Source organism: Cervus canadensis, chromosome 4 (genome assembly GCF_019320065.1).
Source record: "Cervus canadensis isolate Bull #8, Minnesota chromosome 4, ASM1932006v1, whole genome shotgun sequence".
NCBI classification, from domain to species: domain Eukaryota; kingdom Metazoa; phylum Chordata; class Mammalia; order Artiodactyla; family Cervidae; genus Cervus; species Cervus canadensis.
Window position 1 is genome coordinate 88,835,407 of NC_057389.1, and position 54,809 is coordinate 88,890,215.

Genomic DNA, 54,809 nt, shown 5'->3' on the forward strand with positions numbered 1-54,809 from the left:
GAGAATGCATGGAGCAGGGCACGTGATGAAAAGCAGTGAGTCAGGCTAACACCTGCCCAGCCTTTAGAACTCAGCTCCAGGGACCTCTCCCGACCTCCCTGCCTAGGCCAGTCCCACTAGCAAACCCTTGCCACTGACATACGTTGGGTCTCCCTGTCTGACTCCAGGTTTCCCATGGTCTCCCTGAACAGACCTCATCTGGTTCTGCACATCTTCACGTCCTCAGCATCTAGCACGATGCCTGACGTTAGTGCTGTGGCTCCATATGAATCTCACCAAAAGTTAAGGAGTGCAATGCATGAAGGGATGGATGGGTGGAAAGAGAATGGCTGCCCTCCTGCTCTGGAAGCAGGAGTGGAGGTGGGGTGGGATGGGAAGGCAGGGGCAGCCAGTGATGTCACAAGAGGTGACTGGGAGGAAGGTTCTGGAAGGCTGAATGGGATAGAAGGGCTGTTGGGAAGGAGAACCGCCCGCCTTCCTGCCTCTCATCACCACCACCACCGACGGCGACGAGGGCTGGGAAGGGGCAGCCCATGTTCAGGTTTCCAGGAGGAGCAACTTGTTTGTCATTTCTGTGCAAGAAGAAAACACTCCGAGTGCCCAGATGTCTCTGCAACCCATGCTTTGCTGTGATGGCCAGAACCATACCTGGTGAAAAGTGGAAGGTGCCAGTGCTGTGGGAGGTGGGGGTGCATCCGGGTCCTCTGGGATTTGCTGTCTGACAGTCATACTTGACTTTCAATATATCTGTGTGTGTGCTCAATCTCTCAGTCATGTCCTACTCTGCGGCCCCACGGACTGTAGCACTCCAGGCTCCTCTGCCCAGGCAGGAATACTGGACTGGGGTGCCGTTTCCTACTCCAGGGAACCTTCCTGACCCAGGGACTGAACTTGTATCTCCTACAACTCTTGCATGGGCAGGCGGATTCTCTACCACTAGCACCACCTGGGAAGCCCTCGATAAGCAGTATGTCAGTGTAACATTCAAGCATATTTCACTAGGAGTTGGATTTACCTCAAACATACATTTTGGCCTTGAGCTAGACTCTCAATGTCTTTTTCTACTGCATCTTCTAAGTGGTTGCTGCTGGTGTACAAGAATGCTATTGGTTTTTAAATATTGATTTTCTATAATCACCTTAAAGAACTGTTTTTTTTTTCCTTTTTCTTAGATGTTTTATTTATTTATTTATTATTTTTTAAAAACTGGCTGTGCCAAGCAGCATACAGGATCTTAATTCCCCAACCAGGGATTGAACCTGCACCCCCTGCATTGGAAGTGCAACAGAGTCTTAATTGCCAGGGGAGTCCCAGAACTTTTTATTTCTAATAGCTTTTCAGTTGATTGAATATCTATAGGGACAGTCAATCACATGCGATAGCAATGTTGCCTGTTTTCAATCTTAATTCCTCTCCCTTCCTTTTCTTGTCTTATTGCATTGACTAAGGACCTCCACATCAATGCTGACTTGTAGAAGTGACAGCTAATGTGTTCATCTTCTTTCTGACTTCATGGAAATTCTTCTGATGGTTCTGTTGTCATTGTTAAATATAATATTCATAGTTCTAGTAGACAGCCTTTATCAAGTTATGTGGACACTTCCATTTCTTATGGGCTAAGAGATTTTCATTTAAAAAGTGGATATTTCATCAAATTGTATCTTGAGATGATATAGTTTTCACTCTTGTCCCTTAAATTCAATAAGAATTCTTAATCCATTGCTATAATGAACCCTACATGGCTTTTTAAAATTGTGAAACACATTTTGCATATAAAATGATGCACAAAACATTTTAAGTACAGTTTAATAAATAGCTATACATGTCTGTGTACCTACTTCACTTTATGAAATAGAGAATTACTAGTAACTTAGAAGTCTTCTGTGTCCTACCTTTTTCTCCTGTTCCTCCCTCACCTGGATGAGGTAACACTGTTCTGAATTGCCCGCAGAGCTTCTCCTTCTCGTTTTACCAGCTAAACAAGGACTAACTAATGTTGCCTGCTTGTGAACTTTATACAAATAAAATCATACTGCCATCTGCTTCTTTACCAGCATCAAGGCTGGGAGATGCACCCGGGGTTTTGTGTCTGTTCCTACATTTTCATCACTGCATAGTATTTCATGATGGTTGCATCCATTCTGTCGCTAATGAATTTTTGGGCTGTTTCCACTTTGCAGTTCTTAGGAACACAGCCGCTATGATCATTCTTGCCCGTGTCTCCTGAGGCAGATATGCAAGAGTTTCACTTAGCTATATGTGTGTGTGCGCTCAGCTGCTTCAGTCATGTCCGACTCTGTGTGGCCCTGTAAACTGTAGCCCGCCAGGCTCCTTTGTCCATGGGATTCTCCAGGCAAGAATACTGGAGTGGGCTGCCATGCCCTCTTCCCTGACCTGGGGATCAAACCCTTGACTCCTGTGTCTCCTGCATTGCAGGCAGATTCTTTACTCACTAAGCCATCTGGGAAGCCCTTGGGTATATATATCTGGGAGTAAAAATGCCAGATCAGGGCTATGCATGTGTTCACTTTGAACCGTTAATGCCACAATGCTTTCCCAGCAGGCCATGCCATCTTTAGCTCCCCCAGCAAGGGAGGAGAGCTCCCATTCTTCTTCCTCTCCAGCATCTGATGCATTTTTGCACATCTACTGGAGGTAAAGTGATATCTCAGTGGGGTCTTAATGTGCATTTCCCTTATTACCAAGGAACCTGAGCATCCTGTCCTGGGTTTATAATCCATTCAGTTCTGTGAACTCTCTGTTCAAGGCTTGAACCCATTTCTGATGGGGTTGTTTTTTTTTTAGTATTTATTTACTTATTTAGCTGTGCCAGGTATTAGTTGCAACATGCAAGATCTTTAATGGCAACATGTAGGATCTTTTAGTTTCAGTATATGGAATCTTTAATTTGTGGCATGCAAAATCTAATTGTGGCATGCAAAATTTTCAGTTGCAGTGTTTGAACTCTTAGTTGCAGCATGTGGGATTTAGTTCCTTGAGCAGGGATAGAATCCAGGACCCCTGCATTGGGAACCTGGAGCTTTAACCACTGGACCACCAGGTAAGTCCCCCAAATTCTCCATTTTAAAGTGAATACTTCAGTGGCATGAAGTACATCCACAGTAATGTAATTCCAAAATATTTTTCAACACCCCAAAAGGAAACCATATGTATGTTAAGCAGCCATTCCCCGCCCCCCTCCCTCAGCCTCAGGCAGCCACAAACCCACTCTGTCTGTGCAGATTTGCCTGTCTGGATGTTTCCTACAAATGGACTCACACACTCTGTGCCTTTTGATACCTGGCTTCTTTCTCTCAGCCTGATGCTTTTGAGGCGCATCCTGTTACTGTCTTCATTGATCTTTGTTCCCTAGCTGTCTCCACCAACTAGAATGTTGGTTTCAGGAGGGATTTCTGTCCATCTGGTTGCCCACTAGCTAGAGCCCTGCCTGGCTCACAGTAGTAGATGATCAGGAAACACCCGGGTAGGAGACAGGCTGACCCCCAGGGTGGAGACCCTCCCGCCCCCTTGCTGAGCACGCAGGATGGGTTCCTGGTGTTGGTGAAGCTAGACGAGACCAGTGCAGGCCCGCTGACGGCCACAGGCGCCTGGGGACTGTGTGACCCGAGACCTCTCTCTCATCTTCCTGTTTTTAGGGCATTGGTGGTCAACTCTGGGTTAGACTGCTGGCATTTTGCATCGTGTCTGCCCAGGAGGTAATGACCTCTTAGACTAGAGACGCAGAACTTTTTTTTCTTGAGTCACATACATGGATCCATCTGCCTGCCCAGTCACCTTCTGTATTTGTTGTCCAGAATCTTGCTTTTTTAATTTAATTTTATGTCTTGGAGAACGTTCCATTTCGGGAAGCGTGAATCAACATTTCTGGTGTTTTTTAATTGAGGTGAGAGTCGCATAACGTGAAATTAACCATTTTAAGATAAGCGGCTGGGTGGCATCTAGTACATTCACAACCTTGAGCAACCTTTGTTTCTGTTTAGTTCCAAAACATTTCCATCGCCCCACAAGGAAACTCTGTGCCCATAAAAAGTCACTCCTCATTCCCTCCCCAGCCCCTTGGCAACCACAAACCCACTCTGTCTCTATGAACGTTTATATAAATGGACTCACACATTGCGTGTCCTTCTGTGTGTGGCTTCTCTCACTGAGCATCATGTCCTCCAGGTCCATCCACATTGTAGCGAGTGTCAGTGCTTCTATCCTTTTCTTGGCCAAATAACACTCCACTCTAGGAAGAAAATGGAATTCATGAGCTCATTTAAGAAACAGTTTTCAAGATATTTATGTAACTGTCTGCAGTTAACAAAAACACTGTAGAATTGGGTGGCTTAATAGGAACTTCTTTTCCTTGTTGTGGCTGGGCTGGAAGTTCAAGATTGAGGTCTCAGCAGTGCTGGTGTCTGTTAAGGCCTCTCTTGCATATGGCCTCCTCCTCACTGTGTCCTCACATGGTGGAGGAAGAGAGCTGTTTTTCTCTTCTTAGGAGGACAGCAATCCTATTGGACTAGGGCCCTACTCTTGTGACCTCATTTAACCTTGGTTATGTTTCTCAAGGGGCTTCCCTGGTGGCTCAGTGGTAAAGAATCTGCCTGCCAAAGCAGGAGATGTGGGATTGATCCCTGGGTTAGGGAGATCCTTTGGAGGAGGGCGTGGCAACCCACTCCAGTATTCTTGCCTGGAGAATACCCATGGACAGAGGGGCCTGGTGGGCTACTGTCCATGGGGTCACAAGAGTCAGACATGACTCTGTGATGAGAAGGCACTCAACTTTCCTCATGGCTCCATCTCTAAATGCAATCACTTGGGGGTTAGGGCCTCAACATACAAATTTCAGGGAAGACAATTTAGTCCATGAGAATAATTGATTTTTACAAATATTTATCATTTATTTGGCTGCACTAGGTCTTAGTTGCCACATGCAGGATTTTTAGTTGTGGCATGTGAACTCTTTAATTGTGGTGTGTGGAATCTAGTTCCCTGACTGGGGATGAAACTCAGGCCCCCTGCACTGGGAGTGCAGAGTCTTAGCCACTGGGCCACCAGGGATGTCTGGAGAATAACTATTAATTCTTGTTATGTAGATGTTTAGAAGCATGTTATTTGATTTAAGGATTAACATATTGAAAGTCAAGGATGGTTAAGGAGTGGTGCTCGCCCCACATCACACACAAAAGGATTCAAACAGTGGTGTCCAGTTCCTGAGCATGCAAGGACCCTGGAATCTGTACTGGCCTCTACCAATGGATTTATGATTGTGTGAACTTCAGTCGGATTACCGACAAAACATCCTCTAAAGGGGTTGCATCGATTTTTACCCCAGTATAAGAGAGCCTTTGTTATCCCAAAGTCCCCCTCACTAACATGAGTTCTTTTTCAGTCTTTTGGGTCTTACTTTATCTAGGTGAAAACTGCATCGTGTTTTCTACTGTATTTCTCTTTGGACTGAGATGGAGCATGTTTTTCTGTTTGTTTGTTTTTTTTTTAAATTTATTTTTTTATTAGTTGGAGGCTAATTACTTCACAACATTTCAGTGGGTTTTGTCAAACATTGATATGAATCAGCCATGGATTTACACGTATTCCCCATCCCGATCCCCCCTCCCACCTCCCTCTCCACCCTTTTCCTCTGGGTCTTCTCAGTGCACCAGGCCCGAGCACTTGTCTCATGCATCCCACCTGGGCTGGTGATCTGTTTCACCATAGATAGTATACATGCTGTTCTTTTGAAACATCCCACCCTCACCTTCTCCCACAGAGTTCAAAAGTCTGTTCTGTATTTCTGTGTCTCTTTTTCTGTTTTGCATATAGGGTTATCGTTACCATCTTTCTAAATTCCATATATATGTGTTAGTATGCTGTAATGTTCTTTATCTTTCTGGCTTACTTCACTCTGTATAAGGGGCTCCAGTTTCATCCATCTCATTAGGACTGATTCAAATGAATTCTTTATAATGGCTGAGTAATATTCCATGGTGTATATGTACCACAGCTTCCTTATCCATTCATCTGCTGATGGGCATCTAGGTTGCTTCCATGTCCTGGCTATTATAAACAGTGCTGCGATGAACATTGGGGTGCATGTGTTGTTGTTTTTTTTTAAGTTAATTTGGTTGTATCAGATCTTAGTTGCAGCATGCAGACTCTTAGTTGCAATATGTGCAGTCTAGTTCCCTGACCAGAGATCAAACCCAGGCCCCCTGCACTGGGGGTGTAGAGTCTTAGCCACAAGACCACCAGAGAATTCCCTGTTTTTCCTGTTTTTAAAAGTCAGTTAAAACTGTTTTCAGAGAACTGTCTATTCAAGATTTTGTCCCATTTTCTCATTGGGCTATTGGTCTTTTTCTTATTGATTCATTGGTATTCTTTACATATTAAGGAAATCAGGCTTTGGTTGATTACATGTGTTGCCCATTTTTTTTTTTTTCAGTTTGTTGTTGATCTTTTGATTCTGTTCATGGTATTCTTTGCTGTTTGAAAAACTTAAAACTTTTTATGTGCCAAAATTTACTCTGTTTTATCCTTTAAGGCCTTTGAGTTTTTGTGTTGTACTATCTTTAAGGAAACGAACCAGAACAGAACTCTCTTGGGAGAGTTGCTTCTCTTCAGGAAACTCCAAAATGTTCTCTCACCCATAGGATCACATATAGATCTAGCTTCTACATTCTCATTGTTCAAGAGACTCTTCTGGAAACTCGAAGACTGCACATGCTCTGGATTTACAATTGCTGGATGATCTGGCATGCAGGCCTGGCTCCTCTCCTCCTAGGCCCAGGACAGGCATGACTAATCAATCCCAGGGTTCTAGGCGACATGACTAAGTCAACACTGGAGCTGGCTTCAGACCTGCAGCTCCTTTACCAGGCCTGCTAAGTTCCCGGGGCTTCCAGGGTGGCGCTAGTGGTAAAGAACCCTCCTGTCAATACAGCAGATGTAAGAGACACAGGTGTGATCGCTAGGTAGGGAAGATCCCCTGGAGGAGGGCATGGCAGCCCACTCCAGTATTCTTGCCTGGAGAATCCCATGGACAGAGCAGCCTGGCAGGCTACAGTCTATATGGTCCACAGAGTTGGACACGACAGGAGCAACTTAGTAGCACGTGCTAAGTTTCTTGCTCTGTGCCTTGCAGCATGGTGAAGAATGGTCTCTGTAAGGCCTGAAACCCAGATGAGTCAAGAAGAGAAGGCTGAGGACCTCAAAGTAGACATGAGCCAAGAACAAGGTACGTTGTGCAAGAGAGAGAAAGGTGGGCTGAATCACCACTGTTTATAAAGGAGGCCGGGCTGGAGAGTTGGGCACAACTCTGTGCCCCAGCTGCTGGCCTTGGCTGAGGTGCCTGAACCTGGGGGGCCAAGTCTCTACATGTGATGGGTAGCAGAGGGGGCCGACATAAAGGAGTGACAGCTGGGGCCTGTCATTCAGAGCAGAGCTCTGTGAGCCGAGTGACGGAGCAGAGCTCTGTGAGCGAGTCACCTGCTCTTTTGAAGTCTCTGTTGTAACCCTTGTACCAGGGAGAGGGGGGCATTAATAATAGAAGCTCCCTATGTCTTCTCTGGTGGCAGGAGACGCAAGAGACTCAGGTTCGATCCTTGAGTCAGGAGGATCCCCTGGAGGAGGGTGTGGCAACCCACTCTGGTATTCATGCCTGGAGAATTCGACGGACAGAGGAGCCTGACGGGCCATGGTCCATGGGATCACAAAGAGCTGGACATGACTAAGTGACTAAGCATGTTAGGATGGTGTGCCTGTGTGGGTAAAGCATATATACACACATATATAATATATTTAATATTATACACATTATACATTACATATTACATATAGTGCAGATGTGTGTGTGTGTGTGTGTGTGTGTGGCAGATGTAATAATATATATATAATAATATATATTGTTGTCAATAAGTTGTGTCTGAACCTTTTGTGCCCCCCTGCAAGGCTCCTCCACCCATGGGATTTCCCAGGCAAGAATACTGGAGTGGGTTGCCATTTCCTTCTCCAGGGGATCCTTGTAACCCATGGTTCAAACCTGAGTCTTCTGCATTGGCAGGCAGGTTCTTTACCCCTGAGCCGCCAGGAAGTCCAATAATACATATAATAAGAATATAATTATATATATATATAGTACATATATATACTTACTATATAAGAATATAATTATATATATAGTACAGACGTAGTTATATATATGTATATATAGTATAAATGTAATTACACTTATGATACAGATGTAATAATATATGTAATGCAGATAGGTGTGTATACATATATTTCTAGTTAATGATTCAAATGCTAAAGGCTGATTCACATCAAACAATTCAAATGTTTCTAAAAGGAATAAAATAATGCCGTTTACCAGCTATGAATGGCCATAGATATTATCATACTAACTCAGAAAGAGAATGACAAATACCATATGATATCACTTATATGTGGAATCTCAAATAAGACACAAATGAACTTATCTATGAAGCAAACAGACTCACAGACATAGAGAATAGACTTGTGGTTGCCAAGGGGGTGGGGAGGGATGAACTGGGAGTTGGGGATTAGCAGAGGCAAACTATTATACAGAGGATGGATAAACAAGGTCCTACTGTGTAGCACAGGGAACTCTATCCAATATTCCTCGACAAGCCCTAGTGGAAAAGAACATCTGTGTGCATAACTGAGTCACTTTTGCCACACAGCATAAATTATCACAACATTGTAAGTCAACTATACTTCAATAAAATTTTTAAAAAATGATTCAAATGTTGAAGAGTGAAATGGACACAGCTTTCTTTGAAACGTGTCAAAAAGGAAGATGGTGTGATGGATGGATAAATAGAGGGATGGCTGGATGTGCTAACAGCTGTAGGATTTGGTGGTGAGTAAGAGGGCACTTGCTATACAAATCCAACTTTTTGTATGCTTGAAAATTTTCATGATAGACTGTTGGGGGAGGGTAAGGAAGAAATAAATAGGAACAGGGAAGCTAGAGTAGGCCACCACTGACCATGTGACTTCACTCGAAGCGGGGGATTCATTCAGTATCAAAAAAAGAGCCCCCTCCCGCCTCCTGAGTATGAAGTGAATATAAAACGTGTGCCATCCAAGTCTGGTGGTTATCTGCAGTTACTCCTAGGCTGTGGACCATTCACCGAGATGGAGAAGTCCTTATGAGGCTATCAAGACATGGGCCAGGCCATGAGAGCCCTATGACCATCCCTGAGTTTTTTCGGGAGTCAGTCAACCGATTTGGGACTTATCCTGCCCTAGCATCAAAGAAGGATGGAAAGTGGGACGTTCTGAACTACAACCAGTACTATGAGGCTTGTCGGAAGACTGCGAGAGCCATGCTCAAGGTAAATGCGTGGTTCACTCACTCCTTTATTTGTTCATCATGTATTAAATCATTCCTTCTGTGTGTAAATACATATGGGACAAAATGCACAAGGCACCCCAAGAAAGAAGGTTAACTGGTGAAAATTTTCTTTCATATCTTTGTCCCCTCTCTACGGAGTGATTTAGTTGGATGTATCTGGTTCAAGATCTCGCATGAGATTGTAGTCAAGCTATCAGCCCGGGCTACATCATTGGAAGGCTTGACTGAGGCAGGAGGGTCCACTTCTAAGCATGGCTAGCTCTTGGCAGGAAGCCTCAGTTCCTTCCTCTATGGAAGGTCCCTGGAGGAGTCAGATCCACAAAGACAGGAAGGATAATAGATGGTGGGGGGCCAGGGGCTGGGGAGTCAGTGTTTCATGGGGATAGAGTTTCAGTTTGGGAAGATGAGAAAGTTCTAGAGATGGATGGTGGGGACAGTTGCCTAACAGTGTGAATGTCCTTTTTTTGGTCACACTGTGAGGCTTGCGAGATCTTAGTTCCCACAGCAGGGATGAACTTGGGCCCTCAGCACTGAAAGCATGAAGTCCTAACCACTGGACCACTAGGGAATTCCCCTGGATTTTGGTGGGGGGGGGGGGGTTAGGGTAAAGGAGCTTAATACCACTGAGCTGTGCACTTAAAGTTGGTTAGAATGATTAAAAACTAAAATCCATAAAAATTAGAATACAAAAGGGGGTATTAAGTAGAGCAAGGCAAACCAGCCTCCCAAGGGTCACCAAAAAAATCACACTCTGGATTTCCATCTCAACATGGGCTTTTCCCCAACGTGACTTCCATGGACTCTGGAGTCCACCTTCTCCCAGTGAGCAGGTCCCCTCTGGAAGCAAACCTCCTCTGTGTGTCTGTTTTCTGCTTGTTCGTCTGTTTTTGCCTTCCCAGCTGGGTTTGGAGCCTTTCCACTCAGTTGGCATCCTTGGATTTAACTCCATCGAGTGGATTCTTGCAGCTCTTGGTGCCACCTTCGCAGGGTAAGATCCTGGGCCCTGGACACTGTGAATGTTGGGGTGGGGTGGGGGGCTGCTGCTCCGGGGGCCTGGTGCCCGCACAGGTTTCCACTGAGATATGAGCAGAGAGCCCTAGGCAAGCCAGTGAGATAGACACACACTCCCCAGTCATCTGAAATACACCAAAGGACTTGTACAGCTCAGAAATAAAAACACAGAAAGATTTTAAAGGAGCAGGAAACTTGAAGGGAAACACCACTAAGGGAAGCAGCCAATAAGTGCTTGGAAAGCTCCTTGAGGTCATCTGGCAGCAGGGAGATACAAACCCACCACATAATGGTTGAAAGCAAGAAGAAAAGGTTGTGAGTGAAGGGAACAGGTGGCTGGGGGAGGGGTGGGGGTTCCAAACCCCACCTCTTATTTACTATGAGACCCTGAACAAGCGACTTCCCGCCCTTGAGCCTCAGCTTCCTCATCTGTAAAATGGGTACTGTGAGGGCTCCATGTCATAGCAACATCTCGAGTCCATCATCGCTGTCATTCCTGTCCTTTTCGTCATTGTCCAGTTGTGGAGGGAGGGAAGTTGGTGGCAGGACTTCAGACTCAGAACCTGCCAGCGGACCCTACCCCCAGACCCTTTCCTCCCCTTCCAGGAAGTTCTTGACTCAGGTATGTGGGCACACACATGCGTGTGTTTTCTTTTCCCAGGGGCTTCTGTGTTGGTATTTATGCCACCAACTCCGCGGATGCCTGTGAATACGTCATTACTCACGCCAAAGTGAACATCCTGCTGGTGGAAAATGGCGCACAGTTGCAGAAAATCCTTTCGGTAACAACTGCCGCCCCACCCCATCCCCCGCCCACCACCACTGTTGCCCGCCCATCACCAAGGAAGAATGGATGTGTGCAAAGTGGAGGAGTTTAACTTCCAAAGCATATTCTTTTCCTACTTGGCCTCCATTTCTTTGATGTGGACCATTTTTAAAGTCTTTATTGAATTTGTTACAATACTGCTTCTGTTTTATGTTTTCGTTCTTTTTGGCTGAGGGAGGTATGTGGAATCTTAGCTCCCCGACCAGGGATCAAACCTGCACCCCCTGCATTGGAAGGTGAAGTCTTAACCCCTGGATCATCAGGGAAGTCCCCTGGGCCTCCATTTTTAAAAATGCATTTGTGTGTTATTTCATATACAGCCCACTGTTTATCAGTTTTCTCTTAGAAACGTTATCTTGAGCCTTGTCATGCTTTCAATTGTCATCTCTTACACTCACCCTCTTTTCTGAAATGCTTTTGTGCTTCTCTGCTGTCTCCTCCCCACGTCTGGCTGCGTCACTGCTTCATGACTTTCTGGTGGATGTCTGGCTCTCCCCCCAGAGTGTCTATGTTTGCTTTGGGTCCTTCCTTTCAAGCTGTGTTGAGCTTGTTACATCTTACATTTTATATTAGAAGTTTGGGGGGCAATCTTCCTCTGCTTTGCTGTGACTTTTAAAAATTTTTCTTTTGGGTTGTGCTGGGTCTTCGTTGCTGCTCGTGGGCCTTCTCTAGTCGTGGTGAATGAGGGCTACTCCTTGTTGCGGTGAGAGGGCTTCTGATTGTGGTGGCTTCTCCTGTTGTGGAGCACGGGCTTTAGGGCGTGCAGGCTTCAGTGGTTGTGAAGGCTTAGTTGCTCTGCGGCGTGTGGAATCGTCCTCGATCAGGGATTGAGCCCATGTCCCCTGCAGTGGCAGGCAGATTCTTATCCACTGGAGACCAGGGAAATCCTACCATGACTTTTTGTACTCAGTGAAATCTGACTCCTCTCTTACTCCTCTTGCTTCTCCTTGCATTATCTTTGTATGGATGCTGGAGAAATGTTTCCCATGATTTGTGTTTGAATGATTGCAGTTGTCTGAACTAGCTTTTCAGAGAAGTATTCTGAAAGGAGGGAAGTCCTTGGGAAGAGTGAACCTCCACGGCCAGAGTCATTGCTCAGCCCAAGAGCTACTGTGACTATTTCTTTCTTCCCTCCTTTCCTTCCGTACTTTTTTTTTGCCGTACCACGCAGCATGTGGGATCTTAGTATGCATTGGAAGTATGGAGTCTTAACAACTGGACCACCAAGGAAGTCCTCTGACTGTTTCTTTAATACCCTATTCCATTTCTCCTGTGTTATACATTTCATATTTCTGAAGTTGAGATTCAAGTCTTGCCATCAGTGCCAAAGACAGTATCCTCTGAACATCAAGGGTGTTTGTCCACATATTAACTTCACTGAAATTAGGGTAGATTCACCAGACTCAATGAAATCCAGCCTGACTTAATGAAAGTGGACACTTTGTGCCACAAGGGCTCCTTCAACGCAATACCTAACCTGAGCTGGTTCAGGGAGCACAGACTTCTCCTTTCCGGTTGTCTTTCTGTTGTTGTTGTTTTGTTTTGTTTTTTGGCTGCACCGCGTGGCATGTGGGATCTTAGTTCCCTGACCAGGCATTGAACCTGTGGCCCCTGCAGTGGAAGCATGGAGTCTTAACCACTGGACTGCCAGGAAACTCCCCAGACTTCTACTTTCTGAAATTGCTTTCTGAAGCCACGCTTCTTTGGTCCCTGGTACTCAATTCATGTCTTGTCCGTCCTGTTCATTGCGAGGTGACTGGTGATGAGTGAGGGTAGGGCCCTTTCCCTCCTTACTGTGAATATAGGCTTCCGATTTGGGTTTTCCCGCTGTTAGAAAATGCTTTGTGTTCCATCCTTCCCCTGCAGCCACCCTGCTGCTATGACTTCCAGTCCTTGGTCTGGTATCTTCAACCTCACAGGCATAAAGCAATATCTGAATTATTTCCATCTCCTAGTTTCATTTCCCAGGTGGCTCAGTGGTAAAGAATCTGTCTGCCAATGTCCCAAATGCAGAAGACATGAGTTCAGTCCCCGGGTCAGGAAGATCCCCTGGAGAAGGAAATGGCAACCCACTCCAAGATTCTTGCCTAGAGAATCCCATGGACAGAGGAGCCTGGCGGGCTACAGTCCGTTGGGTGGCGAAGATTCGGATATGACTGAGCATGCACACAGAGACTTAGTCTGACCAAAGATGCAGTTTGCGGAAGATTTGTTGTTCTGGTTGCTCTGAGTGAAAGACTCAGAGTCAGGCTCCTCCCAAACTGCATGTTCAGGTCCACTTGGAAATCTTTCTTTCCTGGTGATGTTCGCAGCCTGTAACCCTCCAGGGCTTCCTTCTTCCTTCAGAATAAACAGCAGACTCCTCACCATCACTTCCCCAGGGCAAGGCCTCCTGGCCCTCACACCCTTTGCTGCCTCCTCCCCTGGACTCCTCTCTTCCACCCTCACTCCAGCCATCCTGGACTTTTTACATCCCTCAAACATGCCAGCCACTGCCTGCTTCAGGTTTTTTGGATGTCTGTTCCTTCTCTTTCTGGAAAACTCTTGTCCAGAAGTTAAAAGCACTGTTGTCATCTTCTCTCTCCAGGCCATGGCAGAGACTTGCCTATAATCAGCATTCTTGATGCTGGAAGTGACATCTTCATTGCACTGGCTAGGAATGTGCCACAGATCCAAACGTCCTCCCCTTGCATGAATGACAAGATTCTTGCAGGGGACAAGAATCCCCTGAACCTTACAGTTCTAGGTTTAGGTAGAGCCTTCTGAACCTGCCCAGGTTCTGGCCACCTTCATGGAGAATTTCTGTGGCCTGATGCCAACTAGAAGTTTGGCTGGATCTTGGCTGCGTAGCTCAAGGTGCCAAGAGAGGAGGAGCCAAGAGCGTTGTCCTTTGACTCATCAACTAAGAGCCACAACTCGGTACAGCAGAACTCAGGAGGCTGTTGCCCTCAGCCCTCTTCAATGGTTGGAATCTACTGATAGCCAAATTATACTGTGTGGGCAGGGGAGGGAAAGAGGTAGGGGTCCCTGTGGGAGAGAGCTTAGGACATGCTTCTGGGCCAGGTTATCCTGAGGTCCATGCATAAATTTGACTGTGTGGATCACAACAAACTGTGGAAAATTCTTAAAGAGATGGGAATACCAGACCACTTTACCTGCCTCCTGAGAAACCTGTACGCAGGTCAAGAAGCAACAGTTGGAACTGGACATGGAACAATGGACTGGTTCAAAATTGGGAATGGAGTACATCAAGGCTATATATTATCACTTTGCTTATTTAACTTATATGCCAAGTACATCATGTGAAATGCCAGTCTGGATGAACCTCAAGCTAGAATCAAGATTGCTGGGGAAAAATATCAATAGCCTCAGATAATGCAAATGACACCACCCTAATGACAGAAAATGAATATGAACTAACAAGCCTCTTAATGAAAGTGAAAGAGGAGAGTGAAAAAGCTGGCTTAAAACTCAACATTCAAAAAACAAAGATCATGACATCTGGTCCCATCATTTCATGGCAAATAGATGTGGAAAGAATGGAAAGAGTGACAGACTTTATTTTCTTGGCCTCCAAAATCACTGGGGATGGTGATGGCAGCTATGAAATTAAAAGATGCTTGCTCCTTGGAAGAAAAGCTATGACAAACCTAGACAGCTTATTTAAAAAGCAGAGACATCACTGCTGGCAAAGGTCTGTATAGTCAAAGATATGATTTTTCCAGTAGTCATGTATGGATGTTGGGAGTTGGATCATAAAGAAGGCTGAGTGCCAAAGAATTGATGCTTTCGAATTTGTGGTGCCTGAGAAGACTCTTGGGAGTCCCTTGGACTGCAAGGAGATCAAACCAGTTAATCCTAAAGGAAATCAACCCTGAATATTCATTGAAAGGACTGATGCTGAAGCTGAAGCTCCAATCCTTTGGCCACCTGATGCAAAGAGCAGATTCACTGGAAAGGCCCTGATGCTGGGAAAGATTGAGGGCAAGAGGAGAAGGGGGCGACAGAGGATGAGACAGTTGGATGGCATCATCGACTCAATGGACATGAGTTTGAACAAACTTAGGGAGATAGTGAAGGACTGGGAAGCCTGGCAAGCTACAGTCCATGAGGTCGCAAAGAGTCGGACACGACTGAGCGACTGAACAACTTTCTTTCAGATTCCGAGCAACAAGATGGAGACCCTAAAAGCGATTGTTCAGTACAAGCCACCCGTGGACGACAGCAAATGTAAAAACCTGTATTCTGTAAGTGTCAACAAAGGAGAGGACAGGGCCTTAGAGCGAAGGAGGGCACTGGCAAAGGACGGGGGGAGGGGGGACCATACAGGGAAGTGGGCGGGGACTTGCAATGGAACTGTGTGGTTCCAGAGAGGGAGGGCGGAGCCATACAAAGGAAATGAGCGAGGACTCAAGGGAACTGGGTCGTGAGCAACAGAAGTGGGTAGTAGTAGTGGTAGTTTAGTCGCTAAGTCGTGTCCGACTCTTTACACCCCATGGACTGTAGCCTGCCAGGCTCCTCTGTCCATGGGATTTTCCAGGCAAGAATACTGGAAGGGGTTGCCATTTCCTTCTCCAGGGAATCTTCCCAACCCAGGAATCGAACCTGTGTCTCCTGCATTGCAGGCAGATTCTTTACCAACCGAGTTAGGAGGGAAGCCCACAGAAGTGGTTGGGGACTCACCCACCCACTGGGTGGTGGGCAAGGGAGATGCGAGACCTCACAAGGGAAGAGGGTGAGGCTTTTGAGAGAATTTTTTTGTGCCATGAAGGGTCTGATTTCCCGGAAGGTGCCTGTTCTGGTAATTTATTTCTGTGTAACAAATCACCCCCAGAATTGGTGGCATAAGACAGTACCAATCATTTTATTATTAGGTGTTTTTTTTTTTTTTAGAGCATTAGCGTAACTGAGGATTTCCTTGGTGGCACAGTGGTAAAGAATCTGCCTGCTAATGCAGGAAATGTGGGTTTGATCCCTGGGCGGGGAAGATCCCCTAGTGTAGGAAACGGCAACCCACTGCAGCGTTCTTGCCTGGAAAAATCCCATGGACAGAGGATACTGGTGAGCTAAAGTCCATTGGGTCGCAGAGTGGGACAGACTGAGCGCATGCAGCGCACACAGCGTAACTGAAAAAATACTGCAGCACTGAAAATAAGATGTGTTGGAACTCACAACATTAAGTTTAAGTATTTAATTTATGTTCAAGTCAGAATTTATTATAAATTTACTTTCCTGGCTCTCACAGATGCAAAGTCATCAGTATCTTTATTAAAACTGTTAGCTATTTTTAATGTACGAAAATACACATACAAGGGGCGCCCATTTCTGCTATGGCTTGGACCAACAGCCCTGTTGGAGCCTGCCTTTGTTTTTCAAATTTTGATGTTTCATCCATCACAGATTTGCTTTGTTTTGATATTGACTTTTAAAATATTGCATTGAAATATTATTTATCTTGATTACAAGCCTTTTTGCGGGGGGGGATTCCCTAAAAAAATTTGCACTCAAAGAGAAGCCCCTGGTCCGCAGCCTGGTCCTGACTCTGCGTCTGGGGCTCCTCCAGCACCTTTCTTTCTTTTTCTGCTTCTGCGATGTCTTCTGGACCTGTGGGCTTGTTTGGTAGCTCAGATCTCCACAGAGAATGGTTTTTTGTTTGTTTTGTTGTTGTTTTTGCCATGCTGGGCAGCATGTGGGGATCTTCATTCCCTGACCAGGGATGGAAACTGCGCCCCCTGCAGTAGAAGGAAGCTCAGAGTCTTTAACCACTGGACCACTGGGAAAGTCTCCAGAGAGAATGTTTTGAGGAGAGAAATATTCAGGCAGAAGCTGTCCTGCCTTGAATGACCCTATTCTTGGAAGGAGCACATTGAGGCCAAGCTGCAGACCAGACTCCACCTCTTACTAAGCGAGGGACAGGGCCCCTGAAAACTGTGTGACATCATACATGTCACAGCTTTTTTTTTTTTTTTTTTGCAAATTCACTCTGCCTCAGGGCCTTCTAGAGTCAGAAAATGCTTGAGTGCAAGCGACAGAGACCCACTTAAGCCAAAGGAGAGGGTTTGGGTCTTGTTTCTAAGGATACAACAAGTTAACTCATAGACGTCAGGGCAGGAGGTCTGTAAGGGACCAGCCCACGCTCCTGTTGTTAATGTTCCTGAGATCAGGCCATTAAACCCATGATCCAAATCAGAAGTCCTAACATGTCACGGAATTTATTTGGTTTTCCCTCCACTCAAGTGGGAGGAAAGATGACAGTGATCCTTTCTGGCTGAAACACTCGCCAGCTTGTGCACCTTTCAGAAAACCTTAGAATATTAAGACCAGGATGATAACCAAGTAAGTAAGACAACTGATCAGAATCACAGACATTTCAGAGGTTAAAAGTGACCATCACGGCAACAAGATCTTAAGTCTGAATAAGTTAAACCCTTTTGTTAGAAACACTATTTACGGCAGGGTTTCTCAGCCTCATTGGATATTCAAGGTGGATGATTTTTTTCTTTTGAACTTTTAATTTTGTATTAGGATATAGCCAATTAATAATATCATGATAGTTTCAGGTGGACAGTGAAGGGACTCAGCCATACATAAACATGTATCCATTCTCCCCCGAACTCCCCTCCCATCCAGCTGTCACATAACACTGAGCAGAGTTCAGGGTGGATAATTTTTCATCGTGCGGGCTGTCCTGTGCATTTTAAGGTGTCAAGCAGCAACCCTGGCTTCCCTCCACCTACTACATCCTAGTTGAAACAATCACAAATATCCTCAGACTCTGCCTAGGTCCTCTGGCCGGGGGGAGGGGGGTATGGGCAACATTGCCTCTAGTTGAGGACAGTGATTTACAGGCAACAGTTTTGTGACAGGTTAAGAATCTACTTCTCTACCAGGGTGAGTAGAACCTCCCATTTTTAGATTCAGTTTAGGAATACATTCATTAGAACTGAGAGAAAAAGGAAATGCCTGGGAAATTAAAAGGTGAAATTTGAGGGCAGAGGGATGACAGAAGAAGACCATTAACTGGGCAGGTGGTGATGCCTGGAGTTGGACTCGGAACCAACTCCAGATTTCCAACAGAGCACTGCATTGGACTAGGTTGGGTCAAGTGTCTATGTGATCCCATCATTTGTGGCCTCCCATGGCCATGGGAGGATGAGGTCCTGCACCTGCCATTAGGGGAGCATCCTTTTGTGGGGGGGGGGGGGTGGGGCATTTCTCAGAAAAGGACAGGGTCCCTCCAAAGGCCTGTGTGCACTGCTCCTCTCATCATCACACTACCCTGTTAGGGATGCTCTGGTGAAAGGTCCTTTCCTTTTGGATGGGGCCAGCACTGCCCTGTCAGGTTGCAGGCAATGCTGGCCATTTCTGGAGGACATGGAGAGCCCTCTATTTTGCAGACAGGATACTGTCCTCCTCCAGAGCCTCACTGGAGGATCACAGACAGCATTTTTGCAGCTCTCATGTGAAATTCGGTTCATACAGCCCAACAGTTCCTTGTGAAGCATCAAATTCTAAGGTAATTAAGAGCACAGGCTCTGGACTCTTGGGTTAAAATGCTAACTCCTCTGTTTACCTAGTGTGTGACCCTGGGCAGGTAACTTACCGCCTCTGAGCCTCCACTTCTTCATCTGCCAGAGGGAGGTGATGTATGTCTTATTACTAAGGATATCTTTGGCTGCAAGGGATAATAGCCTAACTCCAAATGGCTTAAACGTCAAAGACCATTTGTTGGCTCATGTAACTACAACCCATGCACAGCTGGAACCAGGAGCTCAAATAACATGCCCAAGGCTCCATTTGGTGGTGAAGTGGTAAAGAACCTGCCTGCCAGTGCAGGAAACATAAGAGACGTGGGTCCAATCCCTGGGTCAGGAAGATCCCCTGGAGAAGGAAATGGCAACCCACTTCAGTATTCATGCCTGGAGAATCCCCATGGACAGAGAAGACTGATGGGCTATAGTACATTGGTTGCAAAGAGTCAGACACAACTGAAATGACTTAGTAGGCTCCATTTTGCTCTCCACTAACCTTGCTTCCCTCTAGTCCTGAGACAGTCCAGCAGCTCCTCAGGTTACCTCATGTTCAGATGACTCATTCATGTCCCAGCACTTACAGCCAAAGCTCTGACCTTCACTGTGATTGGGCCATCTGAGGTCACATGTCCAGAACCAGTCCAATCACTGTGGCCCAGGCAGATGGGACCTTCTAGCTTAAGCCACTCAGGATGGCCTTCAGTTCCATCAATCTGGTCACTAAGTTTGAGGTGCCGAGTGGAATCTGGAAAGGCAGAGAACAAATGATCCTGAACTCTGCTGTTCTAACCATTTTACACATAGTGACCCACTTACTGCTTAGAACAACCCAAAGAGTTGGGCCTTGACATCATCCCCATTTTACCTATGAGGAAACTGAGGCCGAGGTGCTTGAGTAGCCTGCCCAGGAAGTGGAGGAGAAGCAGGTGTCTCAGGGCCTCTGTATAAAGTGCCTTTCCACCTGCTGGGAATCATCCTTCCAGGGCAGCTGGTGGGGCAAGACCTGACCCCTCACACCCTTGAGCCGCCACCCTCTGCTGGTCTTTTCTTTCCGTAGTGGGATGACTTCCTAGAACTTGGCAGTAGCATTCCTGATGCCCAGCTGGACCAGATCATAAAAAGCCAGAAGGCCAATCAGTGTGCCGTGATCATCTACACTTCCGGGACCACAGGCCAACCCAAGGGGGTGATGCTCAGTCATGACAATGTAAGTGCTGTCTCTGCTGACGGGGTTGGGCTCCGCAGCCTCCAGGGTCTCGTTGCCCTGGGGCAGAGGCCTTCAGACTGTTTTTATTCTTGACCCACAGGAGCACAGTGGTGTTTAGGAGCACAGTGGCATGGGAGACCTTGATCTGTGGGGCAGAGAGACTTAAGCCAACACTTCCAAGGTCGGGGCAGCATAGTGCAGGGGTTGAGATCAGGGACTCTGCAGGAGACCTGGCTCTATGATCTTGGGCAACATGTCCAAGATCTCTAAGCCTTGGTTTCCTCATCTGTAAAATGGGTGTGATGTAAAAGTCCCTGCCTCCTGGGTTGTCTGAGCTCAGAACCACGCTTGATAAAATAAGTATGTGAAAGGGCAGTGTAAACACTGGGTTTCAGGGGGTAAAGCGGGAGCTGATGTTTCAGTTACTTGAGGAAGGCTCTGTGCTTGGGGGAAATGCATGCGTGTCTGAGTGGAGTCCAAAGCTGATGGTAATTTAGGTCACTGGTAGGAAAGAATAGGGGAATCCATGCTAAAAGATACTATTTATATAAAACCCTAGAAAGGGACTTTCCTGGCGGTCCAGTGGTTAAGAGTCCACCTGCCAATGCAGGGGACACAGATTCAGTCCCTGGTCTGGGAAGATTCCACACGCAGAAGGGCAGCTAAGCCTGAGTGGAGCAACTACCGAGCCGGCATGCTGTCGAGCCCATGTTTCACAACAAGAGAAGCCACCGCAATGAGAATTCCATGCACCACAACGAAGAGTAGTCCCTGCTTGCTGCAATTAGAGAAAGCCCATGTGTAGCAACAAAGACCCAGTGCAGCCATAAATTAATTAAAAAATTAATTAGAAAGTGAATATAATGACCTAACTGTAATTTAAAACTGTAGCTAAATAAAAGATCCTATTTCTATAAAAGCCTAGAAACGGAATTCCTAGGAGGGCCAGTGGTTGGGATCCGTGTGCCACTGCCAAGAGCCCAAGTTCAAACTCTGGTTGGGAAAATAAGCCTGTGTGGTGCAAACCCTAGAAAATGCAAACTTGTCTACAGGAACCAAAAGCAGATGTTGGCTGCTTGGGATGGCAAAAAGGAGGCATGACAAAGGGCGATGGGAACAGGGAACATTACCATTTCAATGGTGGGGATGGCTGCATGGCTGCATATATAAGTCACTATGCACCAACTTGTACACCTCAAATGCAGGTGGTTCCCTGTATGTCAATTACACCTTGATAAAGCTGTTGTTTGTTTTTTTCTAAAGAACAAGAAAGACAGTGATGGTTTATTTCTGTTACATGCCCGTGATATGCCAGGGTCCATCCCGAGAGTTTTACACTTTGTAAATCCTCTCGGTGATTCTATGATTCTATCTGTTCTATCAGGTGGCCGCTGTTTCTACAGATGAGAAAACTGAAGCCCAGAGAGGTTAAAATGCTGGGTCCAGGTCACACAGCAAGCAGCATGGCAGAGCCAGGATCTGAACTTGGGCAGGCTGGTGTCACGGTCCACATTTTCAACTACGCTGTTGATCTATGTGGCTAAGGTGTAAAGATAAGATGCGATCACTATAAATATGTTGAAGCCAGCTGAAGTACAGTATGCAGAGCAAGGCAGTTTTTGTTAAAAATTGAAAAAGGTAGTGACCAATGTACACACCTGTAAGCTTTAAAAGCAGAAAAGTGTCTGGTAGGACGTACACCCAACACGTACACTCCCCTTTGTGAGTCAGAAAGACTGATAGTTTTACAATGAAGCATTTCTTACTTTAAAAAATATATATATATATATATTTCTTTATTTGGCTACACCAGGTCTTGGCTGCAGCATGTCAGATCTAGTTCCCCAACCAGGGACTGAACCTGGGCCCCCTACACTGTGAGCACAGAGTCTTAGCCCCTGGACTAGCAGGGAAGTCCCAGCGTTTCTACTTTATAATAGCTTTTTGCACCAACCCAGCTTCAGAGTTGGCAGTACACACTGGCCTTTGCTCTGGCTGTTCCCTCTGCATGGAATTCTTTTTCCTAGAGACCAATTTGACTTCCTCTTTCACCTCCTCGGGGTCCCTGCTCAAATTCCACCTCCGTGAAGTCCTCCCTGATTTTCATGTTCAAAACAGCAAATAAAAATAAACCACTCCATCAGTCCCTGATCCCCTCTGGCTACTGTTTTCCGTGCACTGACATATTATATACAGTCACGTGTTTATCGTGAACATCAGCTCCTTGAGAGCAGCGGCATTCTGTTGGGTTCACTGCTGTGTCTCCAGTGCTTGGCATACAGGAAGATTCAATCCATTTTGTGGACTGAATGAATGGAGAGGGTCTGAGGAAGCCCCCACCCCACCCTGGCCAGCATTCATACTCCTAGTGGCTTCATGTCTGCTGAGATCATCTCCTTGAAGACAGTTGATGAACGCCGAGCTCTTGGAGCAAGTATGCCCAGATCTTCATCCTGGCTCCCCCATTTGCTAGCTGTGTGACCTGAGAAAACTCCCTTAACTTCTCTGGGCTTCAGTTTGCCCACCTGTGAAATGGAGACAAGAACAGCTGATGCCTCTTAGAGTTGCTGTGAAGGTTAAATTATGTCCCATACTGTGTCAGTTAGCTACTGCTGTGTAACAAACCACTCTAGAACTGAGTGACTTGAAACACCAACAGTGTGTTATTTCTGGGTCTCAGATTTGGACCAGGGCTCAGCAGTGTCTTTTCTGCCCCACAGAGTGTCAGCTGGGGTAACTCAGCTGGTGCCCAGGCTGGGTTTGGACCTCCAAAAGGGGCTTCACTCACATGTCTCCTGGGGCTTGGGTTTCTCTGTGGCATGGAGGTAGTGAGGTGGTTGAATTTCTCAATGTGGTGCTGGGGCAAGCACACACTACGTAAAGGCACAGGCTGACGTCTATTAGGGCTCAGGGCCAAAAGTCCACATGGTGCCCCACTCTGCAGGTCAAAACCAGCCACTGGACCAGCCCTGTGAGGGGAAAGGGAAACAGACTCTAGCTCTGAATGGAGGGGGTGGCAGAGAATTTGCTGCTATCTTTAACCTACACATGGGCTTCCCCGGGTGGCTCAGACAGTAAGAATCTGCCTGAAATACAGGAGACCCAGGTTCAATCCCTGGGTTGGGAGAATCCCTTGGAGAAGGGACTAGCTACCCTCTCCAGTATTCTTGCCTGGAGAATTCCATAGGCAGAGAAGCCTGGAGGGCTACAGCCCATGGGGTCGCAAAGAGTCAGACATGACTGAGCGGCTAACAGTTCACTTAACCTACACACAGATATAAATGCTCAGAGTGATACCTGGCACACAGCCTCATCAGTGTCCTTTATCATGACTTTTAACGCATTATTGACTGGAGACATTTTAATACATCGTTTGTTGTCCATTATTGACGGGAGACGTATCAGTACATTTTTAGACACTGATACAATTAACATCAAGTGTGGAGTTGTTAGAGTTTAAAGTTGATCAAAGTTTCATTAGACAACTTACAACTGTCATTATCATTCACGTTTTTCTCTGTTAGGTTTTTGTTCCAACTTTGTGTATGTGATAAGTGCTAATTTATTACCGTAAAATCTTCAAAGATGACACATGGTGAAATTTTATGCAAAGATGAATTTTTCAGTGAATTTTATGGGAATACTTTCTCTGATCGTCTGAGCAATGTACATACAAGTGTCTCAGAATATGACAGTTCTTCAGAACATAGTTCTGATTCAGACAATACGAATGTAGACCCACAAGAAGACAAAAAACCTTAGTGATTGATTCCGATATGGAAAGTGAAACTCATGATGCTAGAGAAGACTTTATAAGTGTGTCAAGTGTAAACTGCTGAATGTAATGACCTGCAAAACAGTGTTAGTGAAATCACAGAATTGATTTTTGGCCAGCCAAAATGAAAACTCGAGCTGCAGGCATTTGTTTCTGCAAGAATCCCCCAGTCAATAATGAGTTAAAATCATCATAGTCGTCATCATTTTTATAGCAAGAAGTCAAAGCTAGTCCCAGGTTCTCAACATATGTCCACAATTCAAAGTTTCTCCCATTTTGTAGAATACTAGGCCATGCTGAGAAACAGATATAACCCCTCACAGAAACCCCATGAGGTAAGATGTGTCATTAACCCCTTTCACAGATGGGGAAACAGGCTCAGAGAGGGGACATGACTTGAGCAAGGTCAGAGAGCAAAGAATGAGCTTGAGCTAGGTTCTGAACCCACGGATGTTTGAACGACTTTAATCACAGTCTGCATGCACCTCAACAAATAGGTGCTGGATTCCTTGGGCCTCTGGAAGAGACAGTGCTTATGGTGGCAGAAGGAAAATCCCTCCATCCTGAGACCCAGAGAAAGACAAGGGATAAATCTTGAGGGCTCACTACAGGCCAAGGGTTTTACATGTTTCCTTGCTCTTAAATGTCCCTTCTCAACAAAAATTCACTGGGCATCTACTATGTGCTTGGTAAATGGCTTTGGACAGAACAGACCCAATCGCGGCCCCCAGGAAGACAGACAGGGAACGAATAAATAAAACCACTGAGATTGTGGCAAGTAGTACTTAGAGGATTAGACAGATGCTGGAAGCTTCGGTTTGGGGGTGAGACAGCTTCTCTAAGAGGTGAAATTTAACTAGCAATTCAGCACCCAAGGAGTTATTAATAGTTGTGGAGACAGTTGTAGGAAGCAGATCACAGGCAGTGGGAATGGCCAGTGCAAAGGCCCTGAGGCAGGACCTTGCCTGGCCTGTTGGAATAACAGTGCCGAGGCCCACGTGGCTGGATTAATGACCAGTTTACGATACCAGTAAGAAGGATAGATTGCTAAATTATAGATATGCTAAAACTTTGCATCAAAGTATGCACTGGAGAAAGAAAAACATTCATAGAGTTATAAAGCAACTAGACTCCAATAAAAATTTTAAAATTTTTAAAGAAAAACATTAATATACTAATTGTTGGGGTGTTGATTCCATGGGATTAAGGGTGGTCTTTTTGTTTTTTAACAAATTGAACACATTAGCAAATTGAAAGATAAAAACACATTAACAAATTGGAAGATAAAAACCATATGATTATCTCAATAGATGCAGAAAAAGCCTTTGACAAAATTCAACATCCATTTATGATTAAAACTCTCCAGAAAGCAGGAATAGAAGGAACACACCTCAACATAATAAAAGCTATATATGACAAACCCACAGCAAGCATCACCCTCAATGGTGAAAAATTGAAAGCATTTCCCCTAAAATCAGGAACAAGACAAGGGTGCCCACACTCACCACTACTATTCAACATAGTTTTGGAAGTTTTGGCCACAGCAATCAGAGCAGAAAAAGAAGTAAAAGGAATCCAGATAGGAAAAGAAGAAGTGAAACTCTCACTGTTTGCAGATGACATGATCCTCTACATAGAAAACCCTAAAGACTCTACCAGAAAATTACTAGAGCTAATCAATGAATATAGTAAAGTTGCAGGATATAAAATTAACACACAAAAATCCCTTGCATTCCTATATACTAACAATGAAAAAACAGAAAGAGAAATTAAGGAAACAATACCATTCACCATTGCAACAAAAAGAATAAAATACTTAGGAGTATATCTACCTAAAGAAACAAAAGACCTATACATAGAAAACTATAAAACACTGATGAAAGAAATAAAAGAGGACACAAACAGATGAGAAACATACCGTGTGTCATGGATTGGAAGAATCAATATTGTCAAAACGGCTATTCTACCCAAAGCAATCTATAGATTCAATGCAATCCCTATCAAGCTACCAAGGTATTTTTCACAGAACTAGAACAAATAATTTCACAATTTGTATGGAAATACAAAAAACCTCGAATAGCCAAAGTAATCTTGAGAAAGAAGAATGGAACTGGAGGAATCAACCTGCCTGACTTCAGACTCTACTACAAAGCCACAGTCATCAAGACAGTATGGTACTGGCACAAAGACAGAAATATAGATCAATGGAACAGAATAGAAAGCCCAGAGATAAATCCACGAACCTATGGACACCTTATCTTTGACAAAGGAGGCAAGGATATACAATGGAAAAAAGACAACCTCTTTAACAAGTGGTGCTGGGAAAACTGGTCAACCACTTGTAAAAGAATGAAACTAGAACACTTTCTAACACCATACACAAAAATAAACTCAAAATGGATTAAAGATCTAAATGTAAGACCAGAAACTATAAAACTCCTAGAGGAGAACATAGGCAAAACACTCTCTGACATAAATCACAGCAGGATCCTCTATGACCCACCTCCCAGAATATTGGAAATAAAAGCAAAAATAAACAAATGGGACCTAATGAAACTTAAAAGCTTTTGCACAACAAAGGAAACTATAAGTAAGGTGAAAAGACAGCCCTCAGATTGGGAGAAAATAATAGCAAATGAAGAAACAGACAAAGGATTAATCTCAAAAATATACAAGCAACTCCTGCAGCTCAATTCCAGAAAAATAAATGACCCAATCAAAAAATGGGCCAAAGAACTAAACAGACATTTCTCCAAAGAAGACATACAGATGGCTAACAAACACATGAAAAGATGCTCAACATCACTCATTATTAGAGAAATGCAAATCAAAACCACAATGAAGGTACCATTACACGCCAGTCAGGATGGCTGCTATCCAAAAGTCTACAAGCAATAAATGCTGGAGAGGGTGTGGAAAGAGGGAACCCTCTTACACTGTTGGTGGGAATGCAAACTAGTACAGCCACTATGGAGAACAGTGTGGAGATTCCTTAAAAAACTGGAAATAGAACTGCATATGACCCAGCAATCCCACTTCTGGCATACACACCGAGGAAACCAGATCTGAAAGAGACACGTGCACCCCAATGTTCATCACAGCACTGTTTATAATAGCCAGGACATGGAAGCAACCTAGATGCCCATCAGCAGATGAATGGATAAGGAAGCTGTGGTACATATACACCATGGAATATTACTCAGCCATTAAAAAGAATTCATTTGAACCAGTTCTAATGAGATGGATGAAACTGGAGCCCATTATACAGAGTGAAGTAAGCCAGAAAGATAAAGACCATTACAGTATACTAACACATATATATGGAATTTAGAAAGATGGTAATGATAACCCTATATGCAAAACAGAAAAAGAGACACAGATGTACAGAACAGACTTTTGGACTCTGTGGGAGAAGGTGAGGGTGGGATGTTTCGAGAGAACAGCATGAATATTATCTATAGTGAAACAGATCACCAGCCCAGGTGGGATGCATGAGACAAGTGCTCGGGCCTGGTGCACTGGGAAGACCCAGAGGAATCTGGTGGAGAGGGAGGTGGGAGGGGGGATCGGGATGGGGAATACATGTAAATCCATGGCTGATTCATGTCAATGTATGACAAAAACCACTACAATATTGTAAAGTAATTAGCCTCCAACTAATAAAAATAAATGGAAAAAAAATTTTTTTTAATTTTTAAAGAAAAACATTAATACACTAATTGTTGGGGTGTTTATTCCATGGGATTAAGGGTGGTCTTTTTGTTTTTTGGACAGTGTTGGTTTCTTAATTTTATGTTGGCACAAGGAAATTCTGTGCCCATTTTACAGATGAGCAAATAGAGGTTCCAAGGGATTTTAAGCAAATAGCCCAGGGTCACTCAGCTAGTAAATGTGGAGTCAGGATTTCTTTTGTGTGTGTGGCTGTGTTGGGTCTTAGTCATGGCATGTGGGATCTTTCACTGTGGCAAGCAGGCTCAGCAGTTGTGGTGCACGGGCTTAGCTGTCCTGCGACATGTGGGCTCCTAGTTCCCTGACCAGGGATTGAACCTGATCTTCCACATTATAAAGTGGATTCTTAACCACTGGACCACCAGGGAAGCCCCAAGAGTCAAGATTGCTTCTGAGACACTTACTGAGTTCTTCAGATTTTCTGACATCCTGACTCTAGGGTCTCCTTTTGGATCCTGGGGTGTCTGGTAATCCCCCAAAGCTGCCCACTGTAGTTTACAGTTCATCCCAGCCTCAGGCAAGTTAGTGAACTTCTCTGTGCCTCTGGTTTCTCATCTTGACGATGGGGGAGAATCACAGTTATCAACTCCAGTGTTAAGATGACTAAATGACTCAATGTTTGTAAAGAACAGGAGCAGTGCCTAGCGTTTAGGAGGTGCCTTGCGTTTGTTAAAGAACTGTATTTAAACAGCTCTCAGGTGAGGAGGAGGAGGAGGAAGTATGTCGGATCTCACTGGATCCTAAGTTCAGCTTGTGTTCTAGATCACGTGGACAGCGGGGTCAGTGGCGAGGGTCTACAACCTGGCTTATGCCCCCGAAAAGCAGGAGGTGGTGGTCAGCTACCTTCCTCTCAGCCACATCGCAGCTCAGATGATGGACGTCTGGGTGCCCATAAAGGTCGGGGCTTTCATCTACTTTGCTGAACCAGACGCTCTCAAGGTATCAAGGTTGAGGGCAGCCCAGATGGGTGGACGGCTCCATCAGGGCCCAGATCTGGGGGTGTGGGGTCAAGGTTAAGGGCAGCTTGGAAGGGTGGATGGCTCCATCAAGGCCCAGATCTGGTAGGGTGGGGGGTTCCTTCTCTGTCCTCAGCTAATGCTCCCCTTTAGCAGCATGTGAATCAGTTAACCACCTTCTTTTTGTTTTTATCTTTATCCAAGTCATGGTGTCCACAGATTTGCAGACTGTATACTGAACTACCTAAGACTAAAATGTGAATGGTACTAAAGGCAGAATTTGTGTGTGTGTGTGTGTAGCGTTGTTTTTTTTTTTTTTTTTTTAATTCAGTATTCCCAGCTCCAAAACCCTCCACAAACCAAACATTTTTGGTAGTAGAATCTGACCTGAACTGATGTGAAGCTATTTGCGTCTTCATGTTTACCCCACTTACTGGGAACGTGCGTATCTTCAGAAGTATCAATGGGCTTCTCCAGTGGCTCAGCGGTAAACAGTCTGCCTGCCGTGCAGGAGGCCCAGTAGACGGGGCTTTGATCCCTGGCTCAGGAAGATCCCCTGGAGAAGGAAATGGTAACCCGCTCCAGCATTCTTGCCTGAAGAATCCCATGAACAGAGGAGCCTCGTGGGCCATGGTCCATTTGGTTGCAAAGAGTCAGACATGACTGAAGCAACTTAGCACTAGGAACAAAGCCGTTTTAACTTGTTTTTGGCTTCAGCACACAGGATCTTAGTTCCCTGACCAAGGATCAAACTCGTGCCCTCTGCTGTGGGAGCATGGAGTCTTAACCACAGGACTGCCAGGGAATTCCCTGTCTTAACATTTTAAGCAACTGCCAGAGTGTTTTCAAAGAGACTGTGCCATTTTACATCTCCACCAGAAGTGTATGAGAGGTCCAGTTCCTCCATATCCTCACCAACACTTGTTCTTACTATTTTTGTTTTTACTATTATTGCCATCCTAGCAGATGTGAAGTGGTCTCTCTCCTATTAATTTGCATTTCTCAAATGATTAATGATGGTGAGCCACTTTTCTTGTGCTTATTGGCCATCTGTGTATCTTCTTTGGAAAAATCTCTTGTTCACAGTTTTGCCTGTGTAAAAATTGAGTTGTACATCTTCTTGTTGAATGTTGTGTTCTTCATACAAATTGTTTATCAAATATAGGTTTTGCAAATACTTGCTCCCAGTTCTGTGGCGTGTCTTCTCATTTTCTTACTAGTGTCTTTTGAAAAGCAGAAAATGTTCACCTCTAATGAGTGTTAACTCTCCAATTTATTGATTTTTTTTCCTTTCATGCTTCTGGTTTAATTTGTAAGAAAATCATTGCCTACCCTCAGGGCTGGAGGAGGAAATGGTAACCCACTCCAGTATTCTTGCCTGCAGAATTCCATGGACAGAGGAGCCTGGTGGGCTACATACAGTCCATGGGGTCACAAAGAGTCGGACATGACTAAATGACCTTCACATACTGTATCTAAAGGCACAGAGATTTTCTTTTATGTATTCTTCTGAAGGGCTTTTAGATCTGTTAATAGCTCTTACTTTTAGGTCTGTGGTCCATTTTGAGGTAATTTTTGTGTCTGGCAAGAACGCTCTAAGTTAGCTAAACTCTCTACTTGTTTGTTTGTCTTTGGCACTTTTATTGAGCATCAATTGATCATAAATGTAAAGATTCATCTTCAGATTTTCAGTTCTGTTTCATTGATCTTTATGTTATCCTTACACCAAAACCTCACTGACTTTATTTTCCCAGCTTTTTGGTGATGAGATCACCTTGTCCCTGTTTACCAGGACTCTCCCGGCTCATAAGTAAAAACCCACACTCCAGGAACACCTCCAGTTCTGGACAAATCTGGACAGTTGATCACCCTAAATAGTCAGTTTCAAAATCAAGTAATAGTAAGTCCTCTGATTTTGTTTTTCAGAATTGCTTTGGTTATTCTAGGTCCTCTGCATTTCCATGCAGCTTGTCAGTTGGTATGAAATAGCTTGCCTATTTTTTATAGTGATGACATTGAACCTGTAGATCAATTTGAGGGAGAATCTTTCATGATACTCCACTTCATGCTTGGGCCACAGTTTCTTCAGCCAATCCCCCCCACACTGGCTACGTAGCTTGTTTTCATTTTATTACAAAATGATGCACTAAGAGCATCTCACACGTGTTTCTCTGTGAATTGGAGTCTTTCGTCCAGCTGAGTTCTATCACCCACAGAATATAGCCTAGCTGTATTTAAAATGTTAACAGCACTGTCACACTGCCTTCCAAAAATATTCTACCTGTCTGTATGCTCCACTATGTCCCCAGGGAGAACGGGTTAAACTGATTGGCCACTGGCTAGTCAATGGGCTGGCTCCTGTGGATCAGGAGCTCACCTTGGTCCAGAAAGCCAAGAGAAAGTTCTCCTGGGCTTCCCTCAGTGGCTGGGGAGAGATGGACACCTGGGGTGCAGGTGTTGCTGACCAAACTCTGTGCCCAGCAGGGCACCTTGGTCAACACCTTGCAAGAGGTAAAGCCTACTGCCTTCCTGGGGGTACCCCGAATTTGGGAAAAGATGCATGAGAAGATAAAGGAGACTGTTGACAAGTCTTCAAGCTTGAGGAGAAAGGTGTTTCTGTGGGCAAGGAATATTGGCTTCAAGGTCAACTCGAAAAGGATGCCAGGGTAAGTGGCAGGACCGCTGGGGCCAGGCATGGAGGGTGGTGGGTGAGGGGGCTCAGCCTTCTCCAGCTGGGTCCCATCCCCCCTGTGTGGCTCTGTGGCTACAGAACCTTCCTTGGCATCCATGTTCACAGGGAACATGACCCTTCCATGAGCTACCGCATGGCAAAGGCACTCGTGTTCACCAAAATCAAGAATTCCCTTGGCCTGGATCACTGTCGCATTTTTATCAGTGGGGCTGCACCCCTCAACAAAGAGACTTCTGAGTTCTTTTTAAGCCTGGACATACCAATAGGCGAAGTGTATGGTATGAGTGAAAGCTCAGGACCCCACTCCATATCCACCTCGGAAAACTACAAGTTTCTAAGGTACTGGTCTCCTGGGCAGACACCTGGTCCTCTGGCAATGCTGGGTCAAAGGGGATGGAGGTGGGAGGGTTTCTGGGCTACGATGAATCCTGACTTGGTGTCTCCAGCCTCCAGGCTCCAAATCTTCATGACTGTGGGAAGCCCCAGTTTGTCCGAGAGCCCACGGACAAAGAGGGAGGTCTCCCAAACATTCTATGTATGTACCCTCCCTATCTGTCACTTGAGAGCTCTGCCTCCAGATGTCCCACCCCAGGTTGACCTCCTGAGACCCAGGGACCTTTCATCTCCAAGGTGCTTTGTCCATGTCCCCAGGCCCCTCTGGCTTTCTCCCAAGCTTTGCTTAGCTTGGACTGCAGGATGGAGCCCAGTTACACTGACACAGTAAAACACCAAAGGCGAGTTCCACTTGGAGTCTGGGAGCCATGTTCCTTCACAGGACCTCCTCGTCATCCTTCCCTGACCCCCTGTCCCCTACCAACAGCACCATACTGCAAGGTCGAGTCTCCTCTCGTGTTTGGTCAGGTTCCACTCGCCTTTGAACTTAGTGAAATCGAAGTCTGATCTTCCCAATCTGGCAAAACCATCTCTTGCTTCTTTCTTTACTCTGTATATCAGTATCCACCCCTTCCAGCCCATAACTGCACCTGGGTCTGTTTTCTGTAAAACCCAAATGCCCACTTGAACCTTGTTGTTTTTCCCCAAACCAAAGAGTAGTCCTTCCTTAAAGAGGTGGTTTTTTTCTTTTTTTTTTTTCCTGTGTAGAATTTTTTTTAGTTTTCCTTGGATGAACCCATCAAACTTGTATAGCTTCTGAGTTTTCCCACACTCCTAGGAAAGTTTTTAATCAGGAAGTCATAAGAAGCCTCTTTGTACATTTAAAAAAAAAAACTTTTATTGGAGTATAGTTGCTTTATAAAGTTATTTTCTGCTGTATAGCAAAGTGAGTCAGTTATCTGTTGTTCAGTCACGATGTCGTGTCCAAGTCTTTGTGACTCCATGAACTGCAGCACGCCAGGCTTCCCTGTCCTTTACCATCTCCCAGAGTTTGCTCAAACTCATGTCCATTGAGTCAGTGATACCATCCAACCATCTCATCCTCTGTCGTCCCCTTCTCCTCCTGCCCTCAATCTTTCCCAGCATCAGAGTCTTTTCCAATGAGTTGGCTCTTTGCATCAGGTGGCCAACGTATTGGAGTTTCAGCTTCAACATCAGTCCTTCCAATGAACACCCAGGACTGATCTCCTTTAGGATGGACTGGTTGGATCTCCTTGCAGTCAAAGGGACTCTCAAGAGTCTTCTCCAACACCACAGTTCAAAAGCATCAATTCTTCTGTGCTCAGCTTTCTTTATAGTCCAACTCTCACATCCATACATGACCATTGGAAAAACCATAGCCTTGACTAGACAGACCTTTGTTGACAAAAAATGTCTCTGATTTTTAATATGCTATCTAGGTTGGTCATAACTTTCCTTCCAAGGAGTAAGCGTCTTTTAATTTCATGGCTGCAATCACAATCTGCAGTGATTTTGGAGCCCAAAAAAATAAAGTCTGACACTGTTTCTACTGTTTCCCCATCTATTTGCCATGAAGTGATGGGACCAGATGTCATGATCTTAGTTTTCTGAATGTTGAGCTTTAAGCCAACTTTTTCACTCCCCTCTTTCAATTTTATCAAGAGGCTCTGTAGTTCTTCTTCACGTTCTGCCATAAGTGTGGTATCATCTGCATGTCGGAGGTTATTGATATTTCTCCCGGCAATCTTGATTCCAGCTTGTGCTTCCTCCAGCCCAGCATTTCTCATGATGTACTCTGCATATAAGTTAAATAAGCAGGGTGACAATATACAGCCTTGACATACTCCTTTTCCTATTGGAACCAGGCTGTTGGTCCATGTCCAGTTCTAACTGTTGCTTCCTGATCTGCATACAGGTTTCTCAAGAGGCAGGTCAGGTGGTCTGGTATTCCCATCTCTTTCACAATTTTCCACAGTTTATTGTGATCCACACAGTCAAAGGCTTTGGCGTAGTCAATAAACCAGAAATAGAAGTTTTTCTGGAACTCTCTTGCTTTTTCGGTGATCCAGCAGATGTTGACAATTTGATCTCTGGTTCCTCTGCCTTTTCTAAAACCAGCTTGAACATCTGGAAGTTCACGGTTTACGTATTGCTGAAGCCTGGCTTGGAGAATTTTAAGAATTACTTTACTAGTGTGTGAGATGAGTGCAATTGTGCGGTAGTTTGAGCATTCTTTGGCATTGTCTTTCTTTGGGATTGGAATGAAAACTGACCTTTTCCAGTCCTGTGGCCACTGCTGAGTTTTCCAAATTTGCTGACATATTGAGTGCAGCAATTTCACAGTATTATCTTTTAGGATTTGAAATAGCTCAACTGGAATTCCATCACCTCCACTGTATAATCATAAGGGATTTGATTTAGGTCATACCTGAATGGTCTAGTGGTTTCCCCCACTTTCTTCAATTTAAGTCTGAATTTGGCAATAAGGAGTTCATGATCTGAGCCACAGTCAGCTCCCGGTCTTGTTTTTGCTGACTGAATAGAGCTTCTCCATCTTTGGCTGATTTCAGTGTTTACCATCTGGTGATGTCCATGTGTAGAGTCTTCTCTTGTGTTGTTGGAAGAGGGTGTTTGCTATGACCAGTGTGTTCTCTTGGCAAAACTCTATTAGCTATTGCCCTGCGTCATTCTGTACTCCAAGGCCAAATTTGCCTGTTACTCCAGATATTTCTTGACTTCCTACTTTTGCATTCCAGTCCCCTAAAATGAAAAGGACATCTTTTTTGGGTGTTAGTCCTAAAAGGTCTTGTAGGTCTTCATAGAACCATTCAACTTCAGCTTCTTCAGCATTACTGGTTGCGGCACAGCCTTGGATTACCATGATATTGAATGGTTTGTCTTGGAAACGAACAGAGATCATTCTGTCGTTTTTGAGATTGCATCCAAGTACTGCATTTCAGACTCTTTTGTAGACTATGATGGCTACTCCATTTCTTCTAAGGGATTCCTGCCCACAGTAGTTGATATAATGGTCATCTGAGTTAAATTCACCCATTCCAGTCCATCTTAGTTCACTGATTCCTAGAATGTCAATGTTCATATAGGAAAACCATAGCTTTGACTATATGAACCTTTGTTGGCAGAGTGATGTCTCTGCTCTTTAATGTGATGTCTAGGTTTGTCATAGCTTTCCTCCCAAGGAGCAAGCATCTTTTAATTTCATGGCTGCAGTGATTTTGGAGCCCAAGAACATAAAATCTGTCACTATTTCCACTTACACTTTTCCCCCTTCTATTTGCCATGAAGTGATGGGATCAGATGTCATGATCTTAGTTTTTTGAATGTTGAGTTTTAGGCCAACATTCACCTTCATCAAGAGGCTCCTTAGTTCCTCTTTACTTTCTGCCATGACAGTGGTATCACCTACATATGGGAGGTTGTTGACATTTCTTCTGGCAGTCTTGATTCCAGCTTGTGATTCCTCCAGCCTGGCATTTTGCATGATGTACTCTGCATATATGTTAAATAAGCAGAGTAACAATATACAGCCTTGTCATACTCCTTTCCCAATTCTTAACCAGTCAGTTGTTCCATGTCCTGTTGCTTCTTGACCCACATACAGTTTTCTCAGGAGACAGGTAAGGTGGTCTGTTATTCCCATCTCTTTAACTATGTTCCAGTTTGTTGTGATCCACACAGTCAAAGGCTTTTGCGTAGTCAATGAAGCAGAAGTAGATATTTTTCTGGCATTCTGTTGCTTTTTCTATGATCCAACAGATGGTGGCAATTTGATCTCTGGTTCTTCTGCCTTTTCTAAACCCAGCTTGTACATCTGGAAGATCTTGGTCATGTGTGTGTGTGTGTGTGTGTGTATCTGCTCTTTTTTGGACTTCCTTCCCATTTAGGTCACCACAGAACATTGAGTAGAGTTCCCTGTACTATACAGTAGATTCTCATTAGTTACCTATCTTATACATTGTAGTGTATACATGTCAATCCCAATCTCCCAATTTATCCCACCCTGCCTTTCCCCCGGTGGGGTCAATACACTTGTTCTCTATGTCTGTTCACCTGTACCCTTTTTCCAGAGTCCACATTTATGCATTCATATACATTTTAAGCATCTCAGGCCTGCCTTCTTTTTCCACTTGCTGACTATGGGAGTTTCTACACTTCACCCTAAAACCACCGACCCTTCTAACTGCCAATAGAAGAGATCTCAGCCAGGCAGAAAGAAAATACTTCCTTCTCTCCATCCTAAGACCACCCTCCCAAGTGGTATCACTAATGAAAGGAATTTCACGAAAATCCAGATTTCACTAGTGCTCTCTGTCCTGTGGAAGTAACTTTAAAGAGACTTTGGCTGGTCATTTTACCTAAAATCAGCTGTCCTGGTCACTGCATTCAGGGCAACATTCCTGTTTTCTAGAAAGGGTTTTGTTGCTCGGGTTGGTTGATTTTCTTTTCTTTCTTTCTTTCTTTTTTTTTTTTTTTTGCCACTCTGTGTGGCTTGCGGGATCTTAGTTCCCCGATCAGGGATGGAACCCAGACCCTCAGCAGGGAAAACGTGGAGTACCAACCACTCGGACACTGAGGAATCCCATTGCTGGGAAGTCTTTCTGCCATGTACGTGAAGATAAAACCAACTTACAACTCCACTGGGCTTCCCAGTTCACCAGTGAAAGTGTCACTCAGTTATGTCTGACTCTTTGTGACCCCATGGACTGTAGCCCAACAGGCTCCTCTGTCCATGGGATTTCCCAGGCAAAAATACTGGAGTGGGTTGCCATTTCCTTCTCCAGGGATCTTCCTGACCCAGGGATCAAACTCGCTGTCTCCTGCATCACAGGCAGATTCTTTACCACTGAGCCACCAGGGAAGCCCAGTTCACCAGGTTTTTGGGAATTTGACTCCCTTGGTGGGACCAGCCCTCTCTCCACTCAGCCAATAGTCACAAGCAGCCACTGGGTCCTGGGGAGGATGCAGCGGCAGCTCCAGCCCAGGCCAGCTGAGCCAGGGGTCAGGAACCAGGTGACCTCGGCCCCTGCCCCCGAGTCTCAGTCTTCCTCCCTCCTGTCCCCCGGCAGTTCTGGCAAAATTGTGGCAGGGTGTAAGAACATGCTGTACCAGCCGAGCAAGGATGGCGTGGGGGAAATCTGCCTCTGGGGCCGGCATGTCTTCATGGGCTACCTGGAGCAGGAAGACGCGACCATGGAGGCCATTGACAAGGAGGGCTGGCTCCACTCTGGGGACCTGGGCCGCCTGGACAACCAGGGCTTCCTCTTTATCACCGGCCGCATCAAAGGTACTGGGGCTGGGTTCCCAGGGGCCTCCAGTGGGCAGGCCAGCCTTGAACACTGAAGGCTCTGCCTTGCCACCTTTCATGGGGATGGGTGCTCACACAGATGTACAGGGACACCCCAGCCCGTGCACTGTCCAGCCCAGTGCTGTCCTTGTGCCCAGCATCTGGCCCTCAGCAGGATGGAGCCAGAAAAGAAGCCTACACTGGGCCTCAAACCTCTGTTCCCTCCCCTGTCATTTACGGATAACAGTAACTACAGAGTCATCATGATTAAATGAAATGATACGGAACAGGGGTCAGTCAACTTTTCCCATAAAGTTGGTCGCTGTTTTAGTCACTAACTCGTGTCTCTTTTGTGACCCCATGGACAGTAGCCCGACAAACTCCTCTGTCCATGGGGTTCTTTAGGCAAGAATACTGGAGTGGGTTGCCATTTCCTTCTCCAGGGGATCTTCCCGAGCCAGGGACAGAACCTATGTCTCCTGTATCTCCTGCATCGGCAGGCAGATTCTATACCACTGAGCCACCAGGGAAGCCCTAAAGGGCCCATGTATAAATATTTTGGATTTGCGGGATACAGGGTGTCTGACAGCTGTGGGACAAAAGCAGCCGCAGTTGATGTCCAGACCTATGGTCGTGGCCATGCACTAATACAAATGTCATAGGATTTTCATGTATCACAAATATTGTTCTTCTTTAGATTTCCTTCCAACCATTTAGAAATGTAAAAACTTTTTAGCTCGTGTCTTTACAAAAACAGGCAGAAGGAGCCTTGTGGAATTTAGCCCACAACCTCTGATGTAGAGCATCTGGCATGGAGCCTGACATAGGGTGTAACTGTTCAGTAGGAGGGCTATGTTACCACTATTTCTGTGATAAGCAACAGAAAACCCTTCTTAAGCAGGTTTGTGTGGAAAAGTAAAGCTGCTGGCTCAAAACTGGAAAGTCCAAAAGCACATGCCTCAGGCATGGGTGGATCCAGGTGCCAAAATGACATCACAAGAATCTCTTTATCCTTCTGTGACCAAGTCCCCCTCTATATTTATGCCATCCTTGTCTGTTTATTCATTTATTTATGTGTCTGCATCTGGTCTTAGTTGCAGCATGCAGGCTCTTTGTCATGTGGCCTCAGTAGTTGTGGCTCAAGGGCTTAGTTGCCACACGGCATGTGGGATCTTAGTTCCATGACCAGGGATTGAACCCACATCCCCTGCATTGGAAGCTAGATTCTTAACCTCTGGACCACTAGGGAGCTCCCTGATGCCATTCTTGAGGAGGCTTTTCCAACTTGATGACAAGATGGCTGCCAACAGTCTAGGCTCATTGTAACACCCAAAGGTTGAGGAAAGAGTGTACTATTCCCAACAGCGTCAGCAAGTTTTATGCCTGATTCTCACTGGATCTTCTTGGGTCAGTAATCCGTCTCAGAATGAATCACTGTAGAGGACGAAATACACTGACTGGTCTGATGTGGTCACAGGCTTACCCCAGCAGCCCACCCCCTCCCCATATCACACAGAGATGGAGGGTAGTTCTCTAAAGAAACTCGAAGGATGGAGGAGTCACCGGGCAGATGATATCACAGATGTCCATCATGGGCTCAAACGGATCATTCCTAGTGCTGTAAGGACCTCAGCGGAGGTGACTGCAAGATCACAGGATGGAATGGAGAGAGTCTGGGTGGGTGGGACAGGAAGCAGCAGGTGTCCCAGGATGGAGGAACAAGTGAAGACTGTGTCTGGGGCAGGAGGAGGAGCTCCTGAAGGATTTTAGGCAGGGGGAGACAGTGACACAATCCTTTAAGAGCCTGCCAAAACTAGGAAGGCACCACACACCCCCGTGAGGAGCCTGGACTTGGGGTCTTTGAGAGTTGCCAGACAATGGGAACAGCAGGAGACAGAGAGACAGGGCATGGTCAGAAGCGCTTGACTATTTTCCAGGCAAGGGCATACCAGAGGGCCTGGTTCAGGGTACGGGGGACCAAGGAACAGGCCAGGAGTTGATAAGATGCTGTCCAAGTGGAATATTCAGGATGTGGATACTTGATGGGAATCTGAAGAAGATGGGGGAGGAGGGGCAGAGTGATTGGGACTTGGAGAAGGACATGGAGAGTGTCCTGGCCAAGGGCAGGGGTGCCCCTCTGCTTCCGGGGTTTTTCAGGGGAGTGGTTGCTGCTGCCAACACCTGGGCCCGTCTGATCTGCAAAGGCACGGGGCTCCTGGGCTGTCCTGGTTGAACCCACCCCCAGTCACGCCTCGTTTCAGAAATCATCATCACAGCCGGTGGCGAGAACGTGGCCCCCCTTCCCATCGAGAACCTGGTTAAGGAGACGATCCCCATCATTAGTAATGCCATGTTGGTGGGCGACAAGGCCAAGTTCCTGAGCATCCTCCTGACGCTGAAGGTAACGTGGGTTTTCCAGCAGGTGGGAAGCCGCATCTTGGTCCTTGGGGCTGGATACTAGGGGTTGTGACAGGGGTGTCGCGGGGGCAGTGCGAGGTTGACAAAATGACTGGAGAGCCACTGGACACGCTGAACTGGGAGGCGATCAAGTTCTGCCGGGAGGTGGGCAGCCAGGCGACCACGGTGTCTGAGATCCTGGACCTGCGAGACCCTATGGTCCACATGGCCATCCAGAAAGGCATCAATGCTGTCAACAAAAAAGCCATCTCCAATGCACAGAAGATTCAGAAGTGGGTCATCTTGGAGAAGGACTTTTCCATCAGTGGCGGAGAGCTAGGTGAGTGGCCTGGAGAGCTTTGATACCTGGAGGCTGGTCCCCTGGTGGTACAGTCCAGGGCCCTGTGGGCGCTGAGGAGACATGTCTTATTCTGGGAGTCAGTGGGTCTGTGGGACCAGCTGCCGACCGAGGGGGGGCCACACAGAGGGAGATGGTGTCCACCTCCCCCTGACCCCACCCCCAGTAGTTTCAGACTCTGATGTGTCAGGGAGGTGAGAAGACTGGGCAGTGTAGCAGGTGTGACAGTGGACTAGAGGGATGATGGATCAGAGGTTGGACAGCAAGCTGCTTTGGCCAGAAGGATCTGGGAAGGCTGCTCTCAGGAAGCGGTCCTTAGGGTAACACTCAGAAGATGAGAAGGAGCCTTTTGGGCAAACAATCAAAGGGGAATAATATTCCTGGCTGAGGGGGCAGCAGGTACAGAGGCCCTCAGGCAGGACGGTGTCTGGAGAGTCGTGGGAACAACTGGGAGGCCTGTGAAGTCAGGGTGGAGAGAGGTCACGTTCAGCTGTGCTAACGAGTTGAGATTTTATTCCCAGAAAGGGAGCTGTGTGTGTGTGTGAAGCCAGGCGGTCTCCTTTGCCATCCCCGAAAATGGCAAAGGCGGTGCCCCAGGAAGATGAGGGTATGGCCAGCCACCAGCCCAGCCCCAGCCACAAGATCCTGCTGCCTGGTCACACCCAGGGTACACAGACTCTTATTTCACCCCCATATCTGAACCGGTTTCTCCTTTCTGGGCAGGCCCGACGACAAAGATTAAACGACACTTCGTCCACCAGAAATACAAAAGGCAGATCAACAGCTTCTACCAGTGACTTCTTTGGCGGAGCAGGTCCTGGCTGCCCTGATGGTGAGACTAGCTTGGCTGGCTGGGCCTCAGATGAGTCCAACACAGGTGGTCTCCACATGTGCACACACGCTTGGCTGCCGTGGGCTCTGGACGGTGCCTGCCCTCCACTCATCCTCCACCAGGGTCCCAGTGGGGCATGCCAACTCCTTCCTGCCTGGCTGTCACCTCTGTTAGCTGTTCTTCCTGCCTTTTCCATTTGCCTGGCAGAGGGAGCCAGGCAGACTTCGCATCCGAAACCAGAGCCCAAATGTGAAATGCCCAAATGTTTCCTGGTGGCCTCTCTGGAGAAGGCCTTTTGTCAGAAACTATTGCGGGGGGCAGGTGGGGGGGTTTTACTGGCCGGAAACCCAAGGAATGAGGTGTGACGGCCCATCCCAGCAGCGGCATGGAGATGTCGTTTCTTGGCTGCACTGGATCTTTGCTGGTGCCGGGGGTCTTCCTAGTCGCCATGCTCGGGCTTCTCCTGTTGCAGAGGATGGGCTCTAGAGAGTGGGCTCAGCAGTCCTGGGGTGGGGGCGGGGGCGGGGGCGGGGGCGGGGGATGGGCTTAGTTGCTTGGCGGCAAGTGGGATCTTCGGGGACAAGGGGTTGAACCTCTGTCCTTGGCATTGCAAGGTGGATTTGTAACCAGTGGACCACCAGGGAGGTGAGTGACAGAGACTTGAGCTCCTCCCACTACCTCTCTGCACCCTCCCTTTCCCCCAAGTCTTTCTCACATGGAGCCTCCACGATGCCAGGAGTCACAGGTAGCTTTAGAAACCCAGCACGATGCACGGTGTGGGCAGAGGGGACACAACTTCCATTGTCCCGGGGCCTACGGATAATTCTTTCGGGGTCAAATCCTCCTGCTCTGACGCCCTGTGCTGGTTTCCTGGGACTGCCACAGAAGACAGTTCCGCAGGCCCGGGGCTTAAACAACAAGAATCTCTTTCCTCAGGGTCCTGGATGCTGGAAGTCTCCCCAGAGTCAAGGCTGGTTGGCTCGGTTGGTTCCTTCCGAAGCCCCTCTCCTTGGTTTGTGTGTGCGTGCTATGTCGCTTCAGTCATGTCTGACTCTTTGCGACCCTAAGGACTGTAGCCCGCCAGCCTCCTCTGTCCATGGGATTCTCCAGGCAAGAATACTGGAGTGGGTTGCCAAGCCCTCCTCCAGGGGATATTCCTGACCCAGGGATCGAACCCATATCTCTTATGTGTCCTGCATTGGTAGGCAGGTTCTTTACCACTAGCGCCACCTGGGAAGCCCCTTTGGTTGTAGACGGCCGTTTTCTCCCTGCATCTGTATCCAGATTTTCCCTTAGAAAAATACTTGTCATACTGGATCAGTGTCCACTCAATGATCATATCTTAACTTGCAGACCTCTGTCCATAAAGACTCCCATCCCCAAATATACTCCCATCCTGAGGGCTTGGGTGTCAGGATGGAGGTGAATGCAATCCAGCCTGTAATACTGCTGTATCTGTTTGGTTTTTTTTTTTTTTCTTTCCTTCACCATTAACTGATTTAACCCCTCCACCCCTTCATGTGTCAGAGTCTTGCAAGTGAGCCCGGCAGTTAAACACATCTCATTTGCCATTCAGTATCTTTTGCAAGATTTCTGAGTTCACTCTGCAGTTGGATGAGAGGCCATCCAACAGTGGTGTGGGGGTGGGAGGTGGACCCTCTCTGAACCCGTGCTGTCCAGTATGGACATCACTGGCCACAGGGTGGTCCATCTGAAACTGAGACATGTTGTGGGTATAAAACCCACACTGGGTATGGGAGTCTGATATGAAACAACAGAACATACAATACCAAGTTCATATTTTAAAACACTGAATGTTAGAATGATACTCTTTAGGACATACCTGATAATATTAAATATAGCACATAGAGACTTCCCTGGTGGACCAGTGGTTAAGACTGCCTTTCCATGCTGGGGGGTGGGGGTTGTGGGTTCAATCTTTGGTGGGGGAATTAGGAACCCACACGTGTGTGGTGTGGCCAAAAAATGTGTGTGTGTATATGTGTGTGTGCTCAGTCGCTCAGTTGTATCCAACTCTTTGTGACCCCCATGAACTGTAGCCTGCCAGGTTCCTCTGTCCATGGGATTATCCAGACAAGAATACTGGAGTGGGTTGCCATTTCCTCCTCCAGGGGATCTTACAGCACCTAAATCGACTTCATCAATTCCTTTTCTGTGTGGCTACTAGAAATTTTAACATCACATTGGTGGCTCACGTGACGTTTCTCTTGGAGAGCGCCATGCTAAAGTTCATTGGAGGGGAATTCCCTAGCAGGCTCAGTGGTTAGGACTCAGGGCTTTCACTGCTGAGGGCCTGGGTTCAGTCCCTGGTCAGGGATCTTGCGGGTTCCAAGATCCCGCAAGCTGTCCAGTGTGGCAAATAAAAAGTAAGTATCAGAAGAGGAACAAGATGGCGGAGGAGTAGGTGGATGTGGAGTACATCTCTTTCCACGGATACATCAGGAATATACCTTCAGACACAAAAGTGCATACAGACCAGCTGACAGAGGATAGGAGTACCTAACTAGTGGAAAAGAATATAGAGAACCACGCAAAACTCGGTAGGATGAAGGAACTCAGGGGGAAAGCAGGAGTGTTAGTAGGACTGGATATGCCCTCAGCGGGTCGAGGAACCGAAGCAGGGGTCCAATCCCCACATCAGGGCAATTGTCTGAGTCAGAGGAGAAACATTTACGGCTGAGAGTGAATCAGCTAATCCATGGCAGCCTAAATGGAATGAGAATCAGACAGTCCTTGCTGCAAGCATACATACCGCCAGGCAGGGATGCAGGTCCCCTAGAAGGCACAGCAGCTGGGAGCTGGAGCTTAGGGACTGTGGAGCAATCCCAGGGTGAGGGCTGCTGTTGATTGTGGAGAGATGGATCGAGGGGATGTGAGGGAAGAGATTGTGGTGGGAAGTGCCCTTGGAGGAAAGCCAGGCAGCCATGGAAGCAAGGTGATACTGCTGAGTCATGCGTAGGGGGTGGAGCCATCACCATGACCTCTCTCTCCCCACACCCCAGCATTGGCAGCTGAATAGACAGACGGGCCCATCAAATGCCTGACACACTGAACTACAGAGTAGGACCCCACCGAGGGTGCCCCTTTAAGTGCCTCACATGCCAATCTACAGAGTAGGACCCCAGCCATGGGGACCTCTCTATGTGCCTGATGCATGGAACAACAGAGGACCCCAAGCAGGGGAGCCCTCTAAGTGCCTGAACGGGCACAGCTACAGAGAAAGACTGGCCAAAGAGGCCTTCTGATTGCCAGCTGCAAGAGACTTGAAAAAAGACTCTGATAGGGCCATAGCACCTGCAGCAGAGGCAGTCGGTGTCCCTGCACACCTAGCACTGCCAGGGTCCCCACAGTCCAAGCAGCTGCGCCATCTTCATGTTCAACCCTCACTGGGGCAGAGCTGCCGCAGGCAAAAAAGTTTCTTGCATCTATGCACACAGGGTCACTTCAGTCATGTCCAACTTTGTGATCCTGTAGACTGTGGCCTGCCAGGCTTCTCTGTCAGGGGGTTCTCCAGGCAAGCATACTGGAGTATATTGGCCAATACTGATTGCCATACCCTTCTAGAGCACTGTATTTCCTGCTGCCCTAGCTGCCAACTCCCCCGAGTACCTGGTGCTGCCAGAACCCCTGCGACCCAAAGCAGCTGCACCACTTCCACACCTGGCCCTCACTGGAGCAGACCCAAGTCCTCCAGGGTAGCCTCAGGAGCAAACCCCAGTGGATGACCCACATGCAGAGGTGGAAATAAAACCACAGTTGAAACCCAGGGGCAGTGTGGCTAAGGAAGAAGACCCCAAACCTTCCCATCAGCTGTACAAGCTGCAGATTAAATCCACATGATCAACTAGGCAGCTCTGTGTCTATGGAATATATAAAGGGACATTGAGAGCTCCACAAAAGAAAACACACTCGTTCTGGTAGCCGTGGATATTGGAGGCAAGAACACAAAGGAGTGGGACCAGATTAGAATCTGAGCTGTCCCCACAGCAGGTCCAGAGCTCAGCACAGTACTGGAGTGCTGCCTAGAGAGGTGAGGTAACTGTGACTCCCAGCAAGGGAAAGGACTCTGACAGCACTGACTCAAGAGAAACATTTATTATTCTTATGTTTTGACTTGTTCTAGAGAGTCTTTTGGAATTTTTTTCTTTTGTTTTTTTCCTACCCCCCAACCCGTTGCAGATGTTGATTTTATTGGCACTATGAAATCTAATTAAGCTTTTGAGTTTTTCTTTCAGTCACACTTTTCATTGTTGTTATAAACCTCTGCCTCTATGTTGGGCTTTTGCAGTTCTGTGGAATTTTCTTTTTTTTTTCTTTTCTCTTTAATTTTAATTTTTTATTTTTTAAATCTATTATTATTTTTTCTACATTTATTCCTTTGTTTGCTTTTCCTACTGTTCTTTTCCCCTTGCAGTTAATCTTTAATATATACAAATCTTCTTTATCCACCTCTATTTAACTTTGCATATATCTTCTTTTTTCTTTCTTTCCTTTCCTCTCAACATATTTGTTAGTTTTGTTTTCATTGCTTTATTCCCCACTTGGCACCTTGCTTTAGTTTTGTTTTCCAGTTTGTGCTTTAGTTAGTTTTGTTCTTAACTGGTAGATATAATTTTTGGTTTCTTTGTTTGCTGGATCAATCTATGGTACTTTATTTTTGTTGGGCTGTTTTGATTTTGCTAATGGGTATATATGTATATGTGTATATCCCACTATTTTAATTATTATTTGCCTGATTCTGTAACTGCCATTTGTCCGGGGCTCACCTTCGGTTTCTCGTTTTTGGGTATTTGTTTTCACCTCACTTAGTGCCATAACAAACCACTTGTGGAATCATCATTCCTGACCAGAGATCAAGCTCTGAGCCTTTGGAGTGGGAGCAGTGACTCCAAGACCCTAGACTACCAGAGAACTAACCCTCAGTTCAGTTCAGTTCAGTCACTCAGTCGTGTCCGACTCTTTGCGACCCCATGAATCGCAGCACGCCAGGCCGCCCTGTCCATCACAAACTCCCGGAGTTTACTCAAACTCATGCCCATCGAGTCGGTGATGCCATCCAGCCATCTCATCCTCTGTAGTCCCCTTCTCCTTCTGCCCCTAATCCCTCCCAGCATCAGGGTCTAACCCGAGAGAGTATCAAATAGCGAGAACTCACACAAAGGAAACCACCTGAATACAAGATCTGGCATCACCCAACCACCAGTAGCACCTGTGCAAGACGCCTCATCTAAACAACAAGCAAAACAAAAATACAAACCAAATCATCAGTAGACAGTATTACCACCTTACTCGGCCTTGCCCATCAGAGGAAAAACAAACAAACAAACAAACAAAACTCAGCACAAATCTCACCCTATACTAAGCTTACACAAACCACTGGACCACCTTAGGAGGGCAGAAACCAAAAGGAAGAGAGAATTTAACTTTGAAGCCTGGGAAAAGGAGACCTCAAACACAGTAAGTTAAAAAAAAAAAAAAGAAAAGGCAGAGAAACACTACACAAATGAAGCAACAAACTAGAAACACAGAAGTCCAAATAAATGAAGAGGAAACAGGTGAACTCCCTGAGAAAGAACTCAGAATAGTGACAGTAAAGATGATCAAAAACCTTGAAAACAGAATGGAGAAAATGCAAGAATCAATTAACAAAGGCCTAGACGAATTAAAGAATAAACATACAGAGACAAACAACACAATTACTGAAATCAAAAATACTCTAGGAGGAATAGCAGAATATCTGAAGCAAAAGAACAAATCAGTGAGGTGGAAGATAAAATGGTGGAAACAGCTTCTGAAGAGCAGAATAAAGTAAAAAGAATGAAAAGAACTGAGGATAGTCTCAGAGACCTCTGGGACAGTATCAAATGCAGCACCGTTCCAATTAAAGGGGTCCCAGAAGAAGAAGAGAAAAAGAAAGGATGTGAGAAAATTTTTGAAGAGATTATAGTTGAAAATTTCCCCAACATGGAAAAGGAAATAGTCAAGCAAGTCCAAGAGGCACAAAGAGTCCCATACAGGATAAACCCAAGGAGAAACATGCCAAGACACATAATAATCAAACTAACAAAGACTAAAAGAAAGAATATTAAAAGCCACAAGGGAAAAGCAACAAGTAACATACAAGAGAAACCCCATATACTTAACAGCTGATCTTTCAGCAGAAACTCTTCAGGCCTGAAGGGAATGGCAGGATATATTTAAAGTACTGAAAGGGAAAAATCTACAACCAAGATTATCGTACCCAGGAAGGATCTCATTCAAATCGATGGAGAAATCAAAAGCTTTTCAGACAAGCAAAAGTCAAGAGAATTCAGTATCACCAAACCAGTTTTACAACAAATGTTAAAGGGACTTATACAGTCAAGAAATACAAAAGAAAAAAGATCTACAAAATCAACCCCAAACAATTAAGAAAATGGCAATAGGAACATATATATCAATAATTACTTTAAATGTAAATGGATTAAATACTCCAACCAAAAGGCACAGACTGGCTGAATGGATACAAAAACAAGACCCATATATATGCTGTCTACAAGAAACCCACTTCAGACCTAAAGACACATGTAGACTGAAAATGAGAGGATGCAAATAGGAAGCAAAATAAAGCTTGAGTAGCAATCCTCCTATCAGACAAAATGGACCTTAAAATAAAGAAGATACAAGAGATAAGGAAGGACACTACATAGTGATCAAGGGATCAATCCAAGAGGAAGACATAACAATTGTAAACATCTATGCATCCAATGTAGGAGCACCTCAATATATAAGACAAACACCAACAGACATAAAAGGAGAAATTGACAGTTACACAATAACAGTAGAAGACTTTAACACCCCACTCACACCAATGTACAGATCATCAAAACAGAAAATTAATAAGGAAACATAAATCTTAAATGATAATTAGATGAGATGGATCTTATTGATATCTTCAGGACATTCCATCCAAATGCAGAAGAATACACCTCTTCTCAAGTGCACGCGGAACATTCTCCAGGATAGACCACATCTTGGGTCACCAATCAAATCAGTAAATTTAAGAAAATTCAAATTGCATCAAGCATCTTCTCTGACCACAACACTATGAGACTAGATATCAATTACAAGAAAAAAAAAAAACTGTAAAAAACACACATGGAGATTAAACAACACGTTTCTAAATAACCAACAGGTTACTGAAGAAATCAAAAATTTCTAGAAACAAATGACAATGAAAACATGAAAACTCAAAACCTATGGGATGTAGCAAAAGCAGTTCTAAGAGGGAAGTTTATAGCAATACAATCCTACTTCAAGAAACAAGAAAAACATCGAATAGACAACCTAACTTTACACCTAAAACAACTGGAAAAAGAAGAACAAAAAAAAGCCCAAAATTAGAAGGAAAGAAATAATAAAGATCAGAGCAGAAACAAATGAAAAAGAAATGAAAGAAACAATAGTAAAGATTAATAAAACTAAAAGCTGGTTCTTTGAGAAGATAAACAAAATTGACAAACCTTTAGCCAGACTCCTCAAGAAAAAAAGAGAGAAGAATCAAATCAACAAAATTAGAAATGAAAAAGAAGAGGTTACAACAGACAATGCAGAAATACAAAGGATTATAAGAGACTTATGGTAACAACTATATGGCAATAAAATGGATAACCTGGAAGAATTGGACAGATTCTTAGAAAAGTTCAATCTTCCAAGACTGATGAGGAAGAAACATAAATTATGAACAACCAAGAGAAGGCAATGGCACCCCACTCCAGTACTCTTGCCTGGAAAATCCCATGGATGGAAGAGCCTGGTAGGCTGCGGTCCATGGGGTCACAGTGTCGGACACGACTGAGCGACTTCACTTTCACTTTTCACTTTCATGCACCTGAGGAGGAAATGGCAACCCACTTCAGTGTTCTTGCCTGGAGAATCCCAGGGACAGAGGAGCCTGGTGGCTGCCGTCTATGGGGTCACACAGAGTCGGACACGACTGAAGTGACTTAGCAGCAGTAGCAGCAGCAGAGTCTCATAACATAATACCGAAACTATCCAAGATACAGTTGAAAATCACTGATCAAACTGAGAACCAGGAAAATGTCAACTTGAAGGAGAAATGGCAATCAAGAGAAGCTGACTCAGATGTTGAAACCATCGGCCAAGGAGGGTAAAAGTGGTTAAATAGTCGTGTAAAAATGCTTCAGAGAGCAATTACAAGCCACTTAAAACAAATTTAAAAAGTGAAAGTTTCAAATAAATAAAATAAAGAATAACCAACTGAGAACCTTAGAACTGAAACATACAATAATCAAAAAACTTAATTGACAGGCAATGGCAGGATCAACAGGACAGAAGAATCAGTTGAAGATAGAACAATAGATGTTACCCAATGTGAAGAACAGAGAATATAAACTTAAAAAAATAAACCAAGTAACAGAACCTCAAGACTTTGTGGGGCTTTAACAAAATATATAATATTGGAGTCTTGAAGACCTAAGAGAGGAGAAAGATGGGGCTAAATAGTGTTAGAAGAAATAGTAACTGAAAAAAGAAAAAGAGAAAAGAAATTGCTGAAAGTTTCTGGTGGATTAAAAATAATAATAATAAAGTTTAGAAGAGGAAAAAAAAATTATGAACAACCCAATTACAAGCACTGAAATTGAAGCTGTGATCAAAAATCTCCCAAAAACCAAAAGCCCATGACCAGATGGCTTCATGGGAGAACTGTATCAAACATTTAGAGAAGAGCTAATGTCTATCCTTATAAAACTTTTTCAAATAATTGCAGAAGAAGGAACACTTCCAAACTCATTCTACAAGGCCACCATCACCCTGACACCAAAACCAGACAAAGATAACACACACACAAAGGAAAATTACAGGCCAATATCACTGATGAACATAGATACAGAAATGCTCAACAAAATTTTAGCAAACAATTCAGCAACACATCAAAAAGCTCACACACCATGATCAAGTTGGGTTTATTCCAGGGATGCAAGGATTCTTCGATAAATGCAAATCAATCAATGTGATATACCATATTAACAAACTGAAAGATAAAAACCACATGATCATTTCAATAGATGCAGAAAAGGCCTTCGACAAAATTCAGCACCCATTTATGATTAAAATTCTTCAAAAAATGGACATAGAAGGAACCTACCTCAACAAAGTAAAGACCATATATGATAAGCCTACAGCAAAAATTATTCTCAATGGTGAGAATACTGAAAGTATTCCTCCTAAGATCAGGAATAAGACAAGGGTGTCCACTTTCACCACTATCATTCAACATAGTTTTGGAAATCCTGGCTACATCAATCAGAGAAGAAAAAGAAATAAAAGGAATCCAGATTGGAAAAGAAGTAAAGGTCTCACTGTTTGCAGATGAGATGATACTGTACATAGAAAACCCTAAAGATAGTATCAGAAAATTACTAGAGCTAATCAGTGAATTTAGCAAAGTTGCAGGATACAAAGTCAATACACAGAAATTACTTGCATTTCTATATACTAACAGTGAAAAATCAGAAAGAGAAATTAAGGAGTCAATCCCATTTACCACTGCAACAAAAGGAATAAAACATCTAGGAATAAACTTAACGAAGGAGACAAAAGAACTGTACACAGAAAATTATAAGACACTGATGAAAGAAATCAAAGATGACATAAAAAGATGGAGAGATATTCCATGTTCCTGGGTAGGAAGAATCAATATTGTGAAAATGACTATACTACCAAACTCAATCTACAAATTCAATGTGATCCCTATCAAATTACCAATGGCATTTTCCGCAGAACAAGAACAAAAAATTTCACAATTCGTATGGAAACACAAAAGACCCCGAATAACCAAAGCAGTCTTTAGAAAGAAGAATGGAGCTGGAGGAATCAACCTTCCTGATTTCAGGTTATACTGCAAAGCTACAGTCATCAAGAAAATATGGTACTGGCACAAAAACAGAAATATAGACCAATGGAACAAGACAGAAAGCCCAGAAATAAACCCATGCCCCTATGGGTAACTTATTTTTGACAAAAAAAGCAAGAATATACAGTGGGGAAAAACAGCCTCTTCAATAAATGGTGCTGGGAGAACTGGACAGCTATATGTAAAAGAATGAAATTAGAACACTTTATAACACCATACACAAAGATAAACTCAAAATGTGATTAAAGACCTAAATTTAAGACCATAAACTATAAAACTCTTAGAGGAAAACAAAGGCAGAACACTCAATGACATAAATCAAAGCAAGATACTCTATGACCCACCTAGAGTAATGGAAATAAAAACAAAACTAACAAGTGGGACCTGATTAAACTTAAAAGCTTTTGCACAGCAAAGGAAACTATAAGCAAGGTGAAAAGACAACCCTCAGAATGGGAGAAAATAATAGCAAATGAAACAATTGACAAAGGATTAATTTCCAAAATATACAAGCAGCTCATAAACTCAATACCAGAAAAACAACCAACCCAATCAAAAAGTGGGGAAAAGACCTAAACAGACATTTCTCCAAAGAAGACATACAGATGGCTAACAAACACATGAAAAGATGCTCAACATCTCTCATTATTAGAGAAATCAAAACTACAATGAGATATCACCTCACACTGGTCAGAATGGCCATCATCAAAAAGTCTACAAACAATAAATGCTGGAGAGGGTGTGGAGAAAAGGAAATGCTCTTGCACTGTTGGTGGGAATGTAAATTGATACAGCCACTATGGAAGACAGTATGGAGATTCCTGAAAAAAACTAGGAATAAAACCACCACATGACCCAGCAATCCCACTCCAAGGCATATACCCTAAGGAAACCAAAATTGAAAAAGACACATGTATCCCATTGTTCATTGCAGCACTATTTACAATAGATAGAACATGGAAGCAACCAAATGTCCATCGACAGATGAATGGATAAAGAAGTTGTGGTATATATACACAATGGAATATTACCCAGCCATAAAAAGGAACACATTTGAGTTAGTTCTGATGAGGTGGATGAACCCAGAACCTGTTATACAGAGTGAAGTGAGTCAGAAAGAGAAAGCTCAATATTGTATTCTAACACATATATATGGAATCTAGAAAAATGGTACTGAAGAATTTATTTACAGGGCAGCAATGAAGAAACAGACATAGAAAATAGACTTATAGACTTGGGGAGAGGTAGGGAGAGGGTGAGATGTATGGAGAGAATAACATGAAAACTTATATTACCATATGTAAAACAGACAGCCAACGGGAATTTGCTGTATGTCTCAAGAAATTCAAACAGGGGCTCCATATAAACCTAGAGGGGTGGGATGAGGAGGGAGATGGGAGGGAGGTTCAAAAGGGAGGGGACATATGTATACCTACGGCTGATTTATGTTGAGGTTTGACAGAAAACAACAAAATTCTGTAAAGCCATTATCCTTCAATTAAAAAATAAATAAATTTCTTTAAAAGGTAAATATCAAGTTCAAGTTCACTGGAGAGGAATTCAATTTTTTTCTTAATTTCTAAGGGGATCTGTTTATTCTGGAACAGTTCCATCTTACAGTCCCTGGGTGGTGGGATGTCAGGGAATGAACACACATATACCAAGGGTCCCCATATGAGAACGTATCTTTCTCCTCTCTCCAGCCTGCAAGAGGAAGACCCCATCACAGGGACTTGAGTGTCTTGTGTTATTAAGAAGCCACATTCCCTGTGCGTCGGTCTCTTTCATCCACCTGCGGAAGAGGTAAACACTCTCGGACCGGCCATGCCTCTTGAAGCAACAAGGTCAGCATAGACCTTGGAATTCCTACAAGCCTTCGGGGCGTGAGCCTGGGGAAACTGATGAGGATGACCCTGAAGAACTGCCTGTTCAGAAGAAAGATCTGACTTGGTGGGTTTCAACTGGTTTTTTTTTTTTTTCCCTCCCCAGAGGACTGGCAGAGACACCAGAGAAGAAAAGCCCAGTTTGAAGAAGAAACCAGGCCCCCAAACCCACTCATCTTCCTGCAAGCAACTTAGAAACCCATCCGATGAGTTCTGACAATAAAGCTCTCTAGCGCCCCATGTCCTGATTTTTGGCCAGATGTGGACAGCTTGTCCTTTGTCAAGGAGTTCAGATTCTGGGTTTAGATTCTGACTGGCTGTGTGAGTTCACATGTCTGAGTCTTGGGAAGGGGTGAGTGCGGGCTAAGTCGCTTCAGTTGTGTCCGACTCTTTGCAACACTATAGACTGTAGCCTGCCAGGCTCCTCTGTCCATGGGATTTTTCCAGGCCAGAATACTGGAGAATTTCCTCCTCCAGGGGATCTTCCCAACCTAGGAATCAAACCCACATCTCCTGCACGGGCAGGCGGGTTCTTTACTGCTGAGCTATTAGGGAAGTCCCAATAGCTGTGATTTTTTTATGAATTACATCTTCTGGGATAGATGAGTCTGCTGCTGTTGTAAGATGTGAGACAGCAGCAGCTTGAAAGAAAATAGAACCTTCTTCCTCTCTCATCCAATAGTCCGTGTATGGACAAACCAAAGCTGATATGGCACACACACAGTATCAGTTCCTGAAAGGGTATCAGTACAGGTAGACAGTGGGCAGGGGACATCTCCCAGCATATAGAGGGACCGACCACGAGGGCAGGAAGAAGGAAACTTCGTGTCCCCCCAGATGCCCAGAGGCACTCCTTTTTTTTTTTTTCTGTTTCCTCTTTAAAACACCAAATGATAAATTGATCAGAAGTGTACAGACGTTCTCCTCACAAAAGAGCATCTGACAGAGATAAGGCTAAAGCCTTCCTCAAAAAGTTGCAAGTTTTTCTGCTTTTACTATGTAAGTATGGTCAATCCTCTTTATTTGCAGGTTCCATATTTACAAGTTTGCCTGCTCACTGAGGACTTCCCGTGTGGCTGACTGTAAAGATAAAAATACGCCTGCAATGCAGGAGACATGGGTTCGATCCCTGGGTTGGGAAGACTCCCTGGAAAAGGTAATGGCAACGCACTCCAGTATTCTTGTCCAGGAAATCCCGTGGACAGAGGAGCCTGGTGGCCTACCTTCCATAGGGCTGCAAAGAGTCAGACATGACTGAGCGACTAACCCCCAAAATTAATGTATCTGGCATTTCTATAGCCATCTCTGGAAATGGGTGGAGCAGTGGAAAAGTTTAACAACCCAACATGCATGTCTGAGGCTTGCTGAAGGTCCAACCAGGTGCCTGCTGGCTTCAGCTGTGAACCTGTGTCTTTGGGAAGTCTATTTAGTGCTATGTTTTCTGCATTTTTCTTGGTGGTTTCACTGTTGAAAACGGCCCCCAAGTGTAGTGCTTAAGTGCTGACTAGCGGTCTTGAATTCAAGAAACCTTTGAGGTGCCTTATGGAAAAATATACACGTGCAAAATAAGCTTCATTCAGGCATGACTTACATTGCCACTGGCCATGAGCTCAATGCTAGTGAATCATCTGTGTCTATTAAGGTGTTGTCAAACGTAAATACACATGATACAAGTATGTACAGATCAGTGGATAAAAATATTGTGACCAGGGAGGTCCAGCGGTTAACAATCCGCCTTGCAATGCAGGGGACACGGGTTTGATCCCTGGTCAGGGAATTAAGATCCCACATGCTGCTGAGCAACTAAGAGACCACATGCCACAATCACTGAGCCCGCACACGCTGAAGCCTGCATGCCACAATTAGGGAGTGTATGTGCCACAACAAAAGAGCCTTCATGACACAACGAAGATCTCGCACACCATGACTAAAACCCAATGCAGCTAAATAAATAAATTTTATTTTAACTTTTCTTATTTAAAAAAAATATTTTTATTTAGCTGCACTGGGTCTTACTTAGTTGAGGCATGTAGAATCTTAGTTCCCCAACCAGGGGCTTGAACCTGGGCCCCCTGCATTTCGAGCGAGTCTTAGCCACTGGACCACCAGGGAAGTCCCTGTCAGTAAATATTTTTATTTAAAAATGTTGTGACCAGGGAAGAGGGATTAAGACGGTGGAGTAGGAGGATGGAGAGCTCACCGTCCCCCACAGACACATCAAAAACACACCTACACATGGGAACAATTCTCCCAGGAATCAGACAGGAAGAAGAAAACAGACACCCAGGTACAAAAAGCCCAGAGGGTCCCAATGGTTTCACGCAGCATGAATTTATTACAAGTCTGTGTACTGTTATGAGGAGTAAATTTTATGGTTTGTAAGTCATAACTCAAAAAATGTGGCGGGGGAGGGGGTGGTTGGGAATCACTAGTGGGGCTGGAAGAGTATGTTCTAAGAACAACTTGTAGTTCACCAGTCCAGGAGGCTCCATCACCTCTCCAGTAGTTGACGGTGGTGGTGATTGTTCAGTCACTCAGTCATGTCTGACTCTTTGTGACTCCATGAACTGCAGCACGCCAGGCTTCCCTGTCCTTCACTATCTCCTGGAGCTTGCTCAAACTCGTGCCCATTG

General features: G+C 45.0%; 1 protein-coding gene across 1 annotated transcript; it reads left to right on the top strand.

Moving 5' to 3' along the window:
- The first annotated feature begins 7,211 nt into the window (after positions 1–7,211).
- Positions 7,212–52,327, top strand: ACSBG2 (acyl-CoA synthetase bubblegum family member 2). Its single transcript, XM_043464369.1, has 15 exons — positions 7,212–7,240; positions 9,133–9,362; positions 10,282–10,370; positions 11,055–11,175; positions 15,380–15,466; positions 19,809–19,958; positions 28,225–28,401; positions 30,903–31,084; positions 31,216–31,449; positions 36,552–36,769; positions 39,031–39,170; positions 39,260–39,506; positions 40,248–40,356; positions 51,997–52,137; positions 52,283–52,327. Exons 1-13 carry the CDS (start codon positions 7,225–7,227, stop codon positions 40,319–40,321), a joined length of 1,965 nt encoding a protein of 654 aa, XP_043320304.1. The 5' UTR covers positions 7,212–7,224; the 3' UTR covers positions 40,322–40,356; positions 51,997–52,137; positions 52,283–52,327.
- Positions 52,328–54,809: the final 2,482 nt, after the last annotated feature.

Excerpts from the sequence above, each read along its gene's own strand:
- ACSBG2 (XM_043464369.1), top strand. Across the intron at positions 19,959-28,224 it reads TGATGCTCAGTCATGACAAT|ATCACGTGGACAGCGGGGTC; the intron begins GTAAGTGCTGTC and ends CTTGTGTTCTAG. Across the intron at positions 39,507-40,247 it reads CATCAGTGGCGGAGAGCTAG|GCCCGACGACAAAGATTAAA; the intron begins GTGAGTGGCCTG and ends CTTTCTGGGCAG.